Here is a 72,089-nt window from a genome sequence, read left to right as displayed (position 1 = left end):
TATACTATAGGTCTATTTCTAGTAAATGATTGTATTAATAGTTTTTTAAAAAATATCAACGTTTTTTCCGTTTACGGGGTGTAAAAATAAAGTTGTGTTTTTTCATCGTATTTTGCAACACCCTGTGGAATTTATTAGAAAGAAACGCTACATTTTATTATTATTTTGAGATAGATTTATCCTTTCTCAAGTTTTTGGTAAAAAAATGTTTCGATAGCTCGATTATCAAAGATTGTACAGAACTTTACATGTAACAAGTTTTTATTAACATGTAAAGCCAAGACAACCTTACTTACATAAATTTTATTGACATTTAATACAAATAAATCCTAAGAAAACATAACCTAAATAATCTTTAACAATTCCGTCTCCCAAAAACAGTTAATAACGAGTATTTTTACCTCTACATTTGATTACTTATTCACAGTGACCAGGCATACTTAAAATCAAGCGGCGTATTTGGTCTTGATCAATTGCATCCCAAAATTCTCTAACCATAACTTTTATGTCGTCAAGAGAGATAGGTGGTGGTTGTCGGCTCCTGAGTTGGTGATTCATAATATCCCAGAAATTTTCTATGGGATTGAGATTAGGGCTGCAGGGTGGCCAGTTCATGGTTTGTATTCCAACCTCGTCCAAATAATTAAGGACCACACGTGCAATATGTGGTCCAGCGTAATCATGCATTAAAAGAAAATTATATCCTATGTAAGGAGCAAATAGAACTACATGGTTAGACAATATGTCTCTAATATACCTTTCACTTGTTAAGGAACCTCTTCGTAAAACAACAAGGTTCGTTGGCGCGGTAAGAGATATTCCTCCCCAAACCATTACAGATCCTCCATTAAAGAAAGTAACAGGTCATATGTTACACTGTGCGTACCGTTCTCTTGGCCGTCGAATAACTCTTACACGTTTATCTGAGCTATATAAGCAATACCTTGATTAATTAGTGAACAACAGTACTCCCAGTTATCAACATTCTAGTCAAGGTGCTCTCTGGCAAATTGTAATCTACTTCTTTGATGATTTACGTTTTAAACTGGTGCTCTGACTGGTATCCTTATATGCAGATCTTGTTCAGCGAGACGCCTTTGTATAGTGTTTCTACTAATTTGAATATTATGAACATTTGCCAATTGTATTTGTAAATGTCTCATTATGAGAAAACGTTCTCTTATAGCACGAAATCTAATAAACTGATCTTGTCGTGGTGTTGTGAGTCTTCCTCTTCCTTGTCCACATCGTCTCGTATGGTCGTTTTTTTTTCTCTAAAACGTTGAATAACTTAACCCTACATCAGCTAAAGTAATTGCCAGAACACATTCATCTCGGCTCAGATTTCTTAACATAGGGCCCATGTCAACTAACATGCGCAAAAAAGCAAAACAATTTTTTGAAATGTAAACAATATTGACAGTCTAAAACTGTCCTGTCAAATTGTTTGATTTTTCATAGCCAATTAACTGCTCCCATTAATGAGTATTACAATTCGATAAAATAAGTACTTTTCTTTTTTGATAATAAAGATATCGATGATGTTTTTACGAAAACGTTAAAAAAATGGAAATTTTTCGAAATAATAATAAGATGTAGCGTTTGCTTTTAATAAATTCCAGAGGGTGTTGCAAAATAAGATGAAAAATCAAATTTATTTTTACATCCCATATATGAGTGAAACGTTGAAATTTCCCAGAAAAGATTAATATAGTAATAACTTAGAAATAGATCTGCAATCGAAAATAAACTCATCGAAATACAATTAAGGATTCAAAAGAAAAATAGCATAAAAATTATGATAGAGTTGAAGTGATGTGTTAATTTTGGAGAGTAAAAAATCACGTAATGATTTGAACATACTTTTCTTTTTTGATAATAGAGATATCAAAATGATTTTTTCACCAAAATGTGAAGAAAGAATAAAATGATCTCAGAATATTAATAACATGTAGCGTTTGTTTCTAACACATTGCACAGGGTGTTGCAAAAGTAGATGAAAAAACATAACTTTATTTTTACGCCCCGTATATAAGTAAAACGTTGACGTTTTTATAAAAACTATTAACATAGTAATTACCCAGAAATATACCTATAATGTGAAAGATAAATCATCGAAATCCAATTAAGGGTTCAGAAGAAATATAGTTTCAAAATCATGGTTTTTTTAGGTGTTGCGTTAATTTTGGAGAGCAGTATATTTATTTATATGTGTTAAGAAAAGAAATATTTAAACAAAACTGAAATTTGCTGGGCAAAGTAGGCCATGTATACGGTATCAATAAGAAATATTACTTTTTATCTTATAGCCTAAAATGCATATTGAAGGTTTGTTAAATTTTTTATAGCCATTCTTATCAGCATGACCGTCCAAGTTGGTACAATAATAGACAAAACAACAAAAAGTTTAAAAACATAAAATTATTTTTGTATTTGCAGCTAACATTGATTTAAAGCTATTAACCAAAGGTGTCCCCTAGATTATTTTGGTGTGTGTATAATAAGTGACACTATTCATTGTTCACGTGGACACGAACACATACAGTCACAGTGAAATGGCGAAATCCTTGGACAGGTGGATTTATATTTTGGATTTGGCATCGGATGATGACGTCACCATTTCCATGTACATGACGTCATCGATGTTTTCTCAAATGGAACAATAATATTCTTTTTTCGTTTTTGAATCTTGCTTTAAATAACGATTTCAAAGATATCTTAAAAAAGACACTTTTGTTGTGGAAAATATTCCTATGACTATTTTTATTAGAATCTAGCCTTAAAGATGAATTCTTTTAACTTTTTGGATTTTTTAAACTCAACGTACAACTCGAAAACATTTATGAGGACAAGTTGCTTAGAGTGTTTTTTGTTCAGAAAAAATTGTCTGGAAGAAAAAGTTGATTCTATTCTGACCACTTTTTGTGTAAAAAAAAAATTCACCAAAAAGTGAATATTTTTTTAACCAAGCGAAGGTTTTCGGCTTGTTGTTCGGCTAAAAATTTCCAAAAAAGTACTTCAGATTGACAATGTATTTAATTTAAAAGATGTGAATAATGCTCTTAAACCTATTATCAGTTAGAAATGGGATGGTGATTACAAAAAAATTTGAAAATTAATCTAAAAATCATTATTTTAGCGTTCTCAAAGTATTCAACAACCAGAACATACCAAAAATAATATTAAAGGAACTCGCAGACATCATCTACAATTATTATACATACACTAAATAGGCAATAAAATAAACTCAATCAAAACCAAATTTTTAGTCTCTAAATCCAAGCAGGACCTTTTTTATCCAAATGCAATAAAAGAATTACTAGTACCTAATATTTATAAGATGACTGTAATCGTTGTTGATTTCCGTACCTTCAACGACTGTTCTAGTTGTTTCGCATATGAAATGATATTCTTCCCAGCAATCTTTATTACTCCACTGCAGTAGATTATTAGTAATTTTGGCTTGTATACACTGATAATCTTTATTAGAATCTGGTTGCCCCTTTAACCAATTAAAGTAAGGTATCGTCCTACCGGTGGTAAACCAAATCCATTTATGGGAGTCTGGTAATTTCGTACCTGACGTCCAAAACTCATCACTTTCATCACCTAAAATAGTAAAAGAATGCTAATTAAAATACTTAACCTACAAAAACCTTAATACCATATAGTTTTTGTCCTGGAGGATGAAAGGCTCTTTCCTGTCAAAAAGTAAAGTACTTGAGAGTAGTCCAAGATACAAGGTAAACTTTTGGTCAGCACGTTAAATACGTCATTTGCAGGACAGAAGAGAGGACTGCAATCCTGATCAAGATTATACCCAACGTGAGAGGACCAGGGACTGCTAAAAGGTTTCTTTGACGAAATGCCCCTGATGATGCTGTAGAAAGCGAAAGTACTTGGGCAAGATTTGACTATTAAAATTGTGCTCGATATTTGCCTTTAATTTTTCAAAGTTGATTTATTCGAGCATTCAACCTTATGTCAATAATGGATTAGGACTGATAAACTTAGCAGCAGGACTAAATATGACATTCACTAGCACCTATTTTGAACACACGAACATACACAAGCTAACCTGAATCCCCCCTGATAATAGAACAACGAGTCAGATTAATCACATCTTAATAGAATCAAGGCATGGAACAAACGTAATAAACTACAGAAGTTATAGAGGAGCAAACATAGACTCAGACCATTGCCTAGTGATCTCAACATTGAGGGCTAGAATTTCAAATTCTAGTAAAGAAAATAAAATGGACACAAAAAATCGAATGTGCAAAAGCTGAAAGATACGGCAATTGCAGAAAGGTACTCGGAAAACATCACCAACAGACTAAGGAATCAAAACGTAACTGAAGAATGCCAGACGGATATAGACTCCTACTGGACCAAAATAAAGGAAGACATTGAAGCAGCAGCGAAAGAGGAAATAGAAACAGAAATTTGTGCCCGTAGAAATCATTGGTGTGACGATGAATGCAAGAATGCAACGTAAGAAAAAAATTAGGCCTACAGAAAGATGCTTACCCGACGAATTAAAACAACTGTAGAGTATTACCAGACAAAGAGAAAAAAAGAATTCAGAGCATTGTATAAGAATGTTAACATCAACAGAAAATAATTCAAGGCAACCATAAGACAATACAGAAGTCAGAATGGCGACATATTAACAACAAGGGAAGATGTATTGAATAGATGGGTGGAATACTTTAACCAGGTGCTTAATATAGAGGAAAAAGAAGAAAACCTGGAAGACGAAACAGATGAGGTAAGGGGAACCGAAGAGAGAGAAGAGGAACCACCAACGATTCTTAAAGTTAAAGATGCAGTTATACAACTAGTCATATACCAAACACCATGCACAAAGAGGAGATATCTTTGAATGCTCTAACCACAGAGGGATTTCCCTTCTAAATACAGCGTATACAATATTTTCCGCAGCACTATGTCATCGTATGCAACCATATGCAGAGCGGATAGTAGGAAAATATCAGGCTGCTTCAGAGGTGGTAAATCGACAATTCATCAGATTGCAACACTGAAACAAATTTTGGAAAAAACACTGGAATATGGCATTGATACTCATCCCATATTTATAGACTACAAAGTATCCTACAACTCAGTAGAAACCAGTTGGTAAATTTAACAAAACTAACTCTTGAAAAAGTTGAATATAGAGTACAAATTCAGGGAGAACTGTCTGAATCTTTTAAAAAAAATAACGTGATGTGCCAGGGAGACCCTTTTTCCAGTATACTGTTCAATCTGGCTCTGGAAAAAGTAATACGTATGTCACAAATCACAACCACTGGTTCAATATATAATAAATCAGTGCAAATCTTGGCCTATGCTGATGATATCAATATTGTTGAGAGAACGGAAAATGCTGTACGAAAGGAGTACGTAGCATTAAAATAATCACCTGCAAAATTGGGTTTAATAGTAAAAACAAACAAAACGAAGTATATGAGAATAAGCACGCAACCACAAATCCCACGACTCCTTGTTATAGAAAACGACGTCATTAAAGCAGTGAACGAATTTGCCCCGCAGAATTTGCGCGGCCAACAGATGGTATTTTGGGTTCAATCTCCTCCGTAAATCCACAATTATATCGAGAAATACAAAAACTCTACAAAACAATAATACGTCCAGTCCTAACATCTGATTCAGAGACCTGGACTCTAATAAAAAATAATGAAAACACGTTAGGATGTTTCGAAAGAAAAGTACTAAGGCGAGTTTATGGAGCAGTGAATGACAATAATGAAGTGTGAAGAAGACGATACATCTTCGAACTTTATAGAATATACCAGGAACCTGATATCGTAAAACATATTAAGATAGGACGTCTGAGGTGGATAGGGCATGTAATGCGGATGGAATAAAATTACCTAGCTAAAATAACGCTCCTTAATAGACCCATTGGTCAGAGAAGAAGACGAAGACCTAGAACAAGGTTCCTTGATAACATCGATGAAGACATGAAAAATATGGGAATACGTGCTTTTCGAAGAAGGGCGATGGATAGGGGCGACTGGAGAGAGATGCTTGAGGAGGCTAGGCCCCACCTAGGGTTGTAAAGCCAAAATGATGATGATGATCACCATTTACAACATATATGACACACCTATAAAAAACACACTTATAAAGAAAGTATAATCATGCAGCATTCAAACAGGAGAGTTGTTTAATGTTTAGCATCCTACAAGCCTTTAAATTTATTTACACCTCATTTAAAAATGTATCAATTTACCCCGATTTCCTTTCCTCCATATTCTGATTAAAATGAATATTTACTGATCATCCACTAGTTTAGAATATAACATAGAATATCATATAATATAGAATATAGTTTAGAATAATATAATCTCTTTATGCTCAAGAAACCCAAGTCTCACTTATCTGGCTTCCGTCACACATAGGCTTTGTCGGTAACGAAACTGCTGATCGCAACTGCTGAACTGCTAAAGAAGCGGTTACTTCATCAATTAGCCAAACAACGATACATCTAAGCTAAGACCTTAAAGCTAAGTTTAAAAAGCTAATCCGAGAATCTTGGCAAGCTCGTTGGAATAACTGTGATATAGCCCTACGCAGAATTCAACCTTAAATTACCCGGCCAAGTCTTACTATCTTCACTCGCAACAAATCACGGATTAAAAGAAGACTTCTAATCGGCCACACAAGATTGACACATGTCTACTTAATGTCCACCGATGAACCTCCAACATGTCAACAGTACAATTGTGCCCTTATCGTATACCATATATTAACGGATTACCAACAGTACACCAACCATGCCCGGAAAAATAACTTGAAGACATCGCTCGCAGATATTCTAAAATATTCATGTGAATACACCAAAATTCTATAGTTTCTCAAAGACGCTAATCTTTTTAATAACATTTAATACCTATTGTGTAATTTCTATAGTAATAAATCAATTGTACCGTGCCAATGACCTTGATTATCGAGGCAATTAAACTAAATAAAAAAAATTATTGGTTTTAGTGTGGTGTTGTAATATATTTTAAATTACCAGATTTTTTACCCTGTTTCACAATGACAGATTTTAAGAAATCATTTTCTTCCGAAGAGCTTATTGAAACTAAATTCATTCCATGTTGTCTGCAGAATTGTTCTGATCTAAAAAAGTTGCCCTGGAACAATAATTATTATTATTAAAGAAGTAATAATGAGATATTTTTATGTAAAAAAACTACAGTTATATATAAATATTCAATACCACCTGAAACTACTACATAAAAATAATGCAATCAGAGCAAAAAAAAATGTGGAGGAAAGTTTAAAAAATTGAGATGAAAATTTTGTACTAACGGCGTATTGCTATTTAAAAGTAGAGTTTTTTGTGTGATGTACATTAAGATATAGTCAACAAATTAAATATGTTTTGTATATTTCTACTATACAAATCCATCTTGTCATAATATTCCGAAACTACAAGGAAAGCGACCTTGTAGGCCTTTTGGGAAATTCGGCATTTTTTCCAAATTGAAAACCTGCAGTGAAAGCAAACCGTCTAGAAGAAGAAAAGCTCCAAAATCAAAGCCTGGTCCTCCAAGTTGGGGGCATTGGGTTAATCACTCGATATTCGTCAAAAATGGTAAAGGTTAAAAACTCCAAAATCCAGCCTCGGAACCGGACTGATATACGACGACGAAAAATGCTGCGGAACAGGAAAATGATTTTTGAGACATGGAACGTCCAAGGGATCTCAAAGAAAGCTCCAGAAATCTTAGAGAAACTAAACAAAATGAAGATAGACATAGCTATTATTACAGAAACCAAACGGAAAGGTCAAGGATCGGAAAACCTAGGTAAATACGATTATTTCTACACCGGAGTCACAAAAGAAGGTAGAGCTCAAAAAGGAGTCTCCATTATGATACACCGTCGCTTCAGAAAATACATTACATCATGGGATGGCATCAACGAAAGAATGATAAAAATGAATATATGTATAAAAGGATACAGACTGACCATTCTGGGAATATATGCAAACAATGACGATACTATTGTAAATGTGAAAGATAACTTTTTCGAACAACTGAATAAAGAAACCACAAAGGTGGGTAACACAAGAGAAATAATAGTCTTGGGAGACTTCAACAGCAGAGTCGGAAAAAAGAACAACGATAAAGTAGTAGGTAGATATGGAGAAGATAATACGAACAATAACGGAGAAAGGTTAATAGATATATGGGAACAGAATGGACTCAGAATCATAAATGGATATTTCCAACATAGAAACATTCATAAATATACGTTGACTCAATACGTTGACTATGTCATCCTCAAACAAAAAAGTCGACTGAAAACAACAAACGTAAGAGCATGTAGAGGACCCACTTGTGGCAGTGACCACTACCTCCTACGTTCAGATATTTCATTTCCATATAAAAGAGAACAGAAAACGCCGCAAGATAACCATACAAAGGAGCAAGTACAAGAAGTACGATACAATTTGAATAGTTTACACTACACCAAGAAACTTATATAAAGGTAGACTGGAACAAAAACTAATTGAAACGGAAGATAATACCAGGAATGTTAATCGGTTATACAAAACCATCGAAGAATGTATACACGCCGCTACCCTAGAAGCACTAGGGCAATATGAAAAGATCGGACAACAAAAACCATATTGGTGGGATCAAGATATTTCGCAGGAAATAACACAGAAAAGAAAATTGTATCAAAAATATCTGAACACAAGAAATGTAGAAGACAGAATCGAATACAAAAAAATGCAAGCGATGGTCAGAAGAAAAATATGCCAAAAGAAAAATGAATCCTGGGAAAAAAAGTGCACCATGCTAAATACATACATTGGTGGAAGCCAAAGTTCAGAAAGCTGGATCATATCACCGCAAACTTGGGAAGAATACTTTAAAGATTTACTAACAGAGATAACAGAGCCCTTTAAACAGCTAGAGAACTATGGTCTACAAGGCGTCAGGCTCATAGGATCACCAATCAGAATAAATGAGAGAGAAGTCGAAACCGTATGCCGAATAATAAATATAACACCATAAAAGACTCTTAAAGTTATAACATATCTCCACTTTACCTTTTTCGAAATCACCAACGATACGCCCATATAAAAATAATTATATACTAATGACAGTAAACCATGAGATATCAGATATCAATTTTTACTTCTGTCAATTGAACCTACACCCAAGAAATACTAACGGATAAGACGTGAGGAGCTGTAAAGTCGGCACGTAATTTCGTGAGAAAATTTATATCCATTGTAGTGTTGGTCGTGTGGGTTTTTGGGTGTTTTTCTTGTGTTTGGATGGCTACGCTGTCCTGTTTTAGGCTTTTGCCTCTTCAGGACGTGTTTTCCTTAGTATTGGGTGTATGGCACTGGGAACCAGAGCGAGTTAAATACTAGTAAAATGGCAACACTGCCAGAATGACCCCTACTTTATTGAACAGTAGCGTAGATATCTAATTTTAAATTAAATAAAAGTTTTTACTTTTATTTAATTTTATTTACCCAAAAGTTTCATTTTCTGTAAAGTTTAAATAAAAAATATCGGTGTTGTTAACTTCTGTGATATATCTTGGGAGTGATAACACTAATCGACTCAACTGAACAGAACTTATTGTAAAATAATAATATCTATATAAAACATTGTTAATAATAGTATATTATTTATTTATAAATTTTGTTTACCAATACTTGTAGTACTCGGCTAAATAATTGATTGCTTATTATTAGCCATGCTGTCTTAATTACGTATTGTAAAAAACACAACAAGAAATAGTCAATTCAAGTTACATTCATTTCTTAAAAATTATAAGTATAAAGTACCTACTGCTGTCATTGTAATAAATAGGAAATGGCTATTATTTCTGAACGTATTTTAAAAAGTTTTAATGTACATTTATATTTAACTATACAGTGATGAGCTCGCTAATAACCGACAGAATAACGCAAAAGATAGAAAACACATTAAGTTATGAGATAAAAAGAAATTAAACTAGTGGAGGTGGGAGATTGAGCGATAAAAACCTATAAATTTACATTCTACTTATTGTTTCCTACCGTTAGACGTATCGGACGAGTTTGGCAACTGCCATTGTGACAGTGACAGTTTTAATTGACATACTCCTCTAAACGTTAATAATTTTTGTCCTATCAAGGAGTATGTTTATACCCTGTTTTCAGAAATATATATGCAAAATGAGAATATCTACAATTACAATAGAAATAAAGGTTTCAACTAACACCTAGTTCGAATTAAGTACTACTATCTACTCAGAGTCACTGTTATCACTCGTATCATCTAAATTTATGGTTAATTTGGTTAATGCTGGTAAATATTTATTATTTACTTACTTATACATACTCTTACCTCGTATCGAGACTCTTTTAGAGATGAACAAGTGACCATTAAAGAGTACACAGGGCGAGTTTTGAATTTTGATTGAAACTTCTATTGGTCATAACTTTTGAACAGAAAGATGGATGTGTATCATGTTTTGATTAAACGTTCCACTATTACCAACTAATCAATTGATTTAATCAAACTAGAAAAATTAGGTACGGTTTTAAAAAATTAGTTCGTTTTTTCACCGTAGAAAATTTTCACCTTATATTGTTGTTTTGATAAGTATTTGGTATTTATTTACATATTTTCAATTTAATATTTTTATTACTGTATTATAATATGATCTTATTTAATGGTATATTTTAACTGCTTATTTACTTTAAAAGCTATTATTTTCTTTCATTAGAGGCTACTCTTCTACCACTTGTTACAATTAATACACCATATTTCAAATGTAAGTGTTTTTTTCTGTATACAGAAAAACGTAATGAGTTAAGCCAAGGTATATTTCGTGATATTTAAATTAATTGCCAATTTATTCACAACCAAAATATTGCATTTTCTTTGTTATTATTCTAATTCATTTACCCAGCGACCTCAAGTTTTACACAAAACATAAGTTTTGAAAAGAATGTTACAAATTAGACAATTAGACAACTAAAATATATTTATTTTTCCCCACACGATTATCTAGTTCTTCATTTGATGGTCTGACAAAGACGTTATATACGATTTCTTTTCAAAAATTTACAAAAATCTTACCTTTGGTTAATTAAAAAAAAAAAGAATCAAAAAAAATTTAGCCGAAAAATTGTTTATTTTTGCAAAACTGAATTTTTTACTACAAACCTAATCGTCTTTACCTGAAAAATATCTCCAATGTAAAAGCTTTTGTTTCCATTTGTAATTAAATGCAAAGAAGGTTGAGATTGTGGGTCACCTAAAAAATAATTATCTATTGTATACTTTATCTATCTATCTACTGACACTATTATATATTACTTTACCATTAATTAACAATAAAGCAGGGAGTAAAAAGTAAAAGTATATGATGAAAATGACAGTAAGATTTGATTTCACGTCCAAAGTGTCTATGTATCTGTTTATACGTATTTCGCCCTAATAGGGCTCGTCAGAACAGCTGTTCATAGGCTTTCTTAACGTGAAAAATAAATATTTTCTGTCTTTAAGAAGCAACAATAAAATGGCTTCGATATGGACGCAATAGCGACATCTAATACTAAATCCGTAAAATAGTTTCGAAACACAATTCAGATTTCTTCTTTAATCTGAGCCTTCTAAAAATTGCAAGGAAAAACAGACGTTGATAAAGATGTTAATAGGGACATGGGGAATCTAAAATTTGCATTTCACGACATGTCTCCTCAACTAAGAAGAAATCCATAGCGAATTAGTTTGATTTCACGTCCAAAGTGTCTAAAGAAGAAACCTGAATTGTGTTTCGAAACTATTTTACGGATTTAAAAATATATGTTTAATTTAAATTTTTTCGTGACTGTCAAAATAAAAGCGAGAAGAAGGTCAATTTTTGTCAAAACCAAATGTCAAACAAGGAAATATTCTGTTTTACACAGCGATATTACACAGAGGGGAAAGAAGTCAGAGTTGCTAGGTCATCGCAGTCAGAGAATCATACATTGTTGATAAAATTATCGTATTTTATCGGACGTAACAAATAAATAAATAAATATACCTACACTCAATGCAAATGACGACAAAGACTTCAAAAATTAAAAAGTACGAAGTACGACTTCTATAGTGGAAATCACACCCATATGGCAGTGTACGGATATAGGATACCAGCATTGCCAATTCTACTGCGTTTGTAAATTTCACTACTTTTGTAAAATAAGCTATGGTTAGGTAAGTTAAAATTTTTGAATAAAATAAATTCTTATAATTTATTATAATCCAAAATGCTAAAATACTTAATAAAGATAATTCGTTGGTTAAGCGCAGCTTAAAACTGTTATATTCTAATCAGTTGTTTTGATTTTTAATATTTTTTTTTTTCAAAATGTATTCCCGATATTACATATTTTAAAATTTTACTCAGAATAAATGCTCAAGCTGTATTTTATCATTTTCAAATAGTTGATTTACATCTACTTAAATCATTTCCGAAGATAGTAAAATAAAGGCATAGCGGTATAAGATGGTCAAAAGTTCCTCCACATAGATCAGCACCGCGACTTATGCTTTTAATAAAGCATATAAAAATATGACTTCATACAAATTTTTAGCTTCCCAGAGGCCATAGAACCTCTTAAATCTAAAAAAAGAAGCTTTTTTCGACTTTATTTTTTTATGGGCGCAATTTTGCTTTAAAAAATCTGAAAAAAATCATGAAGATGTATCTGTCGAATACAAAATCGCCTCATTTTTTTCAAATTTTTATATTGAAAATTGAGTCTAGGTAAAATTATTGAAATTTTCAATAATTTCTTATGTTATGTTAATGAGCTTTGGCTAACTTTTAAATGGTAATTTTTTATGTACTTTTTTTTGTTTTTTTGAATGACTAAGGCAGAATTTTCAATTTCTTAGCGGAAAGCATCGAAAAATCAAAAAAACCGTTTTTTTACTCATTTATTTGCACATAACCTCAAAACTCAGTTGATAATTCAACATTTTTTCTTCCACATCATCAAATTTTATTGTAAAGTCCCCATTTAACCCTTTCATAAAGATAAAATTCGAAAATATCACGTTTTTTATCCTTTTCGCACTTTTTTTACCTTATCCCAAAAATCAGGTAAGTAGTTAGATGTAAGCTTTTTTATCAATTTTCTTACGGGCTATGAATCATCATTGCTAAAATAATAATTTTTAACTTACAAATTCTCAAGTTGCGAAAAATTGTTTTTCTAATATTTTCCCACTTTATTGGCTCATAACCTTAAAATCCAGTAGCTAAATGATCGAATTTCCGCGTATTTTTGATCGCACCCTTCAATTTTGTTATACCACTTGTCTTTTTTTTTTTCTTAAATAGTCAAAACTTGAAAAAACTGGTTCTAAGCATTATTTTTATTTTTGACTCGTTAATTGCATAAAGTGATATATCTCTAGGATCACCTCAATAGGAAAAGAATAATATTATTATTATTTTTTAAATGTTTTTTAACATTTTAAAAATTGTATTATAAATTCATTTGGATATAAACTAAGACATATATAAAATATTTGGTTACAAAAATATTTATTATTATGAAATTGTTATACAATAGGGTATTTAAATTAACAGTTCAATTACATTTTAATCTTCATCACTATTCTCATCTATGACTGGTTCAACATCAGATGTAAAAATTCTATGTGATAACTTTAATATACTTGATTCTTTCGATACTTTTCCACATGATTGATAGTTTTCAAGATCCTCGATAATATTGCAACGGATTTTAGAAGAAGAGGATTATTTGATAATACGGCTAAGACAGTCAAAGCGATACGAAGGCGACGGCGGAATGAAGGCGAAACGAAGTCGACACCAAGGCGAAAGCAGTGGTGACAGAAACAATGTCTGTAAGGCGCATACTCCCATTGTCGTTGTCAATGGTTACGGATCATGCGCATAGCAAACATTGTTGTTGTCGCCACTGCTTTCGTCTTAGTGTCGCCTTCGTATCGCCTTCGTGTCGCCTTCTTATGATTTTGACTGTATTAGCCCATAGAGTACGATATGCGTGCCTATAGGATATATGGCAATTATAATATTCAACTCTAAACTTTGATTTGAGCAACTACTTCAGGAATTTTAGGACAAAGGGATGATGAATTTGTAAGTTAAAAATTATTATTTTGGCAATGATGATTCATAGTCTGTTAGTAAATAGATGGAAAAGCTAACTATCTGATTTTGAGGTAAGGTAAAAAAAGAGCGAAAAGGATAAAAAACTTGGTATTTTCGAATTTTATCTTTATGAAAGAGTTAAATGGGGACTTTTACGATAGAATTTGATAATATGGAAGAAAAAAATGTTGAAAAATGTGCAATTACCAACTGAGTTTTAAGGTTATGTGCAAATAAATGAAAAAAAAAACGATTTTTTTTTATTTTTTAGTGCTTTCCGCTCAGAAATTAAAAATTTTACCTTAGTCATTCAAAAGAACGAAAAAAATCAGTTGCCTGTAAAGTCGGTTTTACGGGCGAAGATTTTACGTGACCACGTCTTTTTCTCGTTAGAATATTTATTGATATGAATATTATTAAATTGCACAATAGTTGTTTGCAGTTGAAACGCGCTGTTTCTTCTCAATCGACTGAATTACGATTGATTGCAGAGTGATTTAAACTAATAATTTACTTAACACTATCAACATTTGTCAATAGTATGACATAACCTATAAACTCAGTTTCTCAACTTTTGTGTCAATCTAACAATTAATCAATCAATCATAGTTTACTATAATGAAATATTAGTGTACAATTATTTACCTTTATTGTTGTAGTTGTTGTAAATGACGAATCTAAGCACTCCACATTTTCACTACAGACATAGCTGACGATACTTTAACCACACGTGTGAACTTGTATTATGACGCTTTCTCGGTTTTCCAACGCCAAGAACGCTCGAGAAAGACAGAGACACAAGCACGCACCGATTCAATGCGCCTAATTCTCTAGTGCTGCGCGCGCAGCGGACCGATCATGTTTGAGTGGGAGAGAGACGCAAGGCATTCGCCGGTCCGGCGGGCTTCTCTCTCGTTCGGTGACTCATCGTAACAGACGTGAGCGGGCGTTACACTTTTTCATGAGTGACTCCGAGCCACAACCTAATTTAAGACGTTGTCACGTCAAAAAATACATATAAAATTACAATTTAAAAGTTAGCCAATGTTCGAATAATTCCATTCGAACATGTAAAACTATTTATAAATATTTTTAATTTAGTATTTAACTCCACTTTTGACAAAAATGCACCCACTCTATAAATGTCAAACGATTGTCAAAAAAATTTGTCAACAGTCTTTTTAGTATTATAGTTTTTTTGTGCGCGAAGTTTTTTTCGCATGGTTCTCTGGGTGGCCTTTGACACATAGTTACCACATCTCCGCAGCTCTTGATCCAGGATCTTCGTGATAACGACTTGGATAGACAATAGTGCACATACACTTTCGAAAGACTTAATAACTAGTAAGTAGTATTTAGTAGTAGGAATTTTGTTTAGTTCTTTATGTATCTGTACTGATTTTATTTATGCTATTTGTTTTTCTTTCTTTTTCTCTTTAATAAATCGTTTTTACCTTTGGATAGCTTTTTGAACCATTAGTGTTTAAGACATTCTTATATTACAGGTGAGAGCCCACATATTTTGTAACCAGCAATCTATGTTATACTCTATCTTATTTTAGGACATTTTTCATGTTTGTCCTATTGCGTAGATACTAATTTTATCTACAGCCAAAAATTATTTACATAACCTAAGAAATTATTGAAAATTTCAATGATTTTTCCTAGGCTTAATTTTCAATATAAAAATTTGAAAAAAATCAGGCTATTTTGTGTTTAAAAAATACACCCTCATGAATTTTTTCAGATTTTTAAAAGTAAAATTGCGTCCAGAAAAAAATTAAGTCAAAAAAGCTTCTTTTTAAGATTTAAGAGGTTCTGTGGCGTCTGTAAAGCTAAAAATTTGTATGAAGTCATGTTTTTATATGCTTTATTGAAAGTAAAAGTCGGTCACGTTAAGTACTAAATAAGCTATGACTAGTTTGACTATTAATTCATAAGGAAGTATACAATAAAACTTAGATTGAGACTAGTATACTTCATGATAAAATTTCAGCTCTTGAACAACACATCAGAAACAGTCAACCAGAAATGTATGTTGCTAAAGATAAAACTGAGTGGTGATCACAACCTTTTCGGACTGGACAAACACGAGTTCATCATCAATTTAGTAAAAGAACCACTACACAAAGTTTAACTTCCACATGGAACACGCATTGAAGACCCACTAGACACATTTCGCTTATATTTGACTGAAAATGTTGTGGATGACATTATCCGTTATACCAATCTAGATGCTCATCCTGTATTGCAAAATAAACCATGGAAGTCCTACGATAGAATTGAAATGTATGCTTTCTTTGGTCTCCTGTTTACATTGGGCATCTGAAATTGAACTGTGCAAGTTATGAAGCTTTTTGGAATTCAGTTTATTGACTACAGATCCAAGAGACGTAAAAAAGAAAAACTGGCTGCTATACGGGATATATGGGATCAACTACTAGGAAATTTCAAATCGACGAGCAGTTGATTCCTTATCGTGGAAGATGTCTGTTCAAACAATATATTCCCTCGAAACCCGATAAGTATGGAATGAAAATATGGTGGGCATGTGACTCAGATACTTTTTATTCTCTAAATGCGATTCCATATCTCGACAAAGAAGGTAACCCCAAGTAGCTACTGGTTTGGGACGTAAAGTGGTAGAATCACTAAGCGAACCTTATTACCGAACCAACAGGAACGTAACATGTGATAACTATTTTACAAACTTAGATATGGCTTATAATATGCTATCCAATGGTTTAACAGTTATTGTTGGCACAGTTAGAAAAAATAAAAATTTTATTCCTCCTGAGTTTAAATCAGGTAAGAACAAGGAGCCATTGTCTTCTACATTTGGTTTTACAAAAAAGACAACATTGGTATCATACGTGTCTAAGTCCATGAAAAGTGTCATGATGTTGTCAACAATGCATTACTCGGATGAGAATAGAAAAGAGATGAACCATAAACCAGAAATAATTCTCGACTATAATAAACCAAAAGGTGGAGTTGACTCGCTGGACCAGATGGTGCATCAATATATGTGCAATCATAAAACAAACCGTTGGACTTTCGCATATTATATGAATATGTTAGATGTATGCTGTCTAGCATCTTATGATATTTTAATCAAGCCACATAAAAAAGACATCTATTCATAATTAAAACAGCAGAACAATTATTCGAAAGATAGATTCGATATTATCTGCAGATCGAACGTAAGACTGTCTAAATCAACCAGATTCCTTATGGCGAACTTTGCAAAAGAAGCAACTGCCACCAGTACCAAACCTCAGTCAACACAGAAAATAAGATGTTATTTATGTCATCAAAAAAATCAAGAACACAAAAACAAACTTGTAATATCCACTAGGAAACTAAGTTCCTGTAGCTGGTTGTATACTGTGTATCACAAAAAAATTTTATTTCAAATTTTTAGTTAAAGTTATAAATAATAGTATAAATAAAATACCCAAACGGGCTATATCACAAATACAGAACGTTTTCGGAATGTAAATTCCATCATCAGTGTAACCTGAAAGTATATAACCACTTTAATTAAAAAGAACGTAAGATTTAAAATGTTGACTAAGGTTATGCAAAATGTGGTTAATATTTACAAAGTGTACATGCTATGAGCCACTAAAATATATGGGTGAAAACCCTTTAAATGTTATAAATTTACAAATATGTTACATTATATGTTATTAAAAATTAGGATGTTTAAGTTACCGTTGGAATTGGTAACATGGCAACGTATCGGTTACTACATCGGTTACTTGGTCCTGAGACAAAGTGTCTTCGAGGACCTGTTGATAACAACTGATAAAAATGACAATATTGACATGTTAGGACAGATGTCAGAACAAAGCAGTCAGTGCAACTTACGGTAGTTGTCTAAAATGACAGAAGCCAGCATTATTTAAAATTGAATAAATTACAATTGTAATAATATAACAGTATCAACCATCAATGTTGTAGTCTGTAATGTAAATTTGTCCTATATTTATGTTGAAAAACATTGAAAAAATTTGTTTTATAAATTAATTTAGGTAAACTGGAGTACCTACATGAAATTTTGTAGGTATCGATAGGCAACCAACTATACATGTGTCTAAATTTGATTGTTCTTAACTAAAGATTTTAACAACAGGTCCTGTATGTTATAAAACATTTGGGACCTAGGAAATAGTGAAAAAGACATATGTAGGAAGATGGTTCTATAAAATTTATTGTTGAGGAGTGATATAGTAAATAATATGTTTGAATTTGCTGTTAAGATGAAATTTGAATATGAAAAGAATGTTTTTGTAATGTAATGTTCATGTATTGCTTAACTTACAACTTAAGCATGGAAGGCCCTCTATGTCAGAAAACAACATTTGGTACCTGGTAAATGTAATAGATTTTTTAAGTTATAAGTTCATGAACATAAATTACTGGTTCGGTTTGAAGGGTAAAGATGGTAAGTTGTTTTGTGTGTTGACCAGTATGCAATATAAACAGAAAATTGATGGCTGATAGGTGGTTTGGTATTGTATTGTTCAAACATTGCTCAAGTTATAACTTAAGAAAAAGAAAAAGGCCCTACATGTTAAAAGGAACATTTGGTACCTGAGAAATATATAAAGGACGAGTTATAAGTTTGAGTTTAAGGTAGGTAGATGAAGGTAATAGGCTTTTGGTGTGTATTTTAACGATATGTAAAAACTGCAAGAGTAGTTGGGTTTTAGGTGGCTCTGTTAAATTTACTAAAGTTATGTGATGTTTTAATATTATTGTGAAAGAAGAAAAGATTCTACATGAGGCTGAAGTCTCCAGAGATCCGGAACCAAACCTTGAGAGAAAGTGGTTAAGTAAAATAAAGTGTAGTGAAAACAGTATGAAAATGTGATAATATGTGGTTAAGTAGATAAAGATGTATGGTAATGAGAAAATTTTTGAAGGGGAAGTGGAATAATCAGCTCTGAATTTAGTTTGTAGAAAAGGAGCATGGAGAATATTAGGTGTGGGGTCAGACTTGGCGCTTAGGTTCCTAGAAAGAAGTGAGGAAAGGGGGGGAATTGGATATATTGAAAAAAGTTTGATAGGACTAAGGAAGATTAATAGGTTATAGAAGAAGAACGAAAAATCTAATACTAATGAAGAAGTAAAGTAAGAATGTGGGTTATGAGAATAGTTGACGATGGAGTGGAAGGAAGTCTCGATTGAATGAGACATGGCGATTAACACAATTTGGACTTCTCTGTTTTTCGTTAATAATTTCTAGGTGTTCATATAAGTCTAGTTTGAGTAAGTTTTTTTGAGGGAAATTATGAATAAGTGAAACGTCTTCTGGGATATTAAGGGTGTGGTTATGTTCTTTAAGATGTTGAGAGAAAGTGGAAGTGTTTTCTCTTTTTGTGTGCTCTAGAGAGCGTGAAGACAATGATCTACATATTCTTCCTATGTAGGTGGCATCACAATCACAATCAGAACATTTGAGTCCATAAACACCACTATGGTTCATATAATTGATGGGGTCTTTGGAATTGGATATATACTGACCCAAGGTGTTGGGTACTTTAAAAGAAACATGGACGTTTTCAACTGAACGTTTGATTATATTTCGAATATCTCCAGAAAGACTCTCATGATGATATGGAAGTGAAACGTAATTGAGTTTGGTGGTAGGGTCTCTGGGGAACGCAGTCTCCTGCAGGCTCTTAAGACGTCTTCTATGGATGAGTTTATTGACTATGTTACGATCAAAACCGTTGTTGACTGCTATTTGTTTGATAATGTTGAGTTTTTTTTTGTAGTTTGAGTGAAAAAGTGGAATGCTTTCCAGGCGATGGATGTAACTATGATAAGCTGCATATTTATGAGACATGGGGTGGTTAGATGAGAATGGTATTACATGGTCAGTCTGTGTGGGTTTCCTATAGATACTGAAGTCGAAGTGGTCATTCAATCTGGTAATGGTGAGACCAACAAAATTGATTGACGTGGATGATTCTAGTTCCATGGTGAACTTGATATTGGGGTGGATTTGATTAATTTAGAAAGTAGTAGTTCAGCTGCATTGGAGTTACCTGAAATGAAGACTAAACAGTCGTCAACATATCGAAACCAATAGAGTATTTCAGGGTTTTTCATAATCTGTGTGGATTCTAAATGATCCATAAATACATCAGCTAATAGAGGGGAGAGAGAGCTACCCATGGCTAAGCCGTCAGGTTGTCTATAATATTTGTTGTTAAAAATAAAGCAATCTTGGTCTAAGCAAAGTTGTAATAGTTGGATAATGGAGTTTGTAGTAGACAAGGTGATAGAATTGGTTTTTAAAAAAGAGTGAACCAGATTAATTGTTTCTTGTTTGGGGACAGAGGTAAATAGATTGCTAACATCAAATGCGAGCATGGTAATGTTGGGGTGAAGTTTCATCTGTTGTAGGTTACTGACTAGATGACTAGTATTTTTGACTGAGAATCGAGGGGTATTGTTCGTCATGTTGTTAATAAGATTCAATATGAATTTTGATAAGATGGAAACTGAAGTGTTTATGAAACTAACAACTGGACGAATAGGAATGCTCTCCTTGTGTATCTTAGGTAAACCATACAGTCTGGGTGTTAAAGGGTTGCTTGGAAGTTTTTAATATGATGCAAAGTGTTCTGAGAAGAAATCTGTAAAATGTTTGATGTTTCCTTTTAATTTGTTCATAAACTTTTTTGAGGGATCTGTTGTGAGTGGAGTGAAGTTATTATTATTAAGGAAAGTAGAGACTTTATCATTGTATAAAGATTGATCTAAGATCACTAGTAACGAGAAACTTGTAATAATTGCATCACGAACGTTTGCAACAAGCACAGGAGTATAAAACATGAGTGTATTAGTTGCCTAAGAAAGTAATAACATATCATCATTGTAGATACTTTAAAACTATAGGTTAAGATTTGCATTGTATTTTATTTTTTATAGACCGAGCACTCACTAATTATTACTTTATTAGCTAAAAATTAAAATTCAAAAGAATTGATACATATTTTAATAAATAACATGAAATACCATAATATTGTAACCATGTGTCCGACGGACACACTCTGTCCTACTATGTCAGAAAAAATAAGTGTCCGGATGAGGGCTAAGCCAAAATGTTTGACAAAAATATATGTGATACAAGTCCTTACTTGGGAAAAAACAGAAACCAACAGTTTGCCCCTATTTTTGCTGAATTTTATGTAAAAGAGTTGACTAAATCAAATCACGGTACGCATTGCAATGTAACTATGGACATCTGGTTCACATCGGTTTCTCTTGCTGACCAATTGTTACAAGATCCCTACAAATTAACCATGATAGGAACCATTAAGTATAAGAAGAAGAAGAAGATTCCTAGGAGTTCTCTAAAGTGAAAGACCGAAACTGTAATACGTCAGTGTTCTGTTTCGATAGAAAAAAGACGTTAGTATTTACATGCCAAAAAGAAATAAAGTAGTTTTGTTATTTTCAACAAATTATGTGGGAGCAAAAATTGTAGAAGAAACCAGCAATCCATCCATAATTCATAACTATAATGAAACCAAAGCAGGTGTAGACACCTTCGCCCAAATGTGTTCTAATATGAGTTCCAGCAGAAAAACACGGAGATGGCCATTATGCGTATTTTATGAAATTAAAAATATGACCAGTATAAACTATTACGTTATTTATACTTTTATTATGTTAAAGAAAAGCAAAAAACCTATCTCCAGATATCAATAATATGATTGAGTTAAGCTTTTGTCTTGCAAAACCATGGATGCTAAACAGATACAACACCGCAAGTTAACGTCGAAATATACGCCAAGACATAGCTGAAATCCTTAACATAACTAAATAAGATGATGCAGATATAACCCAGGAAAAGAAGAGGAGTATTTGTTTCTACTGTCTAATTAAAAAAATGCGCATGACCATCAACTATTGCAAAGAGTGCAAGAAGCCAATTTGCGAAGAAAACCGAGGAGATATTTGTATTCTATGTTCCTAAAAATACACAAATATATTTGCTTTATAATTTTATGCTTTTGATTTTATACTGAGAATCATACAGAACTTTTATACAGATTTTTTTTCTGTATAAAATAATAACAAATTCAAAATAGAAGAATTTAAGCTTTTTTCTATGGAGCAGTAAACTTGACGATAGTCCGGTATTTACGTTTGGCAAAAACGGTCCCATATTGTAGGGTTAATTAAAAAGAATAGCAGTACCCATTAATACCTTAATTAAGCGATACTCAAAGTTTGGTGAGAGTATCTATCATAAACTTGTTTACCGATGACCGTGCTAACTATAAGTTATTATATAGTAACATACATGAAAATTAACACAAGTGAGACAACAAATTTGAGGTTAAGTTACCCAATGTGCATTGTGTTTCTTTGAGTATCGTCACAACAAGAAATTTATATGACAAATAATTTTCTTACCAACTTGGTCTAGATTTTGTGCATTCGCATGATTACTTAAAAATACGTTAACTAAGATTAAAACACCAACAAACTTGAAACACATACTTATAAAACTAGTTTCTCTGTATTCAAAATACAGTCAGTCGATAAAATTATTGCCAATAATTAACATAATAAGTGATTTATTTATATGTTATTATTTACTACTTAGCTTGTCGAGGTCAAAGTTTTGGGTTTTTTCTTTAATCTTCATCAAGTTGTATAAATGTTATTAAAATCTAAATAATCTATATCTTGGAGATTCCATATGAAATCATTTTCCCATTTTTTTTATTTTGCGACTTTCGACATGTAACATTTGGATTATAAAATTGCTAAAAACAAGAAACAAACTATAAATATTTATGTTTTACTATATTAATTATATAATAGTAATTTATGTCAGAGTAAATAATAAGATATCAAGTGAAATAAATTAGTTGTATATTATAGTTTAATTAAAAACAAAAATTGTTTTACATACTTAGACTAAGTTTGTTTGACCTGTTTGACCTGTTCTAAAATGTGCCGGCTTATTGTGCAAGGTTGAGGTACATTTTGGTTTCATCACTTTGGTTTTCTTAATAATTATTTTCATATCAAATTGCTCAGAGACAGAGTTGGTCTTGTCTATGAGACTTTGCAGATCCAAGTCGGAAACCGCAATGAACACCGTATCATCGGCGTATCTGATGCTGTTGATAGTTACGCCATTCTCATTGACTTCACCCTTGGAATCCTCCAGTACCTCTTTAAATAGAAACTCGGAATAATGATTAAATAGCAGGTGTGACAAAACACATCCTTGTCTAATTCCTTTCCTAATTTTTACTTCTGTGAACATGGAACCTTTTGATGAAGTACAAGTTTTTTAGTAGTTTGATGTCCTTTCCATCTAAACCGATTTCTTGTAAACGTTCTAATAGTAGGTGCTGTCTTACTCTATCAAACGCTCTTTCGAGGTCAATAAAGCATATACATATATATTTCTGATGGTCCTAGCATTTTTGGACCAGAACTAGTAAACTGAATAGGGCTTCTCTCGTTCCCACGCCGAGTCTGAATCAAAACTGATCGCCCCGGATGATTGTTTTGCACTTTTTTATACTCATTTATGTAGACTCTTAATAAGACTTTTACTGCATGACTCAGACGGAAAGCATTGAAGTGTTATGGTTTTGGTTTTTGCGGTAGTGGAATGAGATTCTACCCAATCTTGGGGTATTTTTCCTGTATTATAAATACGATTGAATAATTTTAACGTTTCTGGGTATATTTCATCTGGACCTGGGCTTTTATTTGTTTTGACTTGATTGATGGCATTTATAATTTCAGTTTTCAGAATTTCTGACACTTCATTCTGTTTTCGCAATATTCTTGGTTTTTCTCGTATGCCTCTAAAAAGTATTTTGATATAGTTTTACCATTTTTTCAGTTTATCGTCGGTCGATTCTACCAGTTTGCCATTCGTGTTTAGCATGGTGTGTAATGGTGAACTCTTTTACCTTTTTATGTGAATTAAAAAAATCCTGCCTTTATTACAGTTCTTTTTTTTTTGACGCACTTTGTTTCAAGCAATTTTCCTTTGCCGCGGTTATTTTTTTTTTATTTTAAACTTGCGTGTTTAGAAATCGGCCCACTTTAAACTTTTGACTTAAACTGTATTTTTTCTGAAACTAATTACTCGAATAAAAAATTGATTTACTGTTTAAAAGATAATTTAAACGCTTTAAGTATGAGTATAAATATGAGTATAAATTTGTCATGGATTGCTTATCATTTATATGCCTAGCAGCCGATAAACATAGAAAAGTATTTATTTGATGTTTATAACGATAATAAGGAATTTGGCAAAAATTGGTATTATTGCTTTTGCCATAAAAAACTGCATATTGTTTGTTTTTCATAATTAATTAGTGTTCAAGTGCATAAGTTTAATGGAAACTACACCAGAGAAACCCGAAAATGCTATTGCATTAATTGAAACTGGACTTAGCCAGCGAGCTGTTGCTCTACAACTGCATATGACACGCGCATCAGTTCGAAGAGTCTTTTAACGTTATGAGACTGGATACGAAGTCGATCTGCATGTGCAGATGAAAAGTAATTTACAACTGCTCGTGATGATCATTTTATTGTGTCAACAATATTAAGAAATCGTCACCCTAATGTTATTCACCTGCCATTGGTTATTACTAACTAACTATATATATATATATATATATATATATATATATATATATATATATATATATATATACATATACATATATATATATATATACATATATATATATATATACATATACATATATATATATATATATATATATATATATATATATATATATATATATATATATATATAGTTTGAGTTTAGTTCTTGAACCTAATATATATTTATATAGTGGATTTTCTTGGGCTTAGGTTCATAAAAAATTTGATTTGATACTAAGACATTTTCATATATTTTTCGACGTTTCAGCAGGAAATCCATGCCTTTTTCAAGAAGTAATATTGACTAAAAAAACATTTTATGACAGACATAATACGGTTTAAAAGTTAAACTTTTGACTTACCAAGCATGTAAAAATTCGGTACTAACAAGTAGACGTCACAATTAAAATAATATTATAAACATAGGACATTACATAGAGAAAACAGCACTATAACTACTTCATGGTACACCAAAAAAACCTGGTCATCGAGTTATCTGAATTTCAACTCTCATCATCCCCTGTCTCAAAAGAAATCAGTAGTTATCGGACTCGCCGATAGAGCTATTAGATTATCCGATTCTATCAATAGACCTCAGGCCATTAAAAAAGCAAAAACAGCACTAACACTTAATTCATACCCACACCACCTTATCGACAACACTTTGAAATCGCGACTGCATAAATTTTACAATAACAATAATAACAATGAAACCAACACGGTAAAGAAAAACTATATGTCTCTTCCCTATATAAAAGGATTATCAGAACAAATTGCAAATCTTCTGTCCAAACATAATATTATGGTTGCTCATAAAGGGCACAATCTTTTGAAAAAGAAATTTATAAGATTAAAAACAAAAACCGCTCGATTAAAAAGATCGCATGTTGTATATGAAATTCCCTGCTCGAATTGTGATGGAGTGTATATTGGACAAACCAGTCAGCTACTTAACTCAAGAATACGTTCCCACAAATATGACAAAAAAAACTCAACCGCCCTCACAAAACATGAAAACGAAAAAAAAACATAAATTTGATTTTGAGAAAACCAAGATCCTAAAAAGTGAACCCAACAGGAAGAAGAGAGAGCTTCTAGAGTCTATACAAATAAAAAAAAAATAATAATGCAATAAATGATAAAAAAGATGTCAAAAATTTGAACAAAATATATTTTAACTTAATTTAAAAAGACATAAAAAGACAATCTCAGAACGGCTATGATGTTAAAATAACTGGTTGTTTAAACGATAAACTAACTTCAATAAACAACACATTAGTAACAATCTACTTGTTAGTACCGAATTTTTACATGCTTGGTAAGTCAAAAGTTTAACTTTTAAACCGTATTATGTCTGTCATAAAATGTTTTTTTAGTCAATATTACTTCTTGAAAAAGGCATGGATTTCCTGCCGAAACGTCGAAAAAATATATGAAAATGTCTTAGTATCAAATCAAATTTTTTTATGAACCTAAGCCCAAGAAAATCCTCTAAATCCTCTAAAATATATATATATATATATATATATATATATATATATATATATATATATATATACCGATATGGCAATTTTTCAACTGCCGTATACGTTATTCAGTATGTGGCACAAAGATAACACTTAATCGTTTGAATACGAGTGAGACACAATCCTCGCAATGTTCGAGTAGCGAGTCTAACTTTAAACAGTGTTGCAAAATTTCTGTTACATCATTCCTTCTGAAATATTAGTCGGATACATGAGTACATATTATTGAAATCTACTACAGTTCATTGTAGAATGAAAATTAATATTGCTTCAACAAAACTTACATGAAATAATCGTGTAACTGTTATTTTTTAAACGATTATATCATTAGTTGATTAATTAACAAAGATCACTGAATTGAGAAATTGATATGTGACAACAGCGTGAGCTAAATAAATAATGTACTTCAGTAGACAGACAGATGCCAGTACGAGTGCATGATTTCTCCTCAAAAGAATAGGCAGTGCTTAGCTGTACAGCAGGTTTATGGTCCATCTATTTGATTTTTAGCTGTGGTGGTAAAAAGGAGAAAACAAATAATTAACATGCCAAGCGTATATTTTCGAGAAGAAAAGACGCTGCTTTTGAAAATCGCCCAATTATGACAGAGAAAACAGTACGATCAATTATTAAAAACTTTGAAAATTTCGGTTGCATAAATACCTGTATGAACTGTGGTCCAACAGATCAACTACGATCTAAATAAATCTCTGTTGAACGCGAAGCTCGCGAAATGCAAGTTAGTTTAACTGCTGAAGAAACGCCTTATTTGAGTAGGCAAATTGCGGTTGAAGTTGGCCTAAAGAAGAGAACTGTAAGGAATATTTTAAAACGAAATAGATACAATTGCTATAAAGTGCAAACCATACCCATTTTTTATTACGGGAAATCGGAATGAACGTTAGTATCTAGATTTATTATGCAATCAGATTATTCCAGAAGTTCGAAACCATGCGGTCAACTTCGATGACGTCTGGTTTCAATAGGATGGTTGCCCAGCACATAGTGACATAACGCAATCGAAGTTACAAATTATTTGGAACAAACATTCCCTGGACGATTAATTTCTACACGAGGAACAATAAAATAGCCCCTAGATCACCAGATTTAGCGCCTTTGGACTTTAATATTTCTGGGAAATGCTAAAATCAAAATTATATTGGCATGAATTCGAACGAGCCACCAATTTTGCAGAATTGCAAGAAAAAATTGTTCAACTCTGTAGTCGGGTACAGCCAAATTGGCAGAATACAATGCGAATTGCTTCAGTTAATAGATTCGAATTTTGTTTAGCGCAAAATGGTGGTTTGTTCGAACATTTAATTGGTTAGAGATTTTTTTTAAAAATGCCTTTAATTTTAATTTAATTATTTAAAATAGTTTTTTTAGTTGGTTTTTTTTTCTTATAAAAATAATATTTATATTTGGTTAATGTTGTTAATTATTGTTTTATTTCCAAGCTACCACAGCTGACAATCTACAAGAATTGCATTTAAAACTCGAATATAAGTGTTTGAGTTTTTTTTAAGGTTTACCGAAGGATCGTTGACAATTAAATATTTTTATGCAAATAACTATACACTCCTCGTCAGTGTCTGATAATTATTGTATGCCGGATAGCCGGATGGATCTTAGTGCCCCACACTACGAAGGAAGGCGTTGCTTAAAATTTTACAACTCGTCAGGGGAATAATGCCTTTGTTAACAAAGAATATTGACTTAAGGAATTGATGTGTAGCATTTGTAGATTCTATCAAGTAATTGATAGAATCGACTAGAAAATAATAAGTACATGGCTACTTTATTTAGTGAACTGTAGTGAATTTAAATATTATTTTACACTCACGTATTGGACTAAAATTTCAGAAAAAAAGAACAGAAATATAGGAACACTGTTTAAAAGTCATACTTACTCCTTCGAGATGGTGACTGCCTCTCACTTCTATTCAAACTATCTATCGATGTTGTCATCGATTGAAAATGGTCATATTTCACGTTTATTTATGGCAGCTCAAAAAATTTGGATGGAGCTCTCTGACGTTGATCCATTCTATCAGATTTTGCAACTAAGATTTTCTTAGTCATTAAGTTTCTTGATCAACTGTAGCAGTCTGTATCTTAATCTTCTTATGACATTTTCAAAATATTCAAGTTTTCATTTCTTAAAAGTTTGAACATTTTTTTATTACTACATTCTAAATTAAAAGGTTATCTAGAAATTATCATAGTTAATCGATAATATGATCTATCACTTTTTAGAGTGCGGATGTAAAAATAAAACAAAAAAATTGTTACTTTATTTTATTTATTATTTACAAATAAAATACAAACGTAGTTTTTTTTTTTCATTTTTATTTTCTTTCTTCAGTTCGATCTTCAAAGTGGTGTATACCTATTATCACCCATTTTGAGATTAACTAAAAATAAAAAATATATAATAAATATTCATCGTCATATTTATGACGTCATTTACAGGGAAATAGTGAAATCCACAGTGCATTCAATTATAGCATACGAGGTACATTTGAAAAAATTGTATTGTAAAAGCATTTTGTCAAATCATTTAAAATCGTTAAGAAATTCAATAAGTCAAATCGTTTAGAAATTATCATAAATTATTTTTAGGAAGGATCATGGTAAAACAATATAATTGTAAACAATATAATTTATTGTTCTGAAGCTATTTTCTTGTGGCATTTTAAATTAATTACTATTTAAATGGGAATAAGCCACAATTAAAGGTTAAAATACGTTTATTGACGTTTCAATTTCCACTTCGGAACATTTTGAGAACGATTTCCGAAGTGGAAATTGAAACGTCAATAAACGTATTTTAACCTTTAATTGTGGCTTATTCCCATTTAAATAGTAATTAATATAATTTATTGTTTACGAAGTACTATTTATTATTCACTAGTAGCAGTAGTATTTGTGAAAATTTGCTGTTTATAATTTAATCGTAAAATAAACCAATTATCAATATAACCAAACGCAACATGTCATACACATTGTTGTACCGCGTGTGGCCTGAGTTCCACCCGGTATATATGCTATATACGTATTTCTGACTAAGGGTCGTCTTCAGTACGATGCAGTCAAGTTAGAAAAGGATCATATTACTTGGGAAAGTACTTAGTACAGGAGCAATTCGACCAATTTCTTCTTTCCAAATCATTGTTCTTTTCTATATATATATATATATATATATATATATATATATATATATATATATATACATATATTGATACGATTAGGGTTTATAGAAAATAATTTATAAGTTATATACTACATAATATTAGATATTTGGTTGTTTTAAATAAATTATATACTAGAGAATTTAATAAAAATATATTTATGTGAGGGCATTTTTAATAAATTAGCATATAATAATTGTAAAAAGTTGTATTTTAGTAATTTTAATGTTGTAAATAGATTTAAGTGAGCCATGTGCTTAGGCAACCAACTATACAGTGGATTGACAGATAGAAATTAATCATAATACGAATATAAGTGGGGTTATAATAATAATGTTGGTTTGAGGTGTTTAATTTATATATATTTGATGATTTAAATGTTTATTCTGATCTGAAAAGCCTAAATGTCAACAAAATTATTAATAGAAAAGAATGGAATTCTCTGGATCTCCGGAGATGGCCATGTTTGCGAGATGGTTTGTTCCAGAAAATTCAGACATGTATATAATAGAACAAATTGGAACATGATCTCTTACCAGATGGTTCTAGAAATCCAAAAACATATAAATACCCGTGATTTGGATTCAAGATGGCAGTTTTTGGAAGTTTTTAGTCAGAAGTCAGGCCAGTTTATTATGAAAGTTATTAGACACATTTAGTGAAGTAAATTGTTCAGAATTTTCAAGAAGTCAGTCAGAAAAGTTTAGTAAGAAATATGAAAGATTATTTGGAGTCAGAGAATCAGGTACAAATAGTCAAATTGTTTAATATAGTGAGTTAAATGAAGATTAAAAATTAATGCACATTTATAATTATACACAAATAATTATTGAAGATTATAAAAGTATATTGGAAGAAATTAAATTATATTGTGGTTGGAGATTAGTATAAATCAACTTATAATAATTGGATATTGGTATATTGAAAAGAAGAATAAATATAAATGCTGTTTGCTGGTTTGGTTGGTGGTGTATAAATGCTGGTGAAGAAAACTATATCTTAAATTGGTAGAAGCTGATAATTGGAAAAAGTAATTTCACAAAAAAAACAAGGATAACTGAAGTACGAAGACATTCAGTGGTGATTAGAATCTATATACTTAGTGGAAAACAGTTCATTTAGGCATTCAGTGAAAGAAAGGTACAAAAATTTGTTAATATAATTTAGTTAGTGTCATAACAATTTCAATTTTGAAGATAGTTTGTTTAAATTTTAGATTGTCTATAGAATTTAATTAGTTTTATAAGAATATCAGTTTAAAGATAGTTTATTTTAAATTTACATTGACTAGGTTAGATATATATGTGTGTTTCATAATAGTTATAATAAAAATAATTTAAAAAAGTACTTACAAGCTAATTCTTTGAGAACCGCGATAAAAACCCTATATATTATATTATTAAAAATACTCATTGCTCATCATTCAAACAAAAAACACATCATAACAATTTGGCACCCAACGCGGTGGCTCTCTATTTAAAAGAATTAGTTTGGAAAGATAAGTGCTCTCATATAATTAAATTAATTATCAGTAGAAAGGAAAAATTATAGGTTTTATTTTTAATTATATTTGAACAAGTAAAGTCTCAAAATGTCTCAAGGAAAGAAAAGTACAAGAAGCAAAAAGAATGAAGAAGATGTGGAAGTAGAAACACAACCTATACAAGAGGAGAGTTTAGTTCAAGTTCCACAAGATACTGCAGAAATGAATCCAGAAAGAGAGGAAAATATCAATATGGCAGCTTTGATGTCATTAATGATGCAGATGAACAAGACAATGGAAGAGAGTACGAAAAAAATGGAAGAGAATTCAAAAGAAGTCAAAGAAGACATAAAAAAAATAGAACAGAAAATGGAAGAGAATACGAAAAAAATGGAAGAGAATTCAAAAGAAGTCAAAGAGGACATGAAAAAAATGGAACAGAAATTGGAAGAGAATTATAGAAAATTAGAAAAGAAAATAGAAGATAATAATAATAAAATTGTAAAGCAAATAGAAAAACAAATGGATAAAAAACTTGAAACTGCAGAGAAAAAAGTAGCAAATGAAATAAAAAGTATACGGAATGACTACAAGAAAAGGATAGACAATGAGAGGACAGAAGTAAAGAGGATTATTCAAGATAATAAGATAGATATAGAACAGAAAATAGAGTTACAGAAATGTAACTTAGAAATAAAAATTAACGAAGACAGGAGAAACACAGAAGAAAAATTAGACGATATACAACAAAATATCCAAATAAATTGTAATCAAATAAGAAATGTGGAACAGAGAATAGATGATATTTCACAAATGAGAGACATAGGGAGACCTTACTTAAATATAACAAATGAGACTGGGATTAAATTCTCTGGTAATATAAAAAATTTGCATCCTAGAGTATACATAAATAGTTTAAAACATAAATTAAGATTTGTGAATAATATTAATGATATTAAAGATTATATTAGAATGACATTAAATGACAATGCAGCAACTTGGTTTGCTAGTATTGAGAATGATTTAGATAATTTTCAAACATTTGAAAATAAATTTTTAAATTATTATTGGGGTGAATTAGAGCAAGCCAAGTTTAGAGAAATTCTATATTTTGGAAAGTATAATCAAAATTTAAAATCAAATATGGTAGATTATGCATTAAAACTGATAACAGTTGCAAAATATTTAGAACCACCACTTAGAGAGGATGAAACAGTCTTAAATGTATCTAGACATTTTGATGCTGATGTTGTGCAAACAGTAACTGTACAAAATATTCAAACAATAGATAGTTTTATTAATTTTATTCAAAGAATACAAAGAGGCAATATGACAAGTAATAATAACAACAGAAAAAACAATAATAACTTTCAATATAAAAAAAATGATAATCAACAATATAGACAATCATATAACAATAATACTAGGTATGGTAATAATTTACAAAATTTTAATAATAATAACAGTAATCAAATTAGACAAAATTGTAATAACAATACTAGTTATAATAGACAACATTTTAATAACAGTACTAATAATAATAGACAAGATTTTAACAATAGAAGAAATACAGAGCGACCTAACTATAACAGACAGGTAAATTGTGTTCGAAGGAATAGAAGCTGCGAAGACAGGGAACGAAATAGTACAAGGCAAGAAAATGTGAGTAGAAGTCATAGTAGGGAAAGACATAGGACATCAGATCCAAGTGGTCAGATACAATCTGACAATTCTAATAATCAAAATTTTGTGCAGTAAACTTTCTGAATTACAAGTTAGGCCATTGCTATTATGAAAAACCTTCTGAATTTATTTCTTTAGATGAGGATAAAATTATTGACTCTATTAATTTAATTTATATAAATGCTTTGGCCAAAAATAAAATGATTAAAATTATGATAGATACTGGTTCAGAAAGTACTTTAGTCTCGGAGAATTTTATTTTTAATACATTAAAACTATCAGATATAATAAAGATTCCAAAAATTAAAATTGTTGGTGCAAATAATAAGAAGTTGGGTGAAATTGATAAACTAGCCAATTTTAAAATTAATATTCTTAATAAAGAAATTAATATGCAAGGATTTATTGTCAAGGATTTATGTGTTGATATATTAATGGGAAATGATGAATTGGAAAAGAAGAAAGTAAAGATAGATTTTGAAGAAAAAATGGTAACTTTGGAAGGGCAAATAATTAAATTTATGCAGAAAGATGAGGTAGAAGAAGGAATAAGAGTTGATAGGATATTATTAAAAGAAAATAATGATGTTTATGAAGAAGAAATGTATTTTGATGATAGGGAAATGTCCCAAAAGAATGTAAAGAATAATTATTGTAGTGAATATTTAAGGAATGGAAATTTCAAGCAGATGGATGCCTACGAGGCGGAGTGCGTAAAATTGGAAGCAAGGAATAATGAGTACATAATGAAGAATAATTTTATTTATAAAGAAGAAGATATGATAAAAGTTTTAAATTGCCCTGAAGAATATAAATCAATAGTCATTTCCATATTGCAGCAACACAAGGGACTTGTCAATAAAGAAAATAGAATTGCACAAAATTATATCCATAGTATAAAAGTTAAAGAAGAAAAAGGTTTTAAAACAAAATCATACCCAATACCATGTAAATACAGAGAAGAAGTAAACAAAACAATTAATGATATGTTAGAAGATGGAATCATTGAGAAGGCAGACACACATTTTATTAACCCCATAGTAGTAGTACGAAAAAGATCAGGTGAAATCAGGTTATGTTTGGATGCAAGGAATATTAACAAGATTACTGAAAAGCAATTTGAAGCACCAATGAGTATAGATGGAATATTAGGAAGAATTATAGGAATGTCATTTTTCACTAAAATCGATTTACAGCATAGTTTCTGGTTAATACCTCTAGAAAGAAAAAGTAGACAGTATACAGGATTTCAGATAGATGGAGTAGTATATCAATTCAAAGTAGTACCATTTGGACTTCAATCATCTTGCAGTGCTCTATGTAGATGTCTTCATGATATTTTGGATCAATATGAACATTTTGTAATTCACTACATTGATGATATATTAATTTTTTCTAAAACGGCTGAAGATCATGAGAAACACCTAAAAACTATAATAAATAGATTAGACAAAGTTGGACTAAAAATAAATCAAGAAAAATGTACATTTTTTCAAAAAGAAGTCATATATCTAGGTTATAAACTTAACACTAAGGGAATCGAAATGGATCCAGAACGGACACAAGTCATTCAGGAATATAAAACACCACACAATTTAAGAACTTTAAGAGGATTTATTGGAATAATTAATTATTATAAAAGGATGATACCAGATCTAAGTATAAAAGAAATTCCATTACTTGAACTACTGAGAAAAGGTGTAAAATGGAGATGGGATCAGAAAAGAGAACTAGCATTCCAAGAAATTAAAAACATTTTTCTGTCAAATTTGAAAATATACTATCCTGACTACACACAGCCATTCATATTAAGAACAGATGCATCAATAGAGAGATTATCAGGGGTATTATTACAAATACATGATGGGGTCGAATACCCAATACAATTCATTTCAAGAATTACAAAGCCACATGAAAAGGGTTACTCAGTTTCAGAATTAGAACTAGCAAGTATAATACACTGTGTCACAAAATTAAGATTTTATTTGTTGGGTAATGAATTTACTATAGAAACAGATCACCAAGCTTTAACGTCTATATTAAATAACAAATATGGAAACAGTAGAATACATCGGTGGAGTCTAATACTTAGTGAATACTGCTTTGAAATCAAATACATTTCTGGAAAATCCAATATAGTGGCAGATGCTTTATCAAGGTTAGAAAATACATCACAAAAAGGGCAGCGAACAATAAAAATTGGATTAAATCAATTAGTAGAAAGTACTGGATTATATTCTAAAGAAGAAATTATAAGAGATCAGATCAATTTGAGTGAAAAACAAAAAGTCCTTAGGAAAGATGGAGTATATTATAAAATAATAAATGGCATAGAAGTATATGTAATAACTAGAACTTTAGCAAAGAAAATATTGAAAAATTTACATAACAATTATATGCATATTGGTTCAAGAAAGCTATGGATGCTATTTAGGGACAATTATTTTGCAAAGAATGACATAAGTATAGCAAAAGAAATTACTACCCAATGCCCAATATGTCAACTAAACAAAGAAAAGAATTTCAAAAACCAGAACACATATAAATCTAATGTTGTATATGAAAAACTAAATACAGTTTCCATGGATTTTATTTCAAATTTAGTTCTCAGTCCAACAGGAAAAAAGCATATACTAGTGATAGTTGATTTATATACAAAATTTATTAAACTATATCCCTGCTCTAGAACAAATGTTAAAACATTAAAATTATATATTAATCAATTTTTCGAAGAAATAGGACCATTTAGAAATTGCATAATAGATAATGCTACATATTTTAACAACCAAAAATTTCGGGCATTTTGTGAGAAAAAGGGAATCAACATTCATTTTACAAGTATCAGACATCCTCAGGCAAATCCTGCAGAAAGATATATTAAAGAAGTTATAAAATATTTAAGGATACTGTGCCAAAATCAACACGAAACTTGGCAGCAACATATACCACAAGTAGAGTATTTTTTAAATAATACACATAATTTGAATACAGAGGAAGTACCAGAATATTTAATGTTTGGCCAAATAGGAAACAGAAAGTGGATTAGTGAATATAATCAGGATATGTTAGAACAAATAATGCAGAAAGTGAATAACCGAATTAGGAGGAAAGCTGAAAAATATATCAGAAGACAAAATCGAAATATAAAAAAACCAATCACATTTCAAAAAGGAGACCTAGTGTTAATTCGTTCACTTAGAAAAAGTAATGTTAAAGAAAACCGTTGTAAGAAATTACAACCAATGTTTGAAGGTCCATATACAATTGAAAATCAGAATGGACTAAATAGTTATGTCATACATGTCATACACATTGTTGTACCGCGTGTGGCCTGAGTTCCACCCGGTATATATGCTATATACGTATTTCTGACTAAGGGTCGTCTTCAGTACGATGCAGTCAAGTTAGAAAAGGATCATATTACTTGGGAAAGTACTTAGTACAGGAGCAATTCGACCAATTTCTTCTTTCCAAATCATTGTTCTTTTCTATATATATATATATATATATATATATATATATATATATATATATATATATATATACATATATTGATACGATTAGGGTTTATAGAAAATAATTTATAAGTTATATACTACATAATATTAGATATTTGGTTGTTTTAAATAAATTATATACTAGAGAATTTAATAAAAATATATTTATGTGAGGGCATTTTTAATAAATTAGCATATAATAATTGTAAAAAGTTGTATTTTAGTAATTTTAATGTTGTAAATAGATTTAAGTGAGCCATGTGCTTAGGCAACCAACTATACAGTGGATTGACAGATAGAAATTAATCATAATACGAATATAAGTGGGGTTATAATAATAATGTTGGTTTGAGGTGTTTAATTTATATATATTTGATGATTTAAATGTTTATTCTGATCTGAAAAGCCTAAATGTCAACAAAATTATTAATAGAAAAGAATGGAATTCTCTGGATCTCCGGAGATGGCCATGTTTGCGAGATGGTTTGTTCCAGAAAATTCAGACATGTATATAATAGAACAAATTGGAACATGATCTCTTACCAGATGGTTCTAGAAATCCAAAAACATATAAATACCCGTGATTTGGATTCAAGATGGCAGTTTTTGGAAGTTTTTAGTCAGAAGTCAGGCCAGTTTATTATGAAAGTTATTAGACACATTTAGTGAAGTAAATTGTTCAGAATTTTCAAGAAGTCAGTCAGAAAAGTTTAGTAAGAAATATGAAAGATTATTTGGAGTCAGAGAATCAGGTACAAATAGTCAAATTGTTTAATATAGTGAGTTAAATGAAGATTAAAAATTAATGCACATTTATAATTATACACAAATAATTATTGAAGATTATAAAAGTATATTGGAAGAAATTAAATTATATTGTGGTTGGAGATTAGTATAAATCAACTTATAATAATTGGATATTGGTATATTGAAAAGAAGAATAAATATAAATGCTGTTTGCTGGTTTGGTTGGTGGTGTATAAATGCTGGTGAAGAAAACTATATCTTAAATTGGTAGAAGCTGATAATTGGAAAAAGTAATTTCACAAAAAAAACAAGGATAACTGAAGTACGAAGACATTCAGTGGTGATTAGAATCTATATACTTAGTGGAAAACAGCTCATTTAGGCATTCAGTGAAAGAAAGGTACAAAAATTTGTTAATATAATTTAGTTAGTGTCATAACAATTTCAATTTTGAAGATAGTTTGTTTAAATTTTAGATTGTCTATAGAATTTAATTAGTTTTATAAGAATATCAGTTTAACGATAGTTTATTTTAAATTTACATTGACTAGGTTAGATATATATGTGTGTTTCATAATAGTTATAATAAAAATAATTTAAAAAAGTACTTACAAGCTAATTCTTTGAGAACCGCGATAAAAACCCTATATATTATATTATTAAAAATACTCATTGCTCATCATTCAAACAAAAAACACATCATAACAATATATATATTATATATATATATATATATATATATATATATATATATATATATATATATATATATATATATATATATATATATATATATAAACTAAGGTTCACTCGAAGAGTGGTGGGTTTTTCGGTCAAAGTGGAGAAATAAAAGACAAAGAAGGTGGCTACTTCATCTATTTATTGAAGAGGTTTCGCTTTCTGCTCAGAAAGTATCATCAGTTCATCTAAAAAGAACAATATGAAACCAAACATCCATAGAGAAGTTAAAAAATGTGTGTTACCTTACAAAGACATGTAGCAGTCAATGATGTTAAAAATATGAAAAAGCTTACGAAACTGGACATTTAAAGTTAAAGTTGTAAAAAAGAATTAATTGAAACTTAAGTTTTTATAATAACTTTTTTATTTACATGTACGATTATCACATGTTTTTTTGCTGTGCTAATTTTGTTAATTTGTAAACTATACTTAGTTTCAATTAATTGTTTTTTACAACTTTAACTCTAAATGTCCAGTTTCGTAAGCTTTTTCATATTTTTAGCATCATTGACTGCTACATGTCTTTGTAAGGTAACACATATTTTTTAACTTCTCTATGGATGTTTGGTTTCATATTGTTCTTTTTAGATGAACTGATGATGCTTTCTGAGCAGAAAGCGAAACGTCTTCAATAAATAGATGAAGTAGCCACCTTCTTTGTCTTTTATTTCTCCACTTTGACCGAAAAACTCACCACTCTTCGAGTGTACCTTAGTTTATTTTGGATTGACGGTCTTACTCCTTTTCTCGATATATATATATATATATATATATATATATATATATATATATATATATATATATATATATATTCATACAATTAAATTACAACTAACCTATATTCCAGACCACTCCTATTCCACAAATCAGGTAATCTAGCTGCTTCGCATATAAAATAGTATTCCTTCCAGCAATCTTTATTACTCCATTGTAATTGATCATTAGTAACTTGAGCTTCTATGCATTGATAATTTTTATTTGACTCCGGTTGTCCCTTTAACCAATTAAAGTAAGATATCTTCCTACCTGTGGTAAACCAAATCCATTTACGGGAATCTGGTATTTTGGTACCTGATGTCCAAAATTCTTCGCCCAAATTACCTAAAGTACCTAAAGTACAAAAAAATAGGGAAATAACATAATATGTTCACATCAACAAAGATTAATTAAATATAATAACGATAATAGAGAACCAAATGTTCATAAGATGAAACACAAAGACGAAAAATGAAAAAAAAAAACGGTTAATAATTTTTGTCCAACGGACATTAATAATAAATTAGTAAATTTACTAATGTTTGTATTTTGAGAACGATTTCCGAAGTGGAAATTGAAACGTCAATAAATGTACTTTAACCTTTAATTGTGACTTGTTCCCATTTAAATAGTAATTATATATATATATATATATATATATATATATATATATATATATATATATGTGTGTGTGTGTATATTATGATATGTATGCTAAGAACATATTTTGATGAAAAAAAGCATAACAGAAAATGGATATGGTAGACCGAGATGAAAAAACACAGAACGAGGTGGTCTTTAAAATAAGTAGTAGAAAAAATATTGCTCTGATATCCATAAAAAAAGAACGGTATTACATAATTTAAAAACATACGAGTCCTATCATTCGCTCTTTCCAACTAATCATATTTTTAGTACTTTAAACAATTAAACAGAATTCGCAGTTTCTATGAAATCCATCAAAAGTATATTTTACTTGTTTTCGATACACACCCAACAATAAAATCTGCAGAAACTTTCGAAAATGTCTAAAAGGAAATATTTAAATTAAGTAATATACCATATTCTGCTTAAAATACTAATTACTAAAAGTACCTGGCTAAATTATCTAAATTTCTTTGATTTCTATGCCGAGCAACTCAGGTAAAAACTTTAAAAAATAAATTAATTTATATATCTTTATAATAAAAATCTAAATTTCGTTAGCAAAAATCGTTAGGCAGTTGGCAACACTGCTCAACACAATGAATGTAAAAAACCACTCCTGACTGGCGGTGGCTTAACGACGCGGCTCAACTCATTTTGGCTTATAGTAGTTTAGTAATATCATTGTTTAAATAGGACTAGTTAGCCAACGCAATGTATAAATTTGTTTGATTCTAATTGAGACAGTCACTAGCTGTCACCACTCTTTCTGTCTCAATAGATTTTAATATACCATTGTTTGTTTGATATACATTATACTAGATGGTGCTATGTGAAAAAGTTAAGGACTAAACTAAACGTCCATTTTTGATCCACTGAATTAAATTCACCAGCGTTGCAATATTTCACTCACATAGTAGCAACAGGTTTACTTGTTAAACTAAAAATGTTACAAAAAACAGACCTTGAATCACTTAAGATATTCATTTAAAATAGAGTTATTACTATCAACTAGTAAATATGGTGTCAACTAAAATTGTACATAAACGTACTGTGGTTTCTAAGTCTTCCTATATCTAAATAAGTATAAAGAATTTAAATATTTTATTTTATTTGGAAGTGTATTACAAAAATTTGGTCCGAGGTAAGTAAAACATTTTAATTATATGTGTTTAAAACATAAAAAAACATTGTATGAGAAAACAAATTAGGTATTTAGAAATAAATTTTACCGGATATTACATACATTCGATAATATTTGAAAAAAGTGATTTTAAATTAAAATAATGTTACTTCCATAATAAATAAATGGTTTTTTACAGATGGCCGGAAATATTTGTTGTTATTACAAATGTGGTTTATCACCATACAATATTCATGGATTAAGAATGTTCAGATTTCCGACAAAAATCCTTCGGCTTGTCAAAGATGGATATTACACTCTGGTAAGTAAATAGAAACTTTTTTTATATTCTTTTATTTTACACCGTTTCCGTTACGTAATTAACTTGAAAAAATGTTTAATTTTTTTTTTTTCATTCATCATTTTTTATTATCGCCAGGGTGCACGCGTCATATTCGAGATGCATTAATTTGAATTTTACGTTTTCGTTGGTATTATAATTATGATATAATAAACTTCGGAAAAACAAATTAGTGAATAAACAAGTTAATAAACATAAACAAAGTATTAGATATTTAAATATGTATTTCTTTAGCTATTTTTAGTTATTGTATTGAAAAGTAGAAATAAGTTCATCTTTATCGGAGAACTAATTTATACAAAGGTCCATCTGGGAAAAAATTATTGGTTTCACGTAAAAATTTTATACAGATATTTGAAGGTTCTAAAAGATATATGAGGGTTAGTAGTAAATATATAAAGAATTCATCAAAATAGTTGCAAGAAACCCTTGATTTTGCAGAAATTTATAAATTTTAATAACTTTGTTTTTGCATAATGGTATGTAATGTAACTAATAAAAATAGTGAGGATTTGTTTATCGTAGAAAGCGATTATGTAAACAACTTTTTGTTGACCTATCCCAGTTTAAAAAAAAATTATGTTTTACGTGCCACAGAAGCCAAGATATTGCAAATTTTGCAATCGCGCTTCATTTTGAAAAAGTTCAAATCTAAAAAAAAAACCGAGCTCAAATGGTTCTCCATTCTACTTTTCCGAAGCGGTATTTTACGAATACCATCATTTTAACGGGTTATAAATTTTTACTTCTTTACCGCATATGCCATATGTAAGTTGGAACGCACAATTCAGATCTTCATTTAGGGTCCCTTCAATTTTCAGCTCTTACTGTTAATAGACAATGGAAGTATGATTTTAAGAATAAAATGCTTTGGTTTTAAATATAAAATGCTCTCTTGCCTATTAATGGTCATAAAAGATTCTGTTTTTTTTTAGAAAGTGTGTTTTTCACCAGTTTTTCATAAGCCTCTAAATAAGTTTGTGGCATAAACGATATCAACGTTATTATAAATGTTTATAAACAGATTAAATAACCTATAAACTATTTGCTCTGATTGATATTTAGCTCACTTTAATAACTTATTAATTTCCATAATTTCAAGGAGCTATGTTACATGTCCTTGCCCAAAAAAGAGTTATTATAATTTATAAACAACTGCAAAAATAAGGTTTTTTTTGCAACTATTTCAGTTAATAGTTTCATGTATTTTAATTTGGATACTCTCAAAAATTACATAAATTTTTATGATCTAAAACTCTAAAACAGCTGAAAAAATCTTAAACAGGTATTTAAAGTCTCTAAAAGGTATATGAGGGGTAGCTGATGACAATTATGTGAAGACTTCAGCTAATTTTGCTTTGCTTTTTTATTAAACAATCGTAAAAAGTGAAAAAAGTTTATGAGCATAAAATGTTTCTTATTCATGTTAGAGATATATGGTTAAAATAAAAGTTATAGATCATAAAATGTTCTCTAATATTGATATTTTTATAATTAAAATACATAAAGAATTGACCGAGATAATTTAAAAACCCTTATTTTTAAAGTAAAATTTATAAATGTTAATATAAATATAAATAATATAAATATAAATAACTTTCTTTTCTGCATAACGATATGTAATAACTATTTAAAATTATGGCAGTTAATGAGTTTTTAAAGTGTGCTAAATATCATACAGAACGACCATACAGTTTATGAGTTATTCAATTTGTTTATCCAGGAGACCGATTATTTAAACAACTGTACTTGTCCAAACAGTCACTCTAGGGTTATTTTGTAAATAGATATCGATTTATGGCTTCGTTTTAAATTATTAAAAAAAAACATCAAGATTATATTAAATTTGTTTTTAAAAATCAGTTTGAAGAATAACAAATTTTTAGCATATAAAAATTTCTAATAACTTTGACTTTTTTATGTCATACACTTGTATGTAGGCTCAATATAAAGCTAATAAAAAAAAGACATTTAAAAAAAAAACCAAAACCTTCTATGACCCAGAGGAAATCAAATAGCATTTTTTTTCTTATTTAAGAAATTGCCAATATTTTCATTGTTTATTAACATTAAGAGCTGAAAATTGAACACATTGTAAAAGAATATCTAAATTTTATAATTCGATTTATATATGGTATACACAGTGAAGAAGTAAATTAGTTTTGAAACATTAAAATAATGGTACTCGTAAAATATCGCCACAGAAAAATGCAAGGGAGATCTGTCCGCTGCAATTTCTCAGCTTGTTTCTTGTTATTGGTTATGGAAATTTCTGCTTTTTTTTTAATTGTGCTTTTACACCAGCTTTTCATTGAGCCTACGTACAGCCGTATGACATGAAATATATCAAAAGTAGTATAAATGTTTAGAAACTAAAAAGTACTTTTTCAAACTGTTTTTTTAATAAAATGTTGAAGTTTATAAATAAAGCTTCAAATAATCGATTCAAAAAACGTCAAATAACTGTCAAAGGTTAAACACCCTTTTTAAAGTTCCTCACGGATTTAAAAAAGATTTAAACAGTGTTAAACAGATAAAGTAATTCATCGACGAGTTAACAATACGAAGCGAAGTTCTTTAATTGCAATGTGATAAGAAAACGAGTATCAAATTTGGTTTTATATTTCAATAGTCGAATTTAATTGCGGCTATATTGGTGTAATTAAAGAAAACCAGTGAAAATCCCAAGAAATAGGTGAGATCCTTTTTTTCTTTCTTTCCAGTTTGGAAGAGGATCCATTAGGTACTCACATTTAGGTATTGTGTTACGGTCTGGGTAACCAGGACTACACATCATGAACAGCAATTTAATATTTACATTTACACAAAACAACTTCAATTCCAACCCAAAATCATATGTCGTTGACGCAGTCTCTAGACCTCCTTCCCGTTCGTTTTCTAAAAGGGAACAAGTTATTGTCATGCACTCCATTTTGAATACTGTTTTATTTAAATATATTAAAGAAATTGGTGAAATAGTTTATCCAAAAAATATTACTTTTACATCTCGCATTTCGAATAATCGAATCTGCATTTTCCTCACTTCTACCGACATCGTTGATCAACTAATACACCGAACGTCATAATTAATTCCACCGTCATCTTTATCTGCAGGCTTCTTTCTGCGACCAAAAGAATCCTTATTTCAAATGTATCTCCTTCCATCCCGCATTCCTAATCGAGCAGTCCCTAAAAAATACGGAACATCAGATGATCAATAGGCATATATCATGAGTTTTCCTAGGGTAACATTTGAAATAGCTGACAAGGTGAACTTCGAAGTGCAATCTTCTCTGTTAATTAACCATGAAAATACATCCTTTAAAATATTTTTATTCTCTGACAGACTATAGTGTTTTCTTTGTAAGCTTACGGGTCGTACCGTGGAGTCTGATTGCAAAGTCTCCAGTTGACCAGATCACACACTCATTGCAGCTAATGCTCCTCCCTCTTCTTCATTTTCAGCTGACTCTAAGGAGTCCTTAATCCTGAATCCTTAACTTCATCAAAAGAATTTCTATCTTCGGAAATTGAGTCCATCTCTGTTAACTGCATATCCATCCTGGCTGCCATTATGGATTTATCCATCTCTCGTCGTACTAATTCAAAGCCCATGTTGGCAGTAAGACAAAAAAGGGGACACTTCAATGACAGTCCTCATGATACTCCTACCATCTATCTTCATCCGGTATTCTTGCGCTATTAAGTTCTTTTCCTCCTTCGACATTTTCAATGCCACTGAAACCAGCCAAAAAATGTCCAAATCTAATCTTTGATTGGATTACTCGATGAAACCTTATTATATTTCCGCTATAGAAATGATTTACAAAGATAATCCGACTAATTTTACACTCAATTCCACGCAACTTATTACATTTCTTGAGAACTCTTTTGTATGTATCACCCTACTACAAGAAGCTTAAAAATCCTCCAACATAGATGGTATTCAAAAGGACTTATTGCAGCTCTACATAGGTACAAGGAAAAGATCACTAAAAAACCGTATCACTAGAATCTTAAAAAAGTTAAAAGAACAGCCTATCTCCGACTTACAAGAGTATATATAAGTGCATCCTCTGATAAATCTTCTGATGTCAAATCTAATCACAGCATACATGATGAATAGAATTTCTCTCTTTCTCTCGCATTTATTCATTTTTTCTGCTCTCTGTATATTTTTACTTCATCTTTTGCCAAATTTAGACACGATATTTAATTAAGTAAGAAAACTTTATGTACATCAAATACTAGTCCAAGTCCAGTTTGGAAAAAAAAAATGTTAACAAAAAATAACCTTAAAATATCCAATCTCTTTTTTAATCGAAAGGTTATCCTTGACAATTAAGAGACAGCCAAGATTCTGGCAGAAAATTTAAAATAAAAGTTTTGCAACAAATCTGGACCTAACCATATATACTCTTTTCTTCCTTCGCCCTTTCATTATTCATCCTCAGTTTCACAACAAGATACCAATCATCCAAACTCTCTTATAAACTATTTCGAACTAAAAGCTGCACTCAAATCCTATAAAAACACAAAAATTAGGGTTTTCTAGAATTATCTTGAAAAATTTCTCGAAAATTCCTTAGGCACCAACGAACCTCTAAATGAAGCCAGTAAATTTACCACTGACATACCGCTGACAATCGTTAATGAAAGGTCTTGCCCTAATCTATACTAAGATAAAAGAAAGATCATTACAAAAAAAAAGTTGTTAAAATTCTTTATAAAAGGTACATAAATTAAAAAACCCAAACGGGCTATGTCATGAAGACAAATTGTTTTCGGAATCCATATTCCATCATCAGTGTCTAGGTGTACATTTTTTGAGCCACTAAATATCTGGGTAAAAACCCGATAAAAGTTATATGATACAATTTAGTTTACATTATTTAGTCTTATATATTAGGATGTTAAAGTTATCAGTGGATATGATAACTCCACTCTCATTTATAAAAAAAACTGTTTCACAAATCCAAGGCAATAAAACTAACCTTCATCCTATGAATTTAGTCATCCTTCATTCCTATATCCTAACTATTTCTCCTATCATCTTCTTCAACAACACAGTTATCTCTGACAGTCAATTCATTTCTGACACACTCGCTAATGGGGTTGAAGACAGATTCAATAAAAGTAATATGGCTTTTACTCCCAGTTCTTTACGCGCTCAATCTTTCTCCACCATCTCGTCAACTCCACACGATGTCAAGTTTATGAACGGCTTGTTTGCCCTAAATAAACTAAAATTTACCTTGTTTTCTTATATATTTTTAAAAAATCTCTCTAATACATCTCTCTCCAAACTTCTCGAAATTTATAACCTTATCTAGAACACACAAAAATTCCCAGATGTTTGGCGCAATTCTATAATCATTCCAATTAAAAAACTTGACCAGCCCTCTATAACTCCAATATCTTTCGTCTGATTTCTCTTACTTGTATTACCTGCAAACTTCTTGAAACAATGATCAATGAAATACTCACGTCATCAACAAGATGTCGTAGCAACTATATTTAACGTTGAAGGGGCATTTTATTCAATCTCCAGAGAAGCAATCATTGACAAAAACTCCCACTATAATTTAAATGGTAATATTTTCTCATTTGTAAAAAAATATCTAATTGAAAGAATCTTTAAAGTCCTTGCCAAGGGTAAACTTTTTCGATCTCTTCCTCAAAATTAAGGTGTCCCTTTAGAATCTGCATTAAGTTTAACTTTATTCATTCTTGCCATCAACGAAATTTGCCTCCCATCAAATATGTTCAATACGCTGATGACCTAATCATTTACTGCCATCTTAAATCTGTCCCATCCTCATATAAACTTATACAAAGTGTAGTAAATCTACTTCAAGATAGATTTAACGAACTAGGATTATTACTCTCTGAGAGCAAAACCAAATTAATAAAATTTTCCATAGGGATTTCCACTCCCTTACCCCAAATTTTATTTAACAATTCTCTACTTTCTGGTGTTAATTATTGTAAAATTCTCGGTTTTATATTTGACTCCAGATTAAATTGAAAAAATCAAATCTCTGAACTTAAAATCAATTGTTTTAAAAGGTTGAACATTGTTAAAACCCTCAGTCATCTTCAATGGGTTGCCAATAAAACTACTTCTAGGTCTGAGCGCTTTTTGCTTTAGTCTAATGAACTTTCTCCTACCCTAAGACGATAATCACTTCTACTTTCGTATGCTGCATCAACATCTGCAATTCCATTTAATCTTGTTCATTCCCTAATTGCCACAATGCCGTCTTCTTCCACTAACAATAACCAACACCTTATCATAAAACCTATACCTCAATTAATTTGTCCACTACTTAAAAATATTGACCTTTTTCTGACTAGTTTATTTCCTCTACCTTTACTTCCCCTCTGGGCTAAAGATATCCCTTCAATATATACCTCACTCACTATTTTTAACAAACTTGAATTTTCTAACCTTCTTATAAAGAAAGCATTTTTAGAATTTAATTCTCTATACAGATGCTTTTAAAACTACCACTGGTATTGGTTGTGCAGTAACCACAAAACATGAACTTGTAAGATCATCTCGGTTACCCTTAATATGCAACGTTTGCACAGGTGAACTATATAGTATTGTGTTGGCTTTTAAATGTATCTCACATCAAAACAGACATATTGCCATTTGTTCAGATTTTCTTTCATATATCCATTTAGTCAATACAATTTTCACTGAGCACCTATTAGTTCAAAACATTCATGACATATACCAAAATCTCTCTGCTTACGATGTAACAGTCTCTCTCATATGGCTGCCTTCTCACACCGGAATTACTGGTAATAAAACAGCAGATCATTTTGCCAAAGAAGCTACCAACCATGGGGTGACTGAAGTCACTCCAATTCAACTAGCTAACGAATCTCGAAATTCGTTTTCAAAAAGTCGGTAGAGGATACTTGACAAAACTTAGAGCAAAAGAGCAAAACGACTTTTCATAAACTTCAATCTTTTATTGGTCATCTCTCCCTAGACTTCATAACTAGAAGAGAAGCATCGACTATTACAACTATGAATCAACCATACCAAACTTACCAACTGCAAACAATTCACCAACCTGTATAAAGCACTGGATTTGAAACCTACTCTAAGGAACTAGAGAATTGTCTACCTCTTCCTCAACTGTAAATTGTATATGTTGATTATGATACTTAAAAATGTTGACTATTTCAATAATTTTGTGTTTAGGAAGTGCCAAAACTAAATCATCTACATATCTTTAAAAAAAGGAATGAAAAAAGTACAATTGTTGATACAATCACTGATAACATCATCCTTGATATAGCTACTTAGAATGGGTGAAAGACTAGATCCCATACCCATACCCATACTACCAAAAAAAATTTGTTTTTGGTAGTCTATGGAATCTTTTTTTTCCTATCTAAAAAATTTCTTTTTTCTTACTCTTATATATATATATATATATATATATATATATATATACATATATATATATATATATATATATATATATATATATATATATATATATATATATATATATATATATATATATATAAAAATATGTTGGCACAACTGCCAAGTTATTTATATTTTGAATACAGAACTTAAATTGTTATTTTACTTTATTGTGCAGAAAATTGCTTTTTTTTCAGTTGTGTTAATAATAATATTGTTGTAGGTAATGCTGCATTGGAAAGTCTGGAGCTACCCGATTTAAAAAAAAAATTTCTATGCAGTAAGCATTTTGACCAAAACTATCTAAATGCAAACCAAAAAAATATAGTGAGGTAGAAGAGGAAGGTTTGTTAACGACACCACGCGTTTTTCATACGTATTCGATAGCAAAACAACCATCCACGGTGCCAATAGTGTTTCGCACTACATACATTGCTTATTTTAGTTCATGAAAACAATGTTACAATCAATTTTTATCACTAATTGTATCTTTATCACTTTGTAATTTAAAATTATTTCATTAATGAACAGCTCATTCATTTAAACTTCTCATTTATGTAAACAGAAATACAAAACTGGTGTTTATATTATAAAATACATAAATAAATAAAATAAAGGATACTATTTATTAAAGTGTTGTTAATTATTATTCCTTTTATCCCAACACATAGATTAATTTGTCCCTAAATATGTGTTGCCTCTTGTTGTGGCATATCGATGTGTTTATTTGTTTCAAAACCATTATCAAAAAACCATACCCATAAATTTACTATATTTTCAAACGTCATTTTAAAGATTAAAAGATTGAAAATTTAATTTTCTCAAAACATACATAAAACCATTGTTTAAAAAGATTTTCTTTTTTAAACAATGATAAAACTTAAGTCTTGACTAAAAAATAAACCTCCGCATGAGTGTTCTAAGACGATAGCAATCGAGTGTATTTCAATTAAATATTTAATCCTTTTCTAGCAAATCATATAACCAAAATAAATATCTGATAAACTAATAAAAATTTAAAAAAAGTCAGCATTTACCTACTTTATTTAAATAGATTACTAACCGATTTAGATTTAGCAAGTCTCAAAGTATAAAAACAATTTGAAATATTCGCTCGAAATAGTCAAGTTATCTTTCACTAGACGCATACAACGATAATAACAATAAGCATTTTATTAAAGTCTTATATTTTCTTCACAATCTGGCATCCGTGTACAGGTTTGCCTTAGTCATGAGACAGGTAAAAATATACTCGAATAGAATCCTGCCGAGAATTAAGTTTCTGTTAATAGTTTTTTAAATTTATGACTAGAGGCCGCTACATGACGGCAGAGTAAAAGTCAAACGTTTGTTCCATAAGAATTGTCTAACTAGTCATATTTAAACAATGGTAATATATTTTATAATTTACATTACCGGAACTGTTACTCCGTTTTGTAATGGTATGTTTTAGGAAGTCATTTTCTTCCACGGAGGTTATCGAAACTAAATGCATCCCATTCTGTACGCAGAATTGTTCTGATCTAAAAAAGTTGCCCTGTAAAAATAAGTATTAATATTAAGTCAGTAGTAAGAAACCCTCATTTTGTACAAAGAAAATATAAATTATTTAAAAGACGAAATCGTCAACTGAAATAAGTATGTAAGCACTTCCTTTTTATTGATAATTAGGGCTGGAACAAATAATTACAGATGGTATCGCATATCAGCGAATGATTTCCGGTATAATGCTACTTAAAAGTTTTAACTCACGAAGATACTTTTAAAAAGACCCTTTAATAACTTTTACAACTATACTGCACTAATTTATTGATCTAAAATAACTGAATTTAATTAAAATAGTATTTGTTTATATAAAAATTAAATGCTGACAAAACTGCTGATTGGGATGGCTGACCTTCGGGGTTACTGCACCGTAATTTCTCCATCCACTTGGGAAGTTTTGTAAGGGATAAACAAAACTGAAGTTATAGATTCTGGTTCAGCTTTATCTTCTTGTTCTTCTTCAGTTGTCTTCTTTTTCCATATCTCTCGTAATTTGTAAACCAAAATAATGATAAGGGCTGTTCCCAGGATATATAATGGTGGTGTCCATAAACGATAATCATCCATTGTTTCTAAAGACACGGGTTGGAGTCTTTCTTCTTTTGTTGAGAGTTTATGTAGTTCATCTAATTGGATTCTATCTAATTTTAAAGGCTCTACTGTTGGATATTCCCCTTGAAGTTTAATTTATTTTTGGCAGGGTTAACGGTTCTTCCTTTATTGTGGCTTTGGAGTTGATGTAAACTTCGTTGTTGGTTCTAAACTCACATCCTGGGGGTAGTTCTATTAGACATGTTCCTCTGGGCACTTTAATTTTGGAAGTAGAACAGTGAGTGGATATTTTGGTAGCTTTTGGGAAAACAGCAATATAGTGAGCTTCCTATAATTTTTTGATAATTGTTGTGCTAATTGTGATCGGCACGTTTCGACATTGGGCGGCATTATTGGATAATTTTAGGATTTGATTGATGCAGTCGTCGGTTTCTGTATTATTCTGTGGGAACTTCTCTGGACAGTTGAAGTTCTTTGGTTCACTTTTTCTGCATGGTAGGTCCATGTATTGGAAAAGTTCTGAATTAGAAGCTAAATATGGTCCAGGTGGAATAATTATTGTGTTATTTATGGATGGAATTGAATATAGATGAAAATATGTGAATACTTTGGAATAAAGAATGGAGAAATGTAAGATAAAGACTAGAGAGTGGTTGGAGTAGTAACCACCTACTTCTTCTAACTCGTAATATCTCATAAGGTCTTCTTCTTGGAGGTATGGTAGCTGAGAAGCTGGATGATGTCCTAGCATTTTCTATGCTAGTCCATATTATTTCGTCTAGCTTTATAAGTCCATTATGAGAGTTTTGATTTTTGCGAACGTGATTACTGTCTGTAGGTCATCTAATATTTGTATAATGGTTTGTAAGGCTAAATTCATCTGGTCTAAAACGTTTTGAACTTGCATGTAATGGTTGAAATCAAAGACGAATTGGTTTAAGTCTGTCGGGATTTTGTTGGTTTCTGCGGCTATTATTTCTTGATTGTTGGTTAGTAGTGCCACTGTCTCGTGATAGTTGTTCATTACGTTCTTATTAAGGCTTAATTGGTTATTGATGTTGTTAATAATGTTTTGTTGATTGAGTTCGACTGACTGAATTGCAGCATCGTATCTTTCGTCTTGCGTCTTCTTGATCTAAGTTTCCTGAGATGGATTTTATAATATTTCCTAATCCATTGATAAGGCCTCTTTTATTTCTGGTTGCTGGATAAACTAAATCGAGATTCTCTTGGGCTGTTTTGAGAAGATATTGCAATTTTTTGTCGAAGTTCTGTAGACTGTCGAAGTATGGCTGACTTAGTACATTTTCTATAGCTGTGGTTGTAGTTTGATATTGATATTCCAATGTTTCGATTTCTTGTACTATTGGTTTCAATTGTAAATAGTGGATGAAATCATGGGTGCTAGTTTGGATTCTGGCTTCTACAAGCTTAACTGGAAGGATCCCTGGATTGTCTCGAAGGTCCTGGATTTTCACTTCTTGGGCTGTTACTGAGATACATCTTTTAAGTATTTTTGCGGTTAGTTTTTATTGGTGGTTGATGTTTAATATTTTTCTTATGCACTGTAGTATCTTGGGTATCAACAGTAACAGGATTGGTGTTTTTGACTATTTTAAGGTGAAAATCTGGGGAGCAGTTTGTTTCGTTTCACTGTTTTTCGAGTGTAGATTTTCGTGCTGGGTTTATATGTTAAATATTTTTCTGTTTGCTCTCTTGCAATTTCGTATTTATTTCTTTATACATCTCTTTTGTTTTCAATCTGTGCTCCTGTATGTAATTATTTATGAGTGTTTTATTAATATCAATGTCGAATGGATCTTGAGCATCTAAGTGACCATTAAGGACGTTGATGGGTTTCTGTTTGGTAGCTGAGTGAATAAAGTTGTTGTATGCCATAATGGCGTATAGCATCTGGTCTTTAATGTTAAGTGTTTTCTTTTTTTCTTTTAATATTCGAAGATGCTCTATAATTGTGGAGTGAAAGCGCTCGACCATTCCATTCGATTGCGGGTTATCAGGTGTTATGTAGAGGATTAAGATCTTGTGAGTGTCTACAAATTCTTGTCCACAAGTCCATTTTTAAATTCAGTTACACTATCGAAAATTATCATATGTGGTAGTCCATGGTGGGTGATGAATAGCAGGAATGCGTTTAAGATATTAATCGCGTTTTATCCTTCTATTGGATACGCTTGACCGTATTTTGAAAATGCGTCTATAATGTTAAAGAATTTTTGTCCTGCTGCTTCAAATGTGTGTATGTGAACAATTTTCAGTGGTTTCGTTGGTGTCGGGGTTTCTGTCGTATTTGTTTCTTTGACAAGTATCGCAGGGATTAATATAATCTTCTATATCCTTTTTCAACGTTGGCCAGTAATAGTGTTTTCTGATTTGAATTTCTGTTCGTTAATTCCTCTATGATTTATCTTTTCTTGGTGATAGTCTTGTACGATGGCTTTCTGTCTTTCTGGACAACTCATGTCTTCTAGTAAATTGTTGCATTTTACAAGATCAAATGCAGAATTCTTGAACGTTTCTCGAAGTATGTTGCAGACAGATTGGTAGAGTTCATCAGTTTCTAATATGATGGTATATTTCTTTTTTGTGTCGACGTAGTTCTTGAAGCAGTTGAAAATACCGTTTTTTAAGTCCTTTTTACCTCGTTGGACGTGCATTCTTTTCTTTGTTACGAAGCACTGTTCTGTTATGTGTTTTGCAGGATTGTAATTTACCAATTTGAATATGATCTGGTTGTTATAACAGTTCAATAGTCTTTCGCTGATTGGAATTCCGAGTTTTGGGTTTTCCTCTGTAGAATGCTGGGTACCATCTGTGTTGCGTCTTCTTGGTGTAGCGAACTTGTTGGCTGACTTTCAATCCTTTGGGTTTCTTCTTGTAGAAGTTCGTTTATTACTTCCATTTCTTCTGCAGTTAGGCCGGATGTTTGTTTTTCTTTGATAATTTCGTCTAAGTCATCCATAGGAGCTACTTCATCTGGATCGCATACTGAGTTTGGATGGTTGATCATGGATATGTTGTCATCTTCTTTTCTGGATAATAGACTGATTATTTCTTCTACGTGCTCGTTAACGGTACTTACTTCTTTAGTGTGGATTTCAACATATTATTGGATTTTCCTGTTTTTTATATGACTTCATAATCAAATTCTTCAAGTTTTAGTCTCCATCTAACGAGTTTCGAGTTTAAATCTTTCAAAGAGAATAGCCATTGAAGTGATCGGTGATCGGAGAGAACTTTAAACTTCCTTTCAAATAAATAAGGTCGAAAATATTTAGTAGCCCATACAATTACAAGCATTTTCTTTTCGATGGTAGAATATTTAAGCTCGGTCTCGTTGAGTGTCCTTGATGCATATGCAATGGGTTTGTATTGTCCTATAGGACCCTGTGACAGGATAGCACTTATAGCAACGTTGTTTGCATCTCTGGTGAGATTGAAAGGCTTCGTAAAATCCGGATATTGTAGAAGTGGTTCGTTGGTTAACAGGTTCTTGCAGATTTTGACACAGTTAAGGAATTGTTCGGTTTGTTCTATCTTGGCATCTTTCTTTAAACATAAGGTGAGCGGTTTTGTTATTTTTGCGAAATCCTTGATGAACTTTCTGTAATATCCAAGTAGTCCGAGAAATCCTCTAATCTCCTTGGTAGTCTTTGGTATGGGATAGTCTATGATGGCTTTGATTTTGCTTAAATTTTGTTTTTTTTTCCTTCGGGAGTTACGACGTGACCCAAAAATTTAACTTTTTTTTTAAATTCGCATTTATCTATCTGTATTTTGAACCTAGTTTTTCGTAGTCTTTCGAAGATTTTCTTAAGGTTGACCATATGTCCCTGAAGTGAGGTTGAGTATACGATAATGTCATCCATGTATACTAAGCAGATTTCTCCTGAGTCCTTTAAGCACATTGTTTATTATTCTCTGGAATGTAGAGGGTGCATTCTTAAAAAAAAGCATTCTAAGTTATTCATAATGGCCATTTTCCACGTTAAATGCTGTTTTCTGTATATCTTTCTCTGCCATTTGTATTTGGTGAAATCCACTGGCTAGATCGAGGGTGGAAAAGTATTGACAATGTCCGACTTTATCAAGGATGTCCGTGATATTTGGCATTGGATACCTATCGTCTATAGTCTTCTGGTTTATCTTTCTGTAATCGACTATGATTCTCCATTTACTTTTTTCTGAGGCATCTGGTTTTTTCGGTACCACCCAAATTGGAGATGACCAGGGTGACTGACTTGGTCTGATGATGCCTTGGTGCAGCATTGATGTTATCTGTTTGTGAACCTCTTTTCGATGTACGTGTGGATATCGATAAGATTTTATGAAAACTTATTCATCCGTTGTTCTTATATGGTGTTTAATTTGATTTATAAATGTTAAAGTATCATCCGGATTATGGATTATATCTGCAAATTTTCTGCATAAACGTCTAATGTACATCTCTTCTTCTGGATTTAGATGATCTGTTCTGATGAAAGGATCGCTATTATTGTTTCTGTTTCCATAGAAATGATGTCCGAAGTATACAGGTGATATTCATGAAGATCTATTGGATTGCTTCTAACAGGATCGGTGAGTGCTACTTGAATTGGTTCATCAGTGTTGTTGATCATTTCGGTCTAGACTAGTTGATTGCAGGCTTCACTGAGAGTTTCTCTTAGAATTGCTCTCTGTATTTCTTGTTTTGATATAAGTATGGTGCCTTTTGTTTGTTTTACTGGAAGTCGTACTTGTGTGATTGTTCTGGGTTCCAATTGAATTGTATAAAATTGTGTTTTGTTGGTTTTAGAATAAAAGATAGGGAGAACTGAGTATGCTCTAGTTCGTGTGGATGCTGGAAAATTAAGATGTGCTTGTAGAAGTTTAAAGTTATCGAGGCCGATAAGACCATCAAATGTTTTATGGAATTTAAAAAGGTAGAATTTTAAATTAATATTAGAGTTAAATTCTGGAAAGATTGGAATTTCGGCACAATATTCTTGTGAATGGTTTTGGAATATTAGACTGTCTAAAAACGGTTCGTGTTTGATAAAATTTTTATAAAATTTGGATACAATTTCGGGGTTAAGAAATGATTTGATTGCCCCTGTATCAAGAAGAAGTTTAAGGGGAGGATTTTTAATTTCGATGTATGGAATTTCTTTTTTGTCTGAATAGGAATTGAGTTTGATTATGTATCTTCGTTTTCCTCTTGGAGTTTTGGAAAACTTACATCTTCTTCTTCTTCGTATTGGGCATTTTGGTATTCTTCTACGTGGTAATCATCTGAATATGCGTCCTGATTTGGATAGTAATATGCATTTCTCCATAATAGGCATTGGTACCGTTTTCGTCTTATTGTTAAATGTTAAACAGCTCTTCCACGGTGAACTTTGGGGTGTGTGGTTGCTGTAGCTGTGGCCTTTCTGAAGCTTGAACCTCTATTATGTCCCGTTTGACCTATACTTACAGACATCGGAGGTTGTGTGTTTGCCATAAATTGCTGCCTTGGTGGTTGGAATCGAGCGGGTTGTATTGTCCATCTTGGGGTAAATGTTGGCTGTTGTGGTCGGGACGGTCCTGGATTATTTTCGAAAAATGGTTGATGCAACTGTCGCCTGAGCATGGGTTGTTGCCATTGTGGTGATGTTGTGAACTGCGGCTATCTCTGGGGTTGTATGTGTGTAGAAATCTTATTTGGCAATGAAAAATTGGTTGTTTTCTGCAAATATCTAATATTGTTTTCTTCCTGGATAAATTGAAGAGCGAAAGCAAGATCTGTAGACCTCATAGATCGTACGGTTGATCCCATTGGTTCTCGTAATCCTGCTAAGAACGTAGTTAGGGCCTGTTGTTAAAAGGAGTTCTTTTTACTCCTCTTTACATCTGCATTGTCGGTATGTAGTTCGATGTGATTCGCAATTTTGTTCAAAAGTAACATAACTTTCTCGTGAAATTGTTGAGGAGTTTCATTGGGTCCTTGCTTTATGTTTACCATGTCTCTTGTAAGTAAATTTTTTTCTATTACGTTGATCGGCAAAATTATAAATTAGTGTGGTTCTTATTGTGGGCCAATCTTTACACCCATATACGGAAATGACTTCTCGAGCTTTTCCTTTAATTTTAATTATTACACCACGAGTTATCATGTGATTTTGAAAGTTACCGGGATTATTATGATCCCAGAAATGATTAAGAAGCATTGTAGTAACTTCAATGAAGTTGTGAAGTTCATTAGTGTTACCATCGTAATCAGGTACGATGGAAAGATCTTAATTGGCATCGAAAACGAGAGCAGGAGTGGGTGCCACGGCCATAGTATTTAATTGACTAGTGGGAGTAATAATTATAGATGGTATATCTATGCTATTTAAAGTATTACTTAAAGAACTAATGTTGGCTTTTAAACTAAATTAAGAAGCTAAGGTATTTTGCGAAATAGAAGCAGCACCAGGTTCGATAATCGATTTACTAATAGTTGAAAGAGAATTACTAATTCTAAGAGATGAAGCTTGTGAAGCAATTAAATTATGATTAGAAAAAAGATTAAATTTGCTTACAGATAAATGATGATGCTTGGGTGCATTTGTTTTCAAAGGAACTGGTTTTTTTCTTTCGCTTTCTTTTTATCGCCTTTCGTCATATAAATTGCTAGTGTTGAAGTGATTTCTACACTTCAACACTGACTTTTCGTAGAATTCTGGGGTTCGTAGTATGTAAACACTGACTTCGTAGTATGTAAACGTTCGAGAACGATGAGGATCTTCTGTAGACTCTCCCACTATCGTACTGCACTGTGCCACTTAAAGGTTTTAACCCACGAAGGTACTTTTTAAGACTCTTTAATAACTTTTACAACCATACTGCACTGCTTTATTGATCGAAAATAACTGAATTTAATTACTAGTGAATTTAATAGTACCTATTTCTTTTATAGAAAAATTCAATCCTGACAAAATTTCTGATTGGGATTGCTGCACCGTAATTTGCTCGATGCACACTTACCGTGTAAGCGTGGGTAAGCTGCGTGCAATCGCTGCGGTTCAGCGGTACATGAGAGTTGTGTACACTCGAACAGAGCTGCGGCGAGCAAGCTACTAAGAAGAGACTTGCAAGCGGCGTGGACTGGGAGGACACCACTTTCTGTTACGTCGCCACGTGAACGCGGCTTCCACAACAATTCGGGCGGCTTTGTAGTCTGTGCTAGGCAGTCAGCGAGTACACATTGACTGCGCGATAGATTTCAACGTGGATATAGAACTGTTTATTGTTACTGTTAAAAAACCAGCATGCCTCATGGGTTACGACATCAGAATATTACAGGATTAAGAAGACAAGAGACACATACTTTTTGCGGTAAACGTAAATGCAACCCGTTGCCTATGATCATCCATGCTGCGGGTGAGGCGCAATGAGACTGAAGACACCGAGACACTGCTTAATGTGTATTGACGGGAAAAAAAATAAACCAAGCGCACACATCTTGCTCTCAGCGTGCACGATACTAGTAAAGACGCAAATCTACATCGAGCCTAACCTTACTGCCAAAAGAAAGGACAATCTTTTGTGCTGGGATCAAGAAATCGACCCGGAGGCGGACAAGAAGGACTCATTGAGTATCCTCAGAAAACTCTACAGAATCGACACTTTAATTGCAAGACATTACCTATCATGGAAAGTAGAGGTCAAGATTGGGAAGGAGATGTGAGACATATTTATACCACGAGGCCTCTCAGGTCTCAAACATGAGAGAATCTCATGAAGAAAGTCTACAAATAATAAAATCTAAAATAAAAGTTTGCACATGAAATGTCTATTTATGGCTGGAAAACTCGACAAAGCAAACTAGGAATTAAAAAGAGTAAAATGAGGTCTATTGGACATCAGCGAATTAAGATGGCCAGAGTTAGAAACTTGTAAAAAGTTCCATTTTTCAAATTATTTTTACCATTCCCATCCCAATATCCTCACTCTGTATCTACGCTTCTATAGTACCAAGCAATGGTGTACATGAAACTGATAGAAACGAAATTTCCGTATGTATTTTTTAAATTTGTGTCATACAAATATCATAAAAGCGTGTTAAGCCTGAAAAACAGTTGTACTGCAAATAAAATGATTTGCAGTTATGAAACTCAAAACCCTTTTTTTTTCAATTTATCACCTTACATAATAAGTCAGTTAGCGTCCCTAACAGAGCCAGTGCTACGCTTGAACCACCTATTATTACTAGTTTTAGCCACGATACTTATTTTTATTTAGGCTGAGGCTAAGGATCGGATTCTGCGTGGAAAATAGACACTATCGCCTGAACTTCGGTCCCTAAAAAAATAAGTAAAGTCCATAAAAACTACTAATTAGTTTAGTAAGTACCCTTTACTCTTTAATTATCTCTGGTATTACCCTTGTACCTCTTGTTCTTTTTCTCTTTATTTAGTTTCTCTAAATTAGTTTCTCTCGATGTGGTATCTTTATACACCAATATTCCAATAGCTTTAGCGAAAGACATTATTAAAAAAAAGTGGAATGAAATCAAAGCGTTCACAGACATCCCTCTAGAAGAATTTCTGCTAGCAGTCGAAACAACATTAAAATCAACCTATTTCCTATATAAAAACAAAATCTTCCAACAAACAGATGGATGTGCTATGGGTGCTAGCATATCCAGTGCCATCGCTCAATTAGTTTTAGAGCATCTAGAGGAAATTGTTTTAAATAAAATAGATTTTGATATACCTTTTTTCTATCGCTATATAGATGACTGCTTGAGCGCAGCACCAGAGGATAAAATGGATATTTTACTAAATGAATTCAATAACTTTCACCAAAAACTAAAATTTACATTAGAAATTGAAAAAAATCATCAAATTAATTTTCTGGACCTGACCTTACATAGAGAAAACAGCACTATAACTACTTCATGGTACACCAAAAAAACCTGGTCATCGAGATATCTGAATTTCAACTCTCATCATCCCCTGTCTCAAAAGAAATCAGTAGTTATCGGACTCGCCGATAGAGCTATTAGATTATCCGATCCTATTAATAGACCTCAGGCCATTAGAAAAGCAAAAACAGCACTAACACTTAATTCATACCCACACCACCTTATCGACAACACTTTCAAATCGCGACTGCATAAATTTTACAATAACAATAATAACAATGAAACCAACACGGTAAAGAAAAACTATATGTCTCTTCCCTATATAAAAGGATTATCAGAACAAATTGCAAATCTTCTGTCCAAACATAATATTATGGTTGCTCATAAAGGGCACAATCTTTTGAAAAAGAATTTTACAAGATTAAAAACAAAAACCCCTCTATTAAAAAGATCGCATGTTGTATATGAAATTCCCTGCTCGAATTGTGATGGAGTTTATATTGGACAAACCAGTCAGCTACTTAACTCAAGAATACGTTCCCACAAATATGACAAAAAAAACTCAACCGCCCTCACAAAACATGAAAACGAAAAAAAACATAAATTTGATTTTGAGAAAACCAAGATCCTAAAAAGTGAACCCAACAGGAAAAAGAGAGAGCTTCTAGAGTCTATACAAATAAAAAAAAAATAATAATGCAATAAATGATAAAAAAGATGTCAAAAATTTGAACAAAATATATTTTAACTTAATTTAAAAACACATAATAAGACAATCTCAGAACGCCTATGATGTTAAAATAACTGGTTGTTTAAACGATAAACTAACTTCAATAAACAACACATTAGATCTAAAATATATTTTACATGTAGTGACTTAGTGGGTATGTCCTATGTTTTTAATATTATTTTAATTGTGACGTCTACTTTTTAGTAACAAAATTTTTACATGCTTGGTAAGTCAAAAGTTTAACTTTTAAATCGTATTATGTCTGTCATAAAATGTTTTTTTAGTCAATATTACTTCTTGAAAAAGGCATGGATTTCCTGCCGAAACGTCGAATAAATATATGAAAATGCCTTAGTACCAAATCAAATTTTTTTATGAACCTAAGCCCAAGAAAATCCACTAAAAAAATATATATTAAGGTTCAAGAACTAAACTCAAACTATATATATATATATATATATATATATATATATATATATATATATATATATATATATATATATATATATATATATATATATATATATGTATATATATATATGTATATATCAAAAGTAAAGGAAATTGAAAATTATTTTGAATATGATATTTAAAAAAAATGTAACCTCAAACTTTCCTCTAAAATATAAATATTTATAACCATCCCAAATAAGCTAAATTGGTTTCATATGTTGTTTTGGTCATTCTTGTACATTTTTGTCATACATTATGAACCAATCTATTTGCGCTCAGCAAATATTTTCAATAACCCAACATGCATGTTTTTTTCAGATATCCGAAAACTATTCTAATATACAGTATTAGAAGAGGACCCTTATAACTGAACAGTTAACCAAAATATTATATGAAATAACGGATGATCAAGCTAAACATTCCGAGATTGACGGGGACTCAGATGCTGAGGATGTAGTAGAACCCGACACATTATCAGAAAGATCGTCTAGCAGAAGTTCGCCTTCAATACTGCCGTCTACTCCGTCTGGAAGTGGTACAGCCAAAATAGACATAGTAACTAACTATAAGCTTCTACGTACGCCTCTACAATTTACGACTGTTTAGAACACGAGGATTCAGATGATTCTGTAGCAGACAGAGATTACCAGCCCGAAAACCCCCTTCAAAACAAAAATATGAATGCTTCATTATCAAGTGAAGATGAAGCAACTTTCGTTTCAATGTTACCAATGATTTTTAGGGGTGATCTAAAGAACCAAGAATACCTACTGAATTTAAAAATTGTAATTATGCAGAATTTTTGAGTTCGAAATTAATACCGTCTTCTGAAGACCCAGTAAGTTTCTTTAATATTTTTTTTAATGGCACCTTTGTAGAACAGTTAAATTTATATGCTGTCCAAGCCAACAAAAATTTAGATTTGTCCTTCGAAGCATTGAAAGCTTTTCTAGGAATTGGATTTAACAGTTTACCTTCTATCAAAAAATACTGGTCTGCAGATCCAAATTTTCATAATGAAAGAATTACTAATAGTTTCCCTCTAAAGATATTTCTTAAAATACCAAGATATATCCATTTGAATGATAACCAACAAATGCCAGCCAGAGGAACTTGGGAATTTGACCCAATTTGTACAACTTGAAGTTGTACAAAGGGACCTCTTATTCAAAAATTAAAAAAAAAACCTTTATGGAATTTTTTTCTCTGGATAAAAATATGATTGCCTTTAAAGGAAGGACTACTTTGAAACAGTACATGTCAATGAAACCCATAAAGAGGGGTATAAAAATGAATATAGATTCAAATTGGCTACCAGGCTTATAAAAGATTCTTCTGCGACAAAAAAAATTGGGCGGGCATTGAACATAGAGTATTTTCAAAATGTTGGTCATTTGCCGAGGAAAACCACGTGAAGACGATGCCAACAGTGCTCAAAAACGGGATTACAGAAACGCAGTGATATAGAGTGCGTAGACTATAAAGTGCCTTTGGTTGGATTGTCTTAAACCATATCATTCAAGTGCCTGAATTTTTATTTTTACTATATTTTTGTTTGTTTATTACAATATTGTGCAGTATTTTTGTATTATTTAAAGTCCTACAGCATTTTTTTCATAGAAAAAACAAAAATATTGCCTAAATTTTCAACATATATATATATATATATATATATATATATATATATATATATATATATATATATATATATATATATATATATATATATATATATATATATATATATTGTTATGATGTGTTGTTTGTTTGAATGATGAGCAATGAGTATTTTTAATAATATAGGGTTTTTATCGCGGTTCTCAAAGAATTAGTTTGTAAGTACTTTTTTAAATTATCTTTATTATAACTATTATGAAACACACATATATATCTAACCTAGCCAATGTAAATTTAAAATAAACTATCTTTAAATTGATACTCTTATAAAACTAATTAAATTCTATAGACAATGTAAAATTTAAACAAACTATCTTCAAAATTGAAATTGTTATGACATTAACTAAATTATATTAACAAAATTTTGTACCTTTCTTTCACTGAATGCCTAAATGAACTGTTTTCCACTATATAGATTCTAATCACCACTGAATGTCTTCGTACTTCGGTTATCCTTGTTTTTGTGAAATTACTTTTTCCAATTATCAGCTTCTACCAATTTAAGATATAGTTTTCTTCACCAGCATTTATACACCACCAGCAAACAGCATTTATATTTATTCTTCTTTTCAATATTCCAATATCCAATTATTATAAGTTGATTTATACTAATCTCCAACCATAATATAATTTAATTTCTTCCAATATACTTTTTTTAATCTTCAATAATTATTTGTGTATAATTATAAATGTGCATTAAATTATATGCATAATTTTTAATCTTCATTTAACTCACTATATTAAACAATTTGACTATTTGTACCTGATTCACTGACTCCAACTAACTTTCATATTTCTTACTAAACTTTTCTGACTGACTTCTTGAAATTCTGAACAATTTACTTCACTACTAACTTTCATAATAAAACTGGCCTGACTTCTGACTAAAAACTTCCAAAACTGCCATCTTGAATCCAAATCACGGGTATTTATATCTTTTGGATATTCTAGAACCATCTCGTAAGATATCATGTTCTATTTAATTCTATTTAATACATGTCTGAATTTTCTGGAACAAACCATTTCGCAAACATGGCCATCTCCGGAGATCCAGAGAATTCCATTCTTTTCTATTAATAATTTTGTTTACATTTAGGCTTTTCAGATCAGAATAAACCTTCAAATTAGTAACTAACACTCTAATTTAATAAAATACACATTTCAAACAATATAACCCCACTTATATTCGTAAAATTCTTAAAATGACACTTAGGAATGGAGGGTATAGTGTGTTGCCTAGTCACATGGCTCACTTAAAAATATCTACAAAATCATAACTACTATAATACAACTTTTTACAATTATTATATGCTAATTTCTTAAAATGCCCTCACATAAATAATTTTTATAAAATTCTCTAGTATATAACTTATTTAAAACAACCAAATATCTAATATTATGTAGTATATAACTTATAAATCATTTTCTATAAACCCTAATTGTCACAATATATATATATATATATATATATATATATATATATATATATATATATATATATATATATATATATATATGGGAGTAGAAAGGGATTGGAAATTCCTTTCACACTGTAACTTTTGAAGATCTCAGTCAGATAAGAGGAGAAAAGGAACAAAGCAAGATGTTACTATTTATTCCATATATTAGGGGAAACGTTTCGTTTTCTACTTACAAAACAGCATCCGTCCAAATCTACGAGAGTAATACTCCTTCAGAAGAATTAGTGAAGTTCTTAAAATTAAAAGAGAAGGCCAATAAGTGACCTTTCATGTTGATTGAAAGGAAAATAGTAATGTAAAATGTGACTTACATGAGCACTAATATAATATCGATGGTAATTACAGCTACCAGTGTTACAAATATTTGGTCAAAATGTTAAAAATATACATCATGTAATCTTATTGGTAAGATTACAATCACTTACTTAATCCATGAAAAATTAGATTTAAACAAGTATATTTGAATATTCAAAATAGCTTTAATTAATAAATGAAACTTGGAAAACAGCACCCTGGCAATTACTTAAAAATTTAAAATAATTGCCAGAAGAGTGTTTTCCAAGTTTCATTCCATTCATTTTCCAAGTCTGATAATTTTATGGGTCTATAAAGTGATGACTTCGTACACGTCCCTTTTTGCGGTTTATTAAAAAAATTAAAGATCGAATCAGTAAAATCAGCAGAATTCGACCCAAGTCTGTTTAAAGTTACAAAGACAATACCACAAGCTGAATATCGTCCGAAAAGCTAACTGCATTTTTGTCCACTGACATTGTTAATGTTTACTGCAGTTGCAAATGAAACGAAACTATAAACCTTGGTTGCCATCTATGTTTATATACCTTACCAACGTTTTTATTTTTTTAATAATTTTCTGACTTTTAAACGTAAAATATTTTATCTTCACAAAACTCATTTTTTTTGCCTTAAGCCAAAATTATACCTGAAAAACGTCTCCTATATAATATCGTTTGTCTCCATATTCAATGAAATTTAGAACTGGTTGAGGTACTACTAGTTTACCTAAAAAAAAATAATTTAAAAATAAAATGCCAGAATTATATTTGTTTAACAATATTCCATCATATTCCAAGCATATAGTATATACGTATATAGGTAAGACGTCAGAGGAAGGTGAGGTATCATACAACCTACTGAAATGGGGTTATCGGTTAAGGAGAAATAGTATTACTCCAATCGTCAGAGACGAAAATGTCACTCAACCTCTAAACTCATACGAACAAGCTGAATTTTGTCGAGAATATTAATTTTCGAACCTTAAAAAAGATGCAAACAAGTTTACCACTTTTACCCCTGGGCTTCTCCCTAAAACCCTCCTCGCAGGGGGGTAAAAACGCAAAAAATCGATTTACCAAGAATCTGTACGCCGCAAAAAAAAATGTTTTAAATAAATAATGTAGCTGAGATAATTTTAAACAAATTTTTTTATTATCACTTTTTGTATAAAATAAACCGTTCTCTCAGAAATAACGCTTGAAGCCACCGTCGATTTTGAACGTCAGTTACGTGCGCGAAATCAATGTTCAATAAAATTTGTATCAGCTTGACGGTAAAAGTAAAAATTCCATATCTTTTCATCCAAGTGTCCAACCAAAAAAAATCAAGATGCGTTTTAAAGGTAAAGAGTTTGCTTTCGTATGCAATTTTTGTATTTTGCCGCAACTAAACTTAGAATTTATAAAGGAGGTAAATAAATGAACGTTGCGCGATTTTTGCAATTTTTTATGATTTTCATAAAATCAAGACAATCTATTCCTTTTATTGTGACCACTAAAAAGTTTCGATTACTAAAGCCTGACCTTCAAAACCTATAGCATGAAATTTTAGATTTGTGTTTTGGCAATAAATGTGACGCATTTAAAATATGCTTAAAAAGCGTTGGATTTAAACTTTCACATAACAAACAATCTTAAACGTTTAAAACTTTTTTTTTCAATAAACCTAGTACGTTTTCCAAAAGAACCAAACTTCCTTTATAAACTGCACCTAAAAGCGTCTTCTTGGAGGCATTTCGCATGACGCACGATCGTTTGAAATGTAAAACATTAAATTCTGCGTTTTTTTATTTATATTTTAAATACCTTATGTTTGCTGCCACAACTCAAAATTGAAATTTCATGTCATAGATTTTAAAGACTAAGACTAAGTTTATAAAAACTGAGTTTATTGACGGCAAAAACAGAAACTGTAAACGAAAGCTGCACTCTTTACCTTTAAACCGCATTTTGATTTTTGTCGATAGGACACTTGGATCAAAAGATATAGAATTTTTACCGTCGAGCTGATACAAATTGTATTGAACTTTGATTTCGCCCACGTAACTGACATTTAAAATCGACGTCCGCTTCAAGCGTTATTTCTGAGAGAACATTTCATTCTACAGAAAAGTGCTAATAAATATTTTTGTTTAAAATTATCTCAGCAACATTTTTTATTTGAAACTTTTTTTCTACGACGTACAGATACTGCTCAAATCGATTTTTTTTTATTTTATCTCCCTACGAGGGGGGTTTTAGGGGTAAACCCGGGAGTAAAAGTGGTAAACTTTTTTGCATCTTTTTTGGAGTCTCAAAATATATATTCTCGACAAAATTTAGGTTGTTCGTATGATTTTTAGGGGTCAACACTCTGACTGCCTGTTTTATATCTTTAAAATAATTTTTAGTGATCCATTGAAGAGACCAGAGAACGCAATTTTATTTTTTTGATATGAATAGTGAGTTAGTATGGTATAAGCTTAAGTTTAAGTTTGTAGGGTCGCGTAGGGGACCCTTGTCCCCTGGCGCTATTTTTGAAAAGGAAATGCAGAGTGGTTTCGCGCTGTATTTCTAAATTAGCAGCTCTACTGAAAATTTTATACAATATTATTTGTAGAAAATTAAATAAAGTATAACTTTATTGTTTTACTTTTCATCGTAAAATAAAAAAGTTATAAACAAAAATACCTTTTTGAACAAATCTCAAAAATGACATTAGAGTAATTTTAGACGTTTTTTTTTTATTAATGAAGTAACTTTTACCGTACAGAATTCTAAAAAATGACAGTTTTTTTGTATCATAACTAATAATATATAACAATCGAACTTTCTTTTATATTAACATTCAAGTTTTGAAGATTACAAAAAAAAATTTTTTTCATCGGTCTTGTATTTTAAAGGTGGCGCCAAAAACTTTTCGTCCAAAAATCTGCTCCATGGTGGATTTAATATCTGTCTAGATTAAATCTATAAAGGCTCTTTGAATTAAAGGCTTTTAAAAAAGAAGTGCCCTTACGTAATAGTTTACAAGAAAAATTAAATATTCCTAAAAGGAAACAAACTGGTAGACATTTGAAAACATTGTTCAAAAATTGACCTTTTTTTCGTCGTTTTTTAGCCACAAAGATTTTATCATTATTTTGTTTTTGGTCAGATTGTGATACTATATAGAAAACCAAAACAAACAAAATACGTCAAGGTTTTTTAAAATCGACCGATTATTACCGGAGATTAACTCTCCACGAGTTTTAAAAACGTATTTTTTCTCACAGCTTTATTTTCCGGATCTAGTCGGTTGATTTTATTAAACCTTCATCCATTTTGTTTGTTTTGGTTTTCTTTATAATAGTTTACCACAATTTAACCACAAAAAATAATAATACAATTTTTTTCACCAAAAAAAGTCAAAAAGATGGTGAGTTTTTGAACAATTTTTTCAAATGTCCACGATTTTGTTTATTTTTTAGAATGTTTAATTTTTACTAAGTTAGTAGAAAAGTTGTTATAATTTGTCCTAAACAGTTTAGCTGTTCTTCTCCCTCTACTTAATATTTCAGTTGTTCTACCTACATATATCGCTACTGTCATTTCATCGCAAATCTAAGGATCTTCCCTTTAGTGCTATGACAAGTACTACTGAAGTCAAAACATCTCTTATCGTCATCAATCTCTTACTTTTATTTCAACGGATGGGCATTTCAAAAGAGACAGTCGGTGATATCAAACAATATCATGCATACGATTTAGCACCTTTTTCATTGACATTATTCGCTAAGGATGGCATGAGAAAAGGTATTAAGTTGTCTTTGTTTATTGCCTTTACACCAGTAGAACGATCCTCTAGTAAAACGCACAGAACTCATTTTGCCATGGATGGTGGTTTTCTGTTGCATAAGGTAGTTAGGAATCGGAATTCGTCTTTGAACAAAATTCTTGAGAATTCTTTTGGGTGTGTACTAGGACACTATGGACTATCTGCAAGTATAATATTTGCTGGGTACTCCGAAAAGTTTGATATCGGAGAAACAAAGTAGTGGAGATCAGTGAAGTTTCAATATTATTTCAAGATAAATTGCTTGTACATGAAAAGAACAAAATAAACTTAGACCTCCTCAAAACTGCTCTATCAGAGCTTGCTGAAACAGTTACCAAAAATACATTGACCTTGTTATCGCTTTCTTCAACATAAGATGCAGCCTATTTTCACAGTCTCCGAGTTTATCTCCGAGTTAAGTCGTGGTTCAGCAAATACTGTGATCCTGAGGATTGGAGCTAGACAAGCATGGACAAATTTATGTACCAATCCAAAGTTGCAAAACTCCAGCACCTTCCGAACTTCTGAACTTCTTAATTTTCTGCAGATGCAAGAGAAACTATGAAAGTATGCGTGGTTGCCGAACAGCCGCCTCAATTGCTGTGGTAAAATCTGCAGTAACATCATGGAAATATTAAAATAAATCGAAGAAAATAATTCGACTATGAATATACCTCATAGGTGGTGAGAAAACGTGTCGATAATAAATTAATAATAATATAGAAATATTAAGAAAAGGATAAATTATATGAATAAAAAATATATATATATATTAGAAAACTAAATCTAATGGTTCGTTTTTATTGTATTTTTATGAGTATTCAGGAACTCCGTCAAATTCGGAGCACTATAAAATCCAGATAAATTAATGAAAATAATCAAATTACTAATGAAAACTACTCATCGAAAAACTTTGTATAATATTGACCAGAGAAAATGTTAAAAGAAGTCGCAAAAGATAATTTGTTATCAGCGGGGGATCACCTTTTAATCACCCCCCCCCCCCCACCCAACACATCAAAAAAATAAAATTGCGTCTTCTGAAAGTGACTTAAAAAATATTACATTTCAAAATGGACAAATGGACAATACCGTTAATGTAAAGATCGGTCTGTCACCTGAGTTCTGTAAATGATTTTAACATGATATATTTTATACAAGAATATAAAAAATATGGTACAGAAAAATATACGATAATACATAGTAAAATTAGGAAACAATTAGAGCCGCTAAGGAAGGATGGTTAAGAGAGAAATTTGCAATTTAAGTGAAAATTAAATTAAAATGTGAAAATTTAAGTACATCAGTACTATTAGGCGAAACTCAACTACAATCGAATCAATTATTTCTGAAAGGGCTTAAGTGCTATTTCGGTCATTTTTCTTTTAATATGCGAAATTAATTATTGACCCAAAACCTACCGTTTGGTACAGAAATAAACTAAATTTGATTGTTCCTTACTTGCATTTCTGTGTAAGAAAATAATGGTGAAGCGCAGAAAAGACCTAAGTAAACTAACTTAGTCCCTTTAAGAAACAAATATTGAACTTTGTGTCACGCTATATTTGGCCTTGCACTCTGTTTTGGTTTAAAATGCAAGCCTCGTGTCGCGAAATATTTTCAGTGATTTACCGGCTTCGATACTCTGTGCAGTTAAGAGTAATATAATCACATTTTTCTGGCAATATGTCTAGTTCGGACGAAAATAGAAGCACTGAAACTGAATGGGAGCCACCTCAATCAGATAATCCTAGAAAAAGACTGCGAGGTGTGAGAAATGATGATCATTACCAAAGAAATTTAATCAAAAAAGCTAGTCAGTGGTACTGCGTGTACAGATTATAAAGGTAGGATGGTTGCTGCGGGCAAATAAAGTTATATATTGAATAGCCTAGGTATATAGATGCGTTATTTTTTAGTTGTAAAATAAGGTGTTTTACTAAGCTAAACGATAAGCAAAAGCAAATAGTATTTGAGAATTTCTACAAAATGCAATTTTTCATCATAATTCATGATTCATCAGAAAAATGTAGCAAAGCGAAGAAGCCAGAAAAATGAAAACAATAAATTAAGGGAAGTATCTTTTGATCCTTTTATTCGCGTTGGAGATCTGAAAGTTAAAGTGTTTTGTAGGGCTTTTTTAAATTTGCATTGTGTATCCAAAAAAATTATAAAGTGAATAAAATTATTGATTAAAAATAATTTGACTTCTAGAGAAGTGTGGCAAAAATATTAAACGGGCAATGTAGAACATCAAAACATATTAATTCGTCAGCACATTCAAAGCTATCTTTACATTAAAATTTGGTCGTCCTCAAATAGAAACATGCGTAAAAAGAATTGTGAAGAGTGAAACATGTGAAGAGTTGAATTTAAAAATCAAAATTCCCTCTTTGGTAGATGCCTCAAAAAAAGTAGCTGCTGTAGAAATGTTGGTACACAAAAAAAGGGACAACAAGTTTGATACGAATTTAAAGGATACTGTTAAAGAGTGTTAAGATTTGACTATGTATATGCAAAATATTCATCTACCACATATACCTGTACAAGAAGTCTTCTATAAGACCCAACTAACGGTTAATTTATTTTGCATAATATTAAAACAGAAAATTCTTTTTTCTATATTTATCACGAAGGACAGGCCAATAAGAGCCCTAATGAAGAATGCACCTTTTTGCTTGATTATATAAAAAATTATAAACAACCCAACATAAAAAAGTTGAAACTTTTTTGTGACAACTGCCCTGGGCAAAATAAGAACCACACTATTATAACATTAAGTCTGCCCTTACAGATGTGAGGCGCTTCGATAAAATTGAACATTATTTTTCCATTGAGGGCACTCCTTCTTGACCTATGACAGGTATTTCGGTGTCATAAAAAGGTACTAAAATTTGACAGAATATTTAAAATTTATAAGTACACAGAAATGATTGTTAATTCAAGTACCAAAAGCAAAAATAAATGTTTCTTGTTTTCAAAAAACTCATTTTGCAATTTGGACCTTTAACCATTATGTATATAGCTACGAAACTCCAGGTTATGTAAGGGCAACGGTATATATTAATACCATTTTTGGTGTTAATCACTTCCATTTGGCTTTACCGAAACACAACAGCCAATTTAATATCGAATGGCCCAAAATACCAGCATATCCTGAAGACATGGTGCAAATTTTGGAAACAAAAATAGGCCATTTGCAAAACCTTAACCAGTGGGTACCAGAAGATAAGCAAGAATTTTACGTCAACATCATAAATTTCTGGAAGATCAAGAAATCAAATAATAGAACTAAAAACCATGTTTTTTTTTCGATTTTGTTTTAAACTTTGTAAGAATAATGATTTATTTCTATGTTTTATATTACATTATTTCTTTAATTTTGGTTAAATATATGTGTGTGGCTGTTTTTCACAATAAAATTATCATATTATAGGACTATATAAAAACCTAAAAAATTAAATTTGCTTAATAAAATGTATATTTTTGAAAGGACCTAAGTTAATTTTTTTGGAAAATCTGTCCAATAAAGAAAATCCAAAATTCTAGATTGATTTGAATAATACACACCTTTAACCTAACCCTACTAATGAAAAAAAAGAATAAAAAATTTAAAATAGGTAAAAAATAAACAACAACATTTTTCGGTTTTTCTCAAAACTTCGCTTAGTCCCTTTAAGAAATAATTGATTTAATTATTTGTGAATATATCCAACAATAGGTTCTATAGAACGATTTGATTTTTAAAATGCATTACAGAGTTGAAATGGATTATAAAAAGAACAGGAAAAAATCCAGAAGATTAAGATAAAAGGTAGTAGATAGATAACAATGCGCGGTATACTAACATCCTTGAACATTGACCTTGAAATTAAGGATTTTGAATTTTAAGTAGAACATAATAATAATTGCATATATATTAAATATGTATCTTACCTTTATCTTCAATTGGTCCTTCATCTAAATTAATCAGTTTAGCAATCACACTATTAAAATAAAATAGGATGACTAACATTAGAATAGCAACAAACTTGATACACAACATGTTTACTAAACTAGTTTGCAATATTCTTAATTCAACCGTAGTCGATCGGTAAGATCGCCTCTTACGTTATAGGTTTTTTGTTTAATAATGTTTGCTTGGTTGGTTTTGCTTACTATTAAAATATAAATGATGATTCATTGGGTCTCCCATACAAATTTTCATATTTTCTTATCACAATGAATTTCTTAGCCGCCTCTTAGTGTTATCAAATATCGTGATAAACCACAAATATAATATTTTTATTGTCTTAGAAAATACTTTAGACATAAGGTCGGATCTGTGAAAAAACGATGACATTTGGATGTGAGAGGTCGCTGATTTTTGCAGAAAACGTTGCGTGATAATTTCAATAATAATAAATGACTTAAAAATTACTAAAAACTTTGTTTATTTTTTAACTTTCCTTGCTTATACATTTAAAATGATTTATTTAATTTAAATTTAAAATTTAATTTCCTATAAAACACTAGTTAACCGACTAGTTAAAAATGTTTTAATTTATTACTCTTTCTGCAAAATAGCAATAAATACAAAAAGATGAAAGAAAC

General features: G+C 31.0%; 2 protein-coding genes across 4 annotated transcripts in view; both read right to left on the bottom strand.

Moving 5' to 3' along the window:
* Positions 1-22,772, bottom strand: part of LOC140446923 (perlucin-like) — a 29,373-nt gene extending 6,601 nt beyond the window's left edge. The window contains exons 1-4 of one of the 3 annotated variants that reach the window (XM_072539515.1): positions 22,630-22,772; positions 11,234-11,310; positions 7,046-7,166; positions 3,327-3,609 (exon numbers count right to left, since the gene is read on the bottom strand). In XM_072539515.1, the coding sequence (XP_072395616.1) occupies positions 3,327-3,609; positions 7,046-7,166; positions 11,234-11,310; positions 22,630-22,714 (566 nt within the window). In that variant the 5' untranslated portion in view covers positions 22,715-22,772. The remainder of the gene's footprint in view (positions 1-3,326; positions 3,610-7,045; positions 7,167-11,233; positions 11,311-22,629) is intronic. The other 2 variants (XM_072539517.1, XM_072539516.1) reach the window with 2 other exon arrangements.
* A 5,910-nt stretch (positions 22,773-28,682) lies between these two features.
* LOC140446922 (C-type lectin mosGCTL-7-like) lies at positions 28,683-71,645 on the bottom strand. The gene is made up of 5 exons (XM_072539514.1): positions 71,433-71,645; positions 64,348-64,427; positions 49,490-49,610; positions 38,575-38,848; positions 28,683-28,810 (listed from the first exon to the last, which is right to left on the bottom strand). Exons 1-5 carry the CDS (start codon positions 71,539-71,541, stop codon positions 28,807-28,809), a joined length of 588 nt encoding a protein of 195 aa, XP_072395615.1. The 5' UTR covers positions 71,542-71,645; the 3' UTR covers positions 28,683-28,806.
* Positions 71,646-72,089: the final 444 nt, after the last annotated feature.

This window comes from Diabrotica undecimpunctata, chromosome 7, assembly GCF_040954645.1.
Source record: "Diabrotica undecimpunctata isolate CICGRU chromosome 7, icDiaUnde3, whole genome shotgun sequence".
NCBI lineage: Eukaryota > Metazoa > Arthropoda > Insecta > Coleoptera > Chrysomelidae > Diabrotica > Diabrotica undecimpunctata.
The sequence above is the reverse complement of the archived record's forward strand: the minus strand, read 5'-3'. Positions and strand labels throughout refer to the sequence as shown.

Bases quoted from the DNA above. Each gene is read 5' to 3' on its own strand.
- LOC140446922 (XM_072539514.1), bottom strand. From the start codon at position 71,541: ATGTTGTGTATCAAGTTTGTTGCTATTCTAATGTTAGTCATCCTATTT. The intron at 49,611-64,347 runs GTATAATTTTGG...TTATTTTTACAG, and splicing joins ATATAGGAGACGTTTTTCAG to GGCAACTTTTTTAGATCAGA. The intron at 38,849-49,489 runs GTAATGTAAATT...TTTGTACTTTAG, and splicing joins AAAACGGAGTAACAGTTCCG to GTACTTTAGGTAATTTGGGC.